This window comes from Oncorhynchus kisutch, linkage group LG19, assembly GCF_002021735.2.
Source record: "Oncorhynchus kisutch isolate 150728-3 linkage group LG19, Okis_V2, whole genome shotgun sequence".
NCBI lineage: Eukaryota > Metazoa > Chordata > Actinopteri > Salmoniformes > Salmonidae > Oncorhynchus > Oncorhynchus kisutch.
The window spans coordinates 33,315,150-33,375,793 of NC_034192.2; the positions used below are offsets into that span (position 1 = coordinate 33,315,150).

Below are 60,644 nucleotides of genomic sequence, written 5' to 3' on the forward strand. Positions count from 1 at the left end.
CGAAAATTGTGAATAACTCACCACAGGTTAATGAGAAGGGTGTGCTTGAAAGGATGCACATAACTCTGCAATGTTGGGTTGTATTGGAGAGAGCCTCAGTCTTAAATAATTTTCCACACACAGTCTGTGCCTGTATTTAGTTTTCATGCTAGTGCCCAGGCTCTGTCGTAACCGTCCGCGACCAGGAGGTCTGTGGGGCGACGCACAGTTGTCCGGGTTAGGGATGGTTTGGCTGGTAGGAATATCCTTGTCTCATCATGCACCAGCGACTCCTGTGCCGGGCACAGTGCGCGCTAACCAAGTTTGCCAGGTGCACAGTGTTTCCTCCGACACATTGGTGCGGCTGGCTTCCGGGTTGGATGCGTGCTGTGTTAAGAAGCAGTGCGGCTTGGTTGGGTTGTGTATTGGAGGACACATGACTTTCAACCTTCGTCTCTCCCGAGCCCGTACGGGAGTTGTGGCGATGAGACAATTGGATACCACGAAAACGGGGTAAAATAAGATTTTTTAAAAAATAAAAAATTCACTGAACCGCTTGTTGCAATGTTGATGATATCGGTAAGTGGACTGGAGACAGGGCATGAAAGGGATAATGATAATGTGTCATCCGTTTCGGGAAAGTAATTGCGCAACCAACTCATTCAGGTGCTTCGCTGTATCACATTTGACATTGTCTGTAAGCTTGAGTTAATTTGCACACAAAAAAATCATACGATGATGATGTTAATGCAGACAGAGAAGAGCTCCAACTTCTTAACCATAGCCTCAATTTTGTCTCGCACATTGTGGCAGCATATTTGCGGAGAGTCCCTGAAATCCTAGATTCAGATCATTCAGGCGAGAAAAAAACATCACCCAGATAGTCGTGTGAGCGGTCAGTCAGGTGAAAATGTTGGGCGTAAAGAAAACTTTAAGCTTGTCTCTCAATTTTAAAAAAACGTGTCAATACTTTGCCTCTTGATAACCAGCGCACTTCTGTATGTTGTAAAAGTGTTAAATGGTCGCTGCCCATATCATTGCATAATCCAGAAAATACACAAGAGTTCAGGGGCCTTGCTTTTCACTGTAGTGTCCAAAACATCTTTCAAGCTCTCAGGCATTCCCTTGGCAGTAAAAGCCTCTCGGTGGATGCTGCAGTGTACCCAAGTGGCATTGGGAACAACTGCTTGCACGTGCGTTACCACTCCACTATGTCTCCCTGTCATGGCTTTTGCGCTATCAGTACAGATACCAACATGAGCAGCAGCTACTTTGGCTACATACGGACCGTTAGTGGAATTCCCGCAAGAGAGTAAAGGTTAATGCGATTGGACGTTAATTATTTGACTAGGCTAGCTGTATTTGACATTGTGTTGTTATTTCGCTGAACACTAGATGGTTGAATTTTATTTTTGGCAATGAAACGAGGCTACTCAGGCAAGAAAAAAACCTCACCCAAATGTATAGCACCATTGGAAAATATAAACGGACTGTTTGAAAATGCGAAGGGGGAAAAAAGTTAAACCCCTTTTAAAAATGTGAATCACATTTTTATTTGGTGTACCCCCCCCCGACGGCGTACGTCTGAAGACTCTTGTTTCATGATGACATTGGTAATCATAGTAATTTAGCTGATAATTCACACCTACGATATCCAGGCAGGTGAAATATTTCTGAATGTAACATGAGTAGGCTATCAGTTTGTTTTAAAATATTACAAGGTCAACACTTGACTTCATAATACCAATTATGCCATACTTCTATTGAAAACAGAATTTAAGCATCTTTGGTAGCGATTACAGCCTCGAGTCTTCTTGGGTATTGACGCTACAAGCTTGGCCCAGCTGTATTTGGGGATTTTATCCCATTCTTCTCTGCAGATACTCTGAAACGTTCAGGTTGGATGGGGAGCGTTGCTGCAGCCATTTTCAGGTCTCTCCAGAGATGTTCGATTGGGTTCAAGTCCGGACTCTGGCTGTGCCACTCAAGGACATTCAGAGATTGTCCCAAAGCCACTCCTGCGTTGTCTTGGCTATGTGCTTAGGGTTGTTGTCCTGTTGGAAAGTGAACCTTCGCCCCAGTCTGGGGTCCTGAGCGCTTTGGAGCAGGTTTTCATCAAAGATCTCTCTGTACTTTGCTCCGTTCAATATTGAGTCTCATTGCAAAGGGTCTGAATACTTTTCAATATTTTTAATACATTTGCAAAAATGTCTAAAAACCTGTTTTCGCTTTTTGATTATGGTGTATTGTGTGTAGATTGATGAGTTTTTTTTGTTATTTAATCCATTTAAGAATAAGGCTGCAATGTAACAAAATGTGGAAAAAGTCAAGGGGTCTGAATACTTTCCAAATGCACTGTATTGAATCGTATCGTGAGGTCCCTGGCAATTACCAGCCCTACAAAATACCCAATGAAAAAGTCTCAGCAACAATAACTATATATCCAAAGCAATTTCTTTACATTGTGGTTGTATTGTCCGTGTTTTTCTAATAGGTAACAAGTACCAGTAATTACAATAATTGAATCCTTGTGGACTAAAATAAATGACCAATGATCAAGCTGTTTGTTTTTTATCTTGTTAGTTAGCACCCCCTACTGTTAAATCTGTTCTTTACAGGGTCCCAAGGCCTTCCAAGATAATTGGTGAGTTAATAAGGATACGGCACTCTCTCAGGCTAGCCTTGTAAAACAGACAGTGGTGACTGGATTTTTGAAAAACCACTTCTAGCTGATTCAGGCTGATATCCTTGCCAACTGTGCTGCCACCATGCCCATGTCCTCTGCATTGTGGCCCAATCCCAAATGGACATATAAACGTTGGTTATACAATTATTGCATCTGAGCTCCTAGAGTGAGGCTCTCCTTTTCTTTTTCAATTGATTCATATAAGCAACATGGTGAAACTTCCACCTAGCATATCAAAGGGCAAAGTGGCGCTATTACCATATTGCTTACACCTGTCAAATCCTCTCAGATCTCCACAAGTGCATAGGGCATAGGCAGGTTATGGAGTCCATTTGGGATTGGGCATATCACTTTCTCAAATACTTTCTCCACTCTCTCATAATGCATTTGATTCCATAATGAGTATTCTAGAAGAATCATGACTAAACACTGATTTCAGATTAAATCGTTTCAATGTGATAAATCCTGCTGGGTATTGTGACTCTGCATAAACATATACAGCAGATAGTTATAACCAATTATCAATTGACTTACAATGGTGGCTTTTCCTAAATAAATACACACTATGGGCAATAAATAGACACCATTAATAGACATCATTTTAAAAAGCCTTCCATTCATAAACTAAACTCAACCTAAATTGACATGTTTGCCCGTTTTGAAAATGAAACACAATGACTTAAACTAGCTAACGTTACCTAACTGCTAAGAAAATATTTGACTGTCTGATAACAGCACTGACATCTATGATAATCTTAGACTTGCATACTAGCTAGTAATCTTGGTGCACATGGAGGAACTGTCTAATAATTCAATCTTGCTAGTTAGGTAAACTAATCTAGCTAGCTTGTTCGCAAAATTCGGATAGATACATGTTGCTAGCTTATTGCTAGCTATCAATTCAAGCGCGTTGTAGTCAAGGAAGTTAACTAGAATGGCAGACGTTAGATAACCAGGGCGAGGCTAATGTTAGCAATATGCCTACACTTATCATTCATTCATCTCAGCTTTCACATTAGCTACTTACCAAATAATTAAATGTATATGTTCTGTGTTCGCACACTTGACTTGACCCATTTGTTTAGCAAGCTATATAAAAGCGTTTATGAAGTTGGCACCCAGAGGTTCCTGAACTAAAACGTTAGTCAAGGCGCATGCATGTTACCTGCTGCAAGAAACGATGCCCCCTATTGGACAAAGAAATGTGTGTGTTTTTCCCGCCAAATGTGAACGTTATGTATGCAAATATATGAATAGTAGTGCTGTTATTTGATTTAAATTGTACATTTTCAGTGGACAGCACCGGAAACATGTAGGTACTTTCATTAATTGAATCAATGACTCCTCACTTCAAGGAGGAAGGGTTCATTCAACGATCGTTTAGTATGAAACCAGAGAGGAAGAGGCGAAGCGAGAGGGATATATATGGGCCCAAATACTGTCTTCTCCAGAGGGTGGCGTTTTTAGTTGTTTTTTTCGCTCAAGCCAGGAGTTTTTGCATGGAGGCCAATGGCAGAGTATCGAATTTTGCTAACAAAACATTGAATGGCTTATTTGCTACGTGTGGCTTACTTGATCAAATATACGTTTCGTAACGAGTAGTAGGTTGTTACGAGTGTACTGATATAAATAGGACACACGTAACATCCAAACACAATACCGGAGTTGTCTGGTCGTTACTAGTTACTACATCCACAAAGTCTTACACCTCACCCATTTTTACACTTTATCTTCTTAAAATGTGATTTTGAACCTAACCGTAGCCTTATGCATAACCATATTCTTACATGAAGACCAAAAAGCAAATTGTTACGATATAGCTCATTTTGACTTGGTGGCTGTGGTAACTAATGGAAACCGTTGTGTCTGTTGTTCATACGCTTTTCTGCCCTCTCATTGGCGCGAATGGTCCCACCTGATCTTGCCTCCTCCCAACTGCCTTTTATTTGATGATTTATTTTCATTGTTAGAACGGCCATTAGAGTATCTGGTCAATATGCAACCTAATGTATCATCTGTGATGAAACGCTGATGCATTGAAACACTGAACGAGCCCCCCTCGTAAACCGGATGGTGTTACACTTTAAAGTTTAGCATTTCCTGTTGTTACACTTGTTATTCCCTAAAATGGCGAATTTAGCAGCTGTTGTTGTTGCTGCCGCTGGTAGAGATCCCGCCGTTGACCGTTCATTGCGCTCTGTCTTTGGTAAATATATTGATGGGCGAATACTGATTCAAAAGTGTATGTCGGACAATACGCTTGTACTCACAGCTAGCGAGCTGGATAGCTTACAAACCGCGCCAGACATAGCACATCAGCAGATAGCTAACTAACTAATGTGTGCAGGATTAGTATCAAACGCATTTGTATAGCTAGCAAGTGTGCCTCACGCTAGTTAGCCAAGGTATTCCTCTGTCTGTATCACAGACGTATGTGGCAAGTTAGCGAAGTGTATACCTGTGTTAACAAGTTTTATAGTTGACTAGCTAGTTTGCTAATGGTGTCTGAATTACCATTACACATTGCTACTAGCAACAGGTGGTTCAGCCATAGACAACAGCAACGTTAACTAAGAACTCTGCTGCTCATGTCTTTTGCATGTTAGTTGTTTAGGGTTCTTGTATTCTGTAAGTTTTTCCACAACTCAGTCGAGTTTCTGTCTTGAACTTTTAACTCAATTTAACAGTGGGAAACATTCCATATGAGGCCACAGAGGAGCAACTGAAAGACATTTTTTCAGAAGTCGGGCTTGTTGTCAGCTTTAGGTACGTAAGCAGTCTTAAGGCAACGTTTACCGTTTCATCTGCCTAAAACAATTGCTGCTGTGCACTAGGCTATTCTTCAAGTAATTACACGCTAATATGGCTTTTTGGTCACCTTTTGAAAATGGTTTTGTAACCATACACAATTTTTCAGGTTAGTGTATGATAGGGAGACAGGCAAGCCAAAAGGATATGGCTTCTGTGAGTATCAAGACCAGGAGACTGCCCTCAGTGCCATGCGGAACCTGAACGGAAGAGAGTTCAGTGGCCGAGCTCTCCGTGTCGACAATGCTGCTAGTGAGAAGAATAAAGAAGAGCTCAAGAGTAAGTATGCACTGCAGTGCACTATTAACCACAATGGAAAGTATGCACTGCAGTATTATCCACAATGGAAAGTATCTACTGTAATGCACTATTAACTACATGGATTAGGTTTACATACACAGTAATAATTCAATATTAACCTGATTATGCAATAGTCATGTAAACACCTTGGTCTGTTTATCTTAAACCCTGTTTTCTGAGCGATCTTTTGAATTATTAGAACATGTAAACACCTTAATTGGTGTTACAGTGGTGTATATGATCTGCGCATGTGCTAGCACCAGCTGAGCGAGCCACCCTCTTTATCTATAGTGAAGTGAGTTCGGAACAACTGAATGTATGCTTCTTAGAAGTAGTTCTAGCATACAAACTTTATATACCTGAACTCAGAATAAAATATGCTTCTGAAAAATAACATGGTTGCTGTCTTAGGAAATGTATTTTGATTGGCGATGTTCTGCATTTATCAGATGGCCATCAGGTGTCCATGTAAACAGGATTCTTAAGGAAATAGTTCTTCTTCCAAAGTATTACACCATTTTAATTTAACTATATTGGAACAAAAATATAAACGCCACATGCAACATTTTCAAAGATTTTACCGGGTTTTACAGATCATAAAAGGAAATCAGTCAATTTAAATAAATAAGGCCATAATCTATGGATTTCACATGGCTGGGAATACAGATATGCATCTGTTGGTCACGGTGGATCAGAACCGTTTGCCTCATGCAGTGCGACACATCTCCTTCGCATAGAGTTGATCAGACTGTTGATTGTGGAATGTTGTCCCGCTCCTTTTCAATGGCTTTCGGAAGTTAATGGATATTGGCAGGAACTGGAACACGATGTCGATCCAGAGCATCCCAAACATGCTCAATGGGTTATGTCTGGTGAATATGCAGGCCATGGAAGAACTGACATTTTCAGATTCCAGGAATTGTGTACAGATCCTTGCGACATGGGGCCGTGCATTTTTATGCTGAAACATGAGGTGATGGCTGCAGATGAATGGCACGACAATGAGCCTCAACTTTTCATGGTATCTCTGTGCATTCAAATTGCCCTTTGGTAAAATGCAATTGTGTTCATTGTCTGTAGCTTCGCCATACGCAATGTTACCTAAAAAAATTGGGACACTGCAAATTTTAGGTCTTGTGAGCAGAAACTTCAACATTGTGAGAATTTTGTGCAACTACACTGAGGATGTACCCTTACAGTTTTAGACAGTTGCCAATAGACTATTTGAGCATAGTGTAGGCCTACCAACAAAACCAATGGCAAAAATCCCATAACATTTTGACATGGAAATAGCTTTTGATTTCTATGATGTAGACTGTGGTGTTCAATGCAAGCCTACATTGCATGAGACTTTTTTTATTTTTATATAAGGCTATTATCGTGAAATGCTTACTAACGAGCCCTTTCCCAAGAGTACCAATTTAAAAAATATATAACTAATTCACAAAATAAAAAAGGAAAGAGTAACACAATATAACAACAATGAGGCTATATACAGGTACCGAGTCAATGTGCAGGGGTAATATGTACATGTAGGTAGGGGTAAAAGGGACTAGGCAATCAGGATATATAATAAACAGAGTAGCAGTGTGTGTGGGTAGAGTCCAGTGAGTGTGCATAGAATCAGGGCAAGAGAGTCAGTGCTAAAATAAAAAGGGGTCAATGCGAATGGTCCAGGTAGCCACTTGAGTGACTGTTCAGCAATCGTATGGCTTTGGGCAGAAGCTGTACAAGAGCCTTTTGGTCCCAGACTTGGTGCTCCGGTACTGCTTACCATTCGGTAGCAGAGAGAACAGTCTGACTTCAGTGGCTGTTAGAACATTTTTAGGGCCATCTTCTGACACCGCCTCGATACCAGGATGGCACGGAGCACGGGACTCAGTGATGTACTGGGTTGTACGTGCTACCCTCTGTAGAGCCTTGCGGTCGGATATCAAGCAGTTGCCATAGCAAGCGGTAATGCATCCAGTAAAGATGCTTTCATTGGTGCGGCTGGAGAACTTTTTGAGAATCCGAGGGCTCATGACACATCTTTTCAGCCTCCTGAGGGGTAAGCCGTACTGTCGTGTCCTCTTCACGACTGTTGGTGTGTTTGGACCATGAATAGGTCAGCAAGAATGATGAGAGCAGACACATGACCTTTCTCTTGAGCTACGTTTTGCATATAGGATATAGCCTACCTTTTTTTAGGAGGACGATCTGGAGGCAGAGACAAATTAGTCATCGATATTTATTTAAAATGAAAAGGCGCAACACTTGCTCACCATGGTAGCCTGTGCGTGTTGCGCCTTTTCACTGGTTCTCAAATTATTTGATTACACTTCAACTCACGTTGGTTGAGTGCCCTCCACTTATTTCCATTCATCAATATTTATTTACAGACACTAACCACGTTTCCATCCAACCATTTTCATGCGGATGAATTACGACCGGGCTGATGAACAATTACAATTTTATAAATGCCGACAGACAATTTGTTGGTTCCACATGGTGGGATCTTTTTGTGTCTGTAAAATGAGTTATTATTATTATTATATATATTTTTATTTAACTAGGCACGTCAGTTAAGAACAAATTCTTATTTACAATGATGGCCTACTCCGGCCAAACCCGGACGATGCTGTGCCAATTATGCGCCGCCCTATGGGACTCCCAATCACGACCGGATGTGATACAGCCTTGATACGAACCGGGGACTGTAGTGTCACCTCTTGCACTGAGATGCAGTGCCTTAGACCGCTGCACAGCTCGGGAGACTCAAATTATGTGAGAAATGGCGGTGGAATAACATATCGAAGTAAACTTGGAGTCACGTGATGATATGTTGTGTGGTCCTCCCACTACGACTGGAAAGCATGCTGTTTATTAGGCTACAGATTAAATAAGTTATGATTAACTTCACAGGCGAGTAAGTGCATGGTGACAAACTTGATGTTGCTTTCCAATAAATATTGAGGGTCTTGTTTTGGTGACATGATCATCAATGCTTGGCTGCCGTTTGATAAATATAAATAAGATCACTCTTATCCATAATATGTAGGTAGCCTACCCACACTGTACCTGCAAGTTGTTGGCTAGAGCGCATGTGCCAAGACTAGTGGGCACATTTGATATACCGTGCATTCAGAAAGAATTCAGACCCCTTGACCTTTTTCTACATTTTGTTACTTTACAGCCATATTCTCAAATGGATTACATGACATATTTTCCTCATCAATCTACACACAATACCCCATAATGACAAAGTGAAAACAGGTTTTTAGACATTTAAAAAAAATATATATTACAAATAAACACCTTATTTTACAGTACCAGTCAACAGTTTGGACACCAACTCATCCAAGGGTTTTTCTTTAAAGTTCCCACAAGGATAGTAAAACAAGGAAATTTCTCCCTCGTGGGACATTTCCCACATCCTCATTAGGACAAAGGCTATTTTAAGCTGAGGGGTTAGGTTTATGAAAATACATTTTAGGTCCCCACGAGGCTAGAACATAACGTGTGTGTGTGTGTGCGCGAGAGAGAGAGAATGAGCGTCTCTTTACCTGGTGGTCCCAACGGTCCCTAGCATGGGCCCAGGTCCTCCACCTATGGGCGGGGGCTGCATCATCTGGGGGGCTCCGTTCATGTGCATGCCCCACTGACGACCACACACACACACAACCAGACATTAGGACAGGGAACAGCACACATGCATCATGTAACGATTATTAAATGTACAGTACCACTAGTCATTCAAGGGATTCTTTTCTTTTTACTATTTTATACATTGTAGAGTATTTGTGAAGACATAAACTGTGCAATAACATGGAATCATGTAGTAATCTAAAAAGTGTTAAACTAATTATATTTAAGTTTCTTATTATATTTGAGAAGTAGCCACCCTTTGGTTATATGATTCCATATGTTATTTCATAGTTTCTACAATGTAGAAAATAGTTTTAAAAAAACCCTTGAATGAGTGTGTCCAAACTTTTGACTGGTACTGTAAGTATTCAGACACTTTGCTATGAGACTTTGAAATTGAGCTCCGGTGCATCCTGTTTCCATTGATCATCCTTGATGTTTCTACGAACTTTATTTGACTCTTTGCAAACTGGAATCCATATATCCTAAGGCTGCATTCATTGTAGCTGGGGATTTTAACAAGGCTAATCTGAAAACAAGACTCCCTAAATTGTATCAGCATATCGATTGCGCAACCAGGGCTGGAAAAACCTTGGATCATTGCTAAAGCTATTGTAAAGCTATTCTAACTTCCGCGACGCATATAAGGCCCTGCCCCGCTCTCCTTTCGGAAAAGCTGACCACGACTCCATTTTGTTGATCCCTGCCTACAGACAGAAACTAAAACAAGAAGCTCCCGCGCTGAGGTCTGTTCAACGCTGGTCCGACCAATCTGATTCCACACTCCAAGACTGCTTCCGTCACGTGGACTGGGATATGTTTCGTATTGCATCAAACAACAACATTGACGAATACGCTGATTCGGTGAGCGAGTTCATTAGAACGTGCGTTGAAGATGTCGTTCCCATAGCAACGATTAAAACATTCCCAAACCAGAAACCGTGGATTGATGGCAGCATTCGCGTGAAACTGAAAGCGCGAACCACTGCTTTTAATCAGGGCAAGGTGACCGGAAACATGACCGAATACAAATAGTGTAGCTATTCGCTCCGCAAGGCAATCAAACAAGCTAAGCGTCAGTATAGAGACAAAGTAGAATCTCAATTCAACGGCTCAGACACAAGAGGTATGTGGCAGGGTCTACAGTCAATCACGGATTACAAAAAGAAAACCAGCCCCGTCACGGACCAGGATGTCTTGCTCCCAGGCAGACTAAATAACTTTTTTTGCCCGCTTTGAGGACAATACAGTGCCACTGACACGGCCCGCAACCAAAACATGCGGACTCTCCTTCACTGCAGCCGACGTGAGGAAAACATTTAAACGTGTTAACCCTCGCAAGGCTGCAGGCCCAGACGGCATCCCCAGCCGCGCCCTCAGAGCATGCGCAGACCAGCTGGCTGGTGTGTTTACGGACATATTCAATCAATCCCTATCCCAGTCTGTTGTTCCCACATGCTTCAAGAGGGCCACCATTGTTCCTGTTCCCAAGAAAGCTAAGGTAACTGAGCTAAACGACTACCGCCCGTAGCACTCACTTCCGTCATCATGAAGTGCTTTGAGAGACTAGTCAAGGACCATATCACCTCCACCCTACCTGACACCCTAGACCCACTCCAATTTGCTTACCGCCCAAATAGGTCCACAGACGATGCAATCTCAACCACACTGCACACTGCCCTAACCCATCTGGACAAGAGGAATACCTATGTGAGAATGCTGTTCATCGACTACAGCTCGGCATTTAACACCATAGTGCCCTCCAAGCTCGTCATCAAGCTGAGGGCCCTCGGAGTGTGGTGTCAGGAAAATAACCTCACACTCAACGTCAACAAAACTAAGGAGGTGATTGTGGACTTCAGGAAACAGCAGAGGGAACACCCCCCTATCCACATTGATGGAACGGTAGTGGAGAGGGTAGTAAGTTTTATGTTCCTCGGCGTACACATCACAGACAAACTGAATTGGTCCACCCACACAGACAGCATCGTGAAGAAGGCGCAGCAGCGCCTCTTCAACCTCAGGAGGCTGAAGAAATTCGGCTTGTCACCAAAAGCACTCACAAACTTCTACAGATGCACAATCGTAGCGAAATGCTTGTGCTTCTAGACTGACACAGTAGATACATATGAGAAGAGTAATGCAAGATACAGTTGAAGTCGGAAGTTTACATTCACCGTAGCCAAATTATATTTCAACTCAGTTTTTCCCTGACATTTAATCCAAGTAAAAATTCCCTGTATTAGGTCAGTTAGAATCACCACTTTATTTTAAGAATGTCAGAATAATAGTAGACAATTATTTATTTCAGCTTTTCTTTCTTTCTTTCATCACATTCCCAGTGGTCAGAAGTTTACATGCACTCAATTAGTAGTTGGTGGAATTGCCTTTAAATTGTGTAACTTTGGTCAAACGTTTCGGGTAGCCTTTCACAAGCTTCCCACAATAAGTTGGGTGAATTTTGGCCCATTCCTCCTGACAGAGCTGATGTAACTGAGTCAGGTTTGTAGGCATCCTTGCCCGCACACGCTTTTGCAGTTCTGCCCATAAATGTTCGATAGGATAGAGGTGGCCACTCCAATACCTAGACTTTGTTGTCCTAGAGCCATTTTGCCACAACTTTGTAAGTATGCTTTGGGTCAAAGTCGATTTGGAAGATGTCTTGAAATGTTGCTTCAATATATCCACATAATTTTCCTACCTCATGATGCCATCTATTTTGTGAAGTGCACCAGTCCCTCATTTTACTGTGGATATAGATACTTTTGTACCTGTTTCCTCCAGCATCTTCACAAGGTCCTTTGCTGCTGTTTTGGGATTGAGTTGCACTTTTTGCACCAAAGTACGTTCATCTCTAGGAGACAGAACGCGTCTCCTTCCTGAGCAGTATTATGGCTGCGTGGTCCCATGGTGTTTATACTTGCGTACTATTGTTTGTACAGATGAATGTTGTACCTTCGGGCGTTTGGAAATTGCTCCCAAGGATGAACCAGACTTGTGGATGTCTACAATTTTTTTCCCGAGGTCTTGGCTGATTTATTTGGATTTTTCCCATGATGTTATGCAAAGAGGCACTGAGTTTGAAGGTAGGCCTTGAAATACATCCACAGGTACACCTCCAATTGACTCCAAATATGTCAATTAGCCTATCAGAAGCTTCTAAAGCCATTATGGAATTTTCTGGAATTTTCCAAGCTGTTTAAAGGCACAGTCAACTTTGTGTATGTAAACTTCTGACCCACTGTGATACAGTGAAATAATCTGTCTGTAAACAATTGTTGGAAAAGTTACTTGTGTCATGCACAAAGTATGTCCTAACCGACTTGCCAAAACTATAGTTTAACAATACATTTGTGGAGTGGTTGAAAAACAAGTTTTAATGACTCCAACCTAAGTGTATGCAACTTCTGACTTCAACTGTATGTGAATATTATTAAAGTGACTAGTGTTAAATTTCTTAGTGGCCAATGATTTCAAGTCTATGTAGGCAGCAGCTGTTCTGCTAGTGCCTCTCGGTCCCAGCTTTGATGCATCTGTACTTGCCTTCTGATGACAGTGGGGTGAACAGGCTGTGGCTCAGGTGGTTGTTGTCCTTGATGAGCTTTTTGGCCTTCCTGTGACATCGGGTGCTGTAGGTGTCCTGGGGGGCAGGTAGTTTGCCCCCGGTGATGTGTTTTGCAGACCGCACCACCCTCTGGAGAGCCCTGCCGTAGTGGGTGGTGCAGTTGCCATACCAGGCGGTGATACAGCCCGACAGGATTCTCAAAATTGTGCATCTGTAGAAGTTTTAGTTGACCAGCCAAATTTCTTCTGCCTCCTGAGGTTGAAGAGGTGCTGTTGCGCTGTCTTTGTGGGTGGATCATTTCAGATCGTCAGTGATGTGTACACCGAGGAACTTGAAGCTTTCCACCTTCTCCTCTGCTGTCCCGTCGATGTGGATAGGGGGTGCTCCCTCTGCTGTTTCCTGAAGGTCACAATCATCTCTTTTGTTGACGTTGAGAGGTTATTTTCCTGACCCCACACTCCCAGAGCCTCTCGCCTCTTCCCTGTAGGCTGTCTCGTCATTGTTGGTAACCAGGCCTACTACTGTTGTCGTCTGCAAACTTGATGATTGACTTGGAGGCGTGCATGGCCACGCAGTCATGGGTGAACAGGGAGTACAGGAGGGGTCTTAGCACGCACCCTTGTTGGGGCCCCAGTGTTGAGTATCAGCGAAGTGTAGGTGTTGTTTCCTACCATCACCAACACATAAATGCAGCCTCAGTATTTATGGTTTGCATAAAGTCCAGTGAAGTTTGAGGGCCCTCATTGTATCAGCTTGAGGGGGGATATACACGGCTGTGACAATAACCGAAGAGAATTCGATCGGCATTTGTTTGCGGTATTCTTGGTCGCGTGAACAAAAGGAATTGATTTCCTGTATGTTATTACAATTACACCATGAGTTGTTAATCAGGAAACATACACCCCACCCTTCTTCCTGGAGGCGCGTTGAACTGAGAATCCAGATGGCTAGACTGACTCCGACAGAATATCCAGAGAGAGCCATGTTTCCGTGAAATTGACTATTTTACAATCCCTGATGTCTCTCTGGAAAGAAACCGTTGCCTGATCTCGTCAACTTTGTTTCCCATGGACTGAACATTGGCGAGTAATATACTCGGATGCGGTGGGTGGTGTGCGCTCCTCCTAAGTCTGACTAGAAGACCGCTCCGAATTCTTCTTCTCCACCAGTGTTGTTTTGTCCTCTAGAATCAGTTCAATTGCCCTGGATGGCGCAAACAAATTCTCCGCTTCGGGAAAGTCGCAATACTGTTGGTGAGTTACCGCCGCTCTGATATTACATACAGCCGGGAATAACTATTGCATAACACAACATTTTCTGGGATAACAATGTAAGAAATAATACACAACAACAAAATACTGCAAAGTTTGCTAAGAACGAGAAGCGAGGCAGACAGACCCCTCTGTCGGCGCCATCGCGTGTCATGAGTTCCGAGATTGTCCTGCGAGACACTCCCCAAATACAGGTGTGCCAAACTTGTAGCGTCATACCCAAGAAGACTCGGATGTAATTGCTGCGAAAGGTGCTTCTACAAAGTAATGAGTAAAGGGTCTGAATACTTATGTAAATGTGACATTTCATTATTTTTTTATTTTTTATAGATTTAATAGTTGATTGAGGGGGGGATACTATTTAATCAAATTTAGAATAAGCGGTAACATAAAATGTGCTAAAAGTCAAGGTTTCTGAATACTTTCCGAATGCGCTGTATAATGCAACCGTTTTTGTGGCAACCAGAGTTCCCGAGTTGCACAAGGCACTGCATCTCCGTGCAAGAGGTGTCACTACAGTCCCTGGTTCGTATCAAGACTGTATCACATCCGGCCGTGATTGGGAGTCCCATAGGGCGGCGTACAATTTGCCCAGTATCGGCTGGGGTAGGCCATCATTGTAAATAAGAATTTGTTCTTAACTGACTTGCGTAGTTAAATGAAGGTTCAATTAAAACATTTGAAAAAGAGTTGAAAATGCGATGGAAACCCATTTAACTTGTTTTTTTTGTGTTTTTTTTTTAACAGCAAAAGTGTTTTTATGTGCACAACGTCATCATGCGCAGTCTTTTTATCCGCAAAAGGTATGTTTGATGGAAACACCTCTGGTGGGAAACCGTGCAAATTGTTTAATGCAGATTTTAAAATATTCTCATGATAATCTGTCGCAAATTGGATGGCAACCCAGCTACTGTAGTTAAATATAGTCAAATCATATTTAATTTCCTTGGAAAGTTAATGCCACGTCAATCTCCGTCCATGCATAGGCAGTCTACTCTATTTCATTGAGACTAAACATTCTAGGCGCACTTGATCTAGCACGCCCAACTAGGAGATATGCTACTTAACTTGAAGCAGCGAATTCTGAGTGTGAATAATGCGACAGATGTGCTTTTAATACAATAGGTAGGCTAGCGCATGCAAAGCAGATAGATGTCAGTTTTGAAATAATCTGCGGGACGACAACAAATATTTGAATCCCAAAGGTGTCTGTCTTTGTGACCACCCACTCACAACCGCAGCATAAAAAATGCAGACTGCACCGTAATGATCTCTGTCAGAACCTGCAGGTCTATTGGCCCGCTACACTGCAGTGCACGATTAACCACAATGGAATGTGTGCAGTGCACTATTCACCATAACAAACATCTGAAAATGGGTTGGGACATGTTTTGCTGCTTCTCAATAATTGGTAGTGTGAAGCTTTCAGCATAACTCTTCGGACATAACTCCTGTTGTCTCCCCTAGGTTTGGGGACAGGGGCCCCTATCATTGAGTCTCCCTACGGGGACAACATAATACCAGATGAGGCTCCAGAGTCTATAAGCAGAGCTGTGGCCAGTCTGCCCCCAGAGCAGATGTTTGAGCTCATGAAACAGATGAAGGTGAGTTTTCTCTCTTTAGACCCCAGTTTCCTTGTTTTGAGATTGTATATCATCACATCCATGCATAGACAGTCACTTGTGGATAATCCAAAGACAAATTCATTGGACTCCCATTGTGGTGTAATTATCCCCTCCAGCTGTGTGTGCAAAACAGTCCCCAGGAGGCCAGGAACATGCTGTTGCAGAACCCCCAGCTGGCCTTTGCCCTGCTCCAGGCCCAGGTGGTCATGAGGATCGTAGACCCTGAGATCGCCTTGGTGAGACCTGGTTACTCGAAACTTGGGTCAGTGCAAATGCACTCCAGTGATATGGGGGTTAGGTGTCTTACTGACTTTAGAGCGTAATGGTTAAGATTGTATTCTTCATAGACCTTGAGCATGAACTCATTCAGAGATATTGTTGCACATGTTGTCGTCAAGAGAATCGTCAACGTTTAACTTGATGTTCCTCTGCTCGTTTGACCTCTGCTGTAGAAAATGCTTCACCGTCAAACCCCAGTGCAGCCATTGGTTCCCAACAGTCAAGCTGGACCAGTGCCAGTGGCCAACCAGCCTATTCCACCGCCCAACGCTCCTGTCTCCCAGTCACAGCCAATGGTGAATCTACTTTGGCAGACCCATAACTAATTGTTTAATAGCTAATCATTAAATTTATTATGATTTAGGTCAACTGAAGACCATCTGTCAGTTTCCTACATCTGAGATCAACCTACACAATCTCTAATGCTAAATCTAGGACCAGTCAAAAGTTTGGACACCTACTCATTCCAGAGTCTTTCTTTCTTTAGACTATTTTCTAAATTGTGGAATAATAGTGAGGACATCAAAACTATGAAATAACACATGGAATCATGTGTTAAACAAGTCAAAATGTATTTTAGATTCTTCAAAGTAGTCACCCTTTGCCTTGATGACAGCTTTGCACACTCTTGGCATTCTCTCAATCAGCTTCACCTGGAATGCTACTTTGAAGAATCTCAAAATCTAAAATATATTTTGATTTGTTAAACACTTTTTTTGGCTGGGTTACTGCATGATTCCATATGTGTTATTTCATAGTTTTGATGTCTTCACTGTAGAATAACGATGTAGAAAATAGTACAAATAAAGTAACTCTGGAATGAGTAGGTGTCAACTTTTGACTGGTACTGTACATTTTAATAATTGTTACATGATTCATGTGTGCTGTTCCCCGTCCTAATGTCTGGTTGTGTGTGTGGTCGTCAGCCGGGCATGCACATGAACGGAGCCCCCCAGATGATGCAGCCCCCTCCCATAGGTGGAGGACCTGGGCCCATGCCAGGGCAGGGACTAGTGGGACCACCAGGTAAAGAGAGACCCTTTATCTCTCACACACACGTTTATGTTCTATCCTCGTGGGGACCTAAAATACATTTTCTTAAACCTAACCCCTAAGCTTAAAATAGCTTTTGTCCTAATCGGGATGTGGGAAATGTCCCCACAATGGAGAATTTTCCTTGTTTTACTATCCTTGTGGGGATTTTAGGTCTCCACAAGGATAGAAGAACCAACACACACACCCACACCCATAGACAGCCTCTCGGTATCCAAAAGTCAAAGGGCCACCCCTGTTGTGCTTCACCTTGCCATCTCACCCCAGGTGGGATACAGCCACCGATAGGAATGCCTCAGGGAGGTCCCGTTCCTATCGATAGGGGACAAGGTAATCTAACATGCCTGTGTCTCCAATGAAACCATCCATTCCTAGCCGGGGCTTCAATTGAAGTATTTACCAGTTAAGTCTTAGCATTACCTGTTCATGTCTTCCTTTCCTCCTGTGCATGTCATTACTCTTTGTTGACACTTGGTGGCAGAGGAAACTAGTGGTTTAAGTGCCTCAGGACATGGGGCCAACTCAGGTGGATGAGATCATAGCATTGCAGTTAAAGTAATAGATCAGCCATTTATTTATTTATTTAACCTTTATTTAACTAGGCAAGTCAGACAAGATCAAATTCTTATTTACAATGATGGCCTACACCGGCCAAACCCGGACGACGCTGGGCCAATTGTGCGCCGCCCTATGGGACTCCGAATCACAGCCGGTTGTGATACAGCCTGGATTCGAGGTGTCTCCCATGACGCCTTTAGGACTGAGATGCAGTGCCTTAGACCGCTGCTCCACTCGGGAGCCTGATGATTGTCCAACTATGTAAAGATTACCAAGACTATTTTCTTGGGGGGATTAAGAACATAAGTACATTTCTATCTGCAATATATATATGTGTACATTTTAACCACTAAACGCACCTCTGCCACCTCATCCACTTCAGCCATCCATGTCAGTAGTGCTGCTTTCTGTGTGTGTTCTGAGCTCCTGCTATGAAGTCTGTGGGCTTCTCTGTCAGTGTGGCATGCGGTGGGTGCACTCCTATGTGTTGCAGCTTTGCTCTCTGAGTTGTCTCCTGTTTTTTTTTTTCACTTAATGCTGGCTCAGGAAACCTCCAGCACTCTCCCGTAGGATCGTCTGGGCAAGCTGCTATCGAGCGGCCTCAAGGTATCACTCACACCCTAACCCCATGCTCTGGCCTGTCCCAGACTCCAGCCAAGCCAACAAGGCTGTTATAGGCTGTCTTATGAGCGCATGCATTATTTTTTAATATATTTTAATTTCAGGTGGTGGATCGGCTTTAATATTGCGGATAGATTGTTGCTCCCATTTAATGTAATTGTCTGCACCATTTCCAATCCCCCATATGTTTTTTGGGTAAAGTATGTATGTATGCTGGGCAGTATACTGTATTTTACGATAAACCTGTATTGATTCATGGACCGATTTGGGTTTTTACTTCACCTTCTATAACGGTATTTGAATGTTTGGTTTGTTAAATATGATGCGCTGTGTTTAACATCCATTTTTATAGTTTGCTTCTTGAGTCCTCTCGCTCTCTCAATGCCGGTTTCCATACAGACCTAGCCCTGCCCCCTGTCAATCAAGGAGCGCATTTGTTGTTCCTCGACCACAAGACACTTGTATTCAGTCTGCATGGTCAATGCGACAATGCTGTTTTCACTTTGCTTCTTCATATATTCTTCCAGTAGCGTTCTATAATTACACTATTAGTTTGTGTTGCTTACATCTGATACTTTTTCTTTGCAAGTTGGGCCTAATGCCGCTAATCGCTAGGTAGCTAGATAATGTACTGAGTTAGAGCAAACATAATTAGTTATACAGCCTGATAATACCAGTGACGGTGTACACCTAAATCAACATGCTGTTTGTGCAACAGTACCTTCTAAATCAAAGAGGAATACAATAAGCATTAATAGGTTAGCTACATGAAGTAGCTAAGAGAGAACAGGCAATGTAGCCAAAGATTTTAGGGTCCCCTAGGAAACAATTATCAACACTTTGGTTCCTATCACTAACTCCTCCCTGGCATTTTCATTTGTTTTCATGTCAAACAACACTATTCAAAGTGCCCACCATATTCTAACTATAGAATTAGAATAGTCATTCTATTTCCATGATTCCAACATTTTACCCAAGTGTTTAGCTCTAAATCATAAGTCAAATCGCTATTGCGACATTTGGTTCAAAATAAAGTTTAGATTGTTTTCCCGTATCGTGAAGCCCTACATGGCAGTGTCGAAATGATCTCAAATGTGTGCATGAAATCAAGAAATGTATGAAAATGCAACAACAACAAAATTGGGGTTGAATTTTACATTTTCTGAAACAATAAGAATGGAGAAAGACCATTGAAATCACTTAGAATGTATGTGTTGACACTCTGAGGTCATGCACTACTTATAAAGCTAATTTAGACATTTTATAATTTAAAAACAATATACTGTCAAATACCATTTGTATATGGTGACATTATATTTAGTCCATATCGCCCAGCACATACATGCATACATACAGTTAGTCGGAAGTTTACATACATTTAGGTTGGAGTCATTAAAACTAGTTTTTCAACCACTCCACAAATTTCTTGTTAACAAACTATTGTTTTGGAAAGTTGGTTAGGACATCTACTTTGTGCATGACACAAGTAATTTTTCCAACTATTGTTTACAAACAGATTATTTCACTGTATCACAATTCCAGTGGGTCAGAAGTTTACCTACACAAAGTTGACTGTGCCTTTTAAACAGCTTGGAAAATTCCAGAAAATGATATCATGGCTTTAGAAGCTTCTGATAGGCTAATTTACATAATATGAGTCAATTTGCTTGACATCATGGGAAAATCAAAAGAAATCAGCCAAGACCTCAGGAAAAAAAATTGTAGACCTCCTTAAGTCTGGTTAATCCTTGGGAGCAATTTCCAAACGCCTGAAGGTACAAACAATAGTACGCAAGTATAAACACCATGGGACCACGCAACCGTTATACCGCTCAGGAAGGAAACCTGGTCTGATGAAACAACAAAAATAGAACTGTTTGGCCATAACGACCATCGTTATGTTTGGAGGAAAAAGAGGGATCCTTGCAAGCTGAAGAACATCATCCCAACTGTGAAGCATGGGAGTGGCAGCATCATGTTGTGGGGCTGCAGGAGGGACTGGGTCACATCAAAAAAATAGATGGCAACATGAGGATGGAAAATGATGTGGATTATATTGAAGCAACATCTCAAGACATCAGTCAGGAAGTTAAAGCTTGGTCGCAAATGGACAATGACACCAAGGATACTTCCAAAGTTGTGGAAAAATGGCTTTAGGACAATAAAGTCAAGGTATTGGAGTGGCCATCACAAAGCCCTGACCTCAATCCCATAGAAAATTTGTGGACAGAACTGAAAAAGCGTGTGCAAGCAAGGAGGCCTACAAACCTGACTCGGTTACATCGGCTCTGTCAGGAGGAATGGGCCAAAATTCACCCAACTTATTGTGGAAAGCTTGTGGAAAGCTACCAGAAATGTTTGATCCAAGTTAAACAATTTAAAGGCAATGCTTCCGAATACTAATTGAGTGTATGTAAACTTCTGACCCATTGTAAGACAAGAACATTTTATTAGGATTAAATGTCGGGAATTGTGATATTGAGTTTAAATGTATTGGGTTAAGATATTTGTAAACTTCCGACTTCAACTGTGTGTCTGTCGCAAGAATTTTGTATAATTTAAATTGAAAAATTAGACGTTTTGAATCCGGCATCATTTTGCTTGTCAATTCATAAACCATGTGCCATATATTGCAAATCTCTTCCCAACTATTTAGAAATGTATATGGCACAGCTGTCATTTTTGGGGGGTCCTTCAATGAAATTGGTATAATTTTTTTTATTTATCACAATTTTATTTAACCATTTTTGGTATTTAATGCAGGGCCAACAGACAAGTTCCTTACTTTTGCCTCTTCCATTTTTATGGTAATGCTGCAATTAGTTGGTTGTAATTTTGGGTAGAGCAGACATTTCCATATGTGTTTGTTAGCTGCATGTATGACTCCATATATCCTATTTATGATATAATTTACAAAGATTGTAGTTTTATTTTTCACTAAATGTAGCAAAGGGGTATTTTTTTATTTTATTTGATCAATTAGTATATTTGAGTTTAACCACTTTGTTGTATTATATGTTGTCTTTTCAGGTGGATTGAACTGAAATTTCATCCAACTTTCTAAGGCTTAAAAAAAAATGAGATTTTTGAGATTTTGTTTTCAAATAACCGAAAGCGAGCAGTTGTAATCTGAATAAAGGGAAAAAGGCCATTCTTGAACATGGGGTGAGACAGTCTTAACCATTTCGGATTTCTCTATTAAATGACTAAGTATAACTTTTGTACGACTGATGCCTCTAGTGAGAGGGCAATGCTTTAATATTTCATTTCTGCCCTCCGAATTCATGTTCGTTAAATAGATAGGCCCTTTTAATTTTGTCTTGCTTGCCATTCCAGATAAAAGTGAATATTTTTTTTTGTTCATATAATTTAAAAAGCAGGTCACTAGGTTTAGGCAAAACCATAAGCAAATAGGTAAACTGTGATTTGACTAGAGTTAATCTGGGATTTTTCCACAAATAGACAGCTATTTTCCTTTCAATGGTAGCAAGATCTTATCTATCTTTGCCAACTTTCTATTAAAAGTTATTGGAGTGAGATCATTTATTTCTTTCAGGATATGTATAACCAGTATGTCCACATCACCATCAGACCATTTTATTGGTTAAACTACACAGTAATGTAAAAGTTGCATTTTTTTATTGATCCAATATGTAATATAGTACATTTATCATAATGTGGTTTTAATCCAGAGAGGTTAGAAAAACTATCTAGATCCTCTGAGGCTGTGGAGGGATTCTAATTGTGGTTTTAAAAGAAAACAACATGAATCATCAGTGTACGGATTTCTAATCCCTTAATATTATTGTTGGGTCTACTTTTAACAGCTAACATTTCAATGGAAATAATAAATAGATATGTGGAAAATGGACAACCTTGTTTTACTCCTCGACAGTTTAAAACTTTCTGAGATGTAGACATTATTTACTATTTTACACCTAGGGTTACTATACATAACTTTAACCCATTTTATAAGAGATTCTCCAAAATTGAAATATTCCAGGCATTTACAGTGCCTTGCGAAAGTATTCGGCCCCCTTGAACTTTGCGACCTTTTGCCACATTTCAGGCTTCAAACATAGATATAAAACTGTATTATTTGTGAAGAATCAACAAGTGGGACACAATCATGAAGTGTAACGACATTTATTTAATATTTCAAACCTTTTTAACAAATCAAAAACTGAAAAATTGGGCGTGCAAAATTATTCAGCCCCCTTAGGTTAATACTTTGTAGCGCCACCTTTTGCTGGGATTACAGCTGTAAGTCGCTTGGGGTATGTCTCTATCAGTTTTGCACATCGAGAGACACATTTTTTTTCCCCATTCCTCCTTGCAAAACAGCTCGAGCTCAGTGAGGTTGGATGGAGAGCATTTGTGAACAGCAGTTTTCAGTTCTTTCCACAGATTCTCGATTGGATTCAGGTCTGGACTTTGACTTGGCCATTCTAACACCTGGATATGTTTATTTTTGAACCATTCCATTGTAGATTTTGCTTTATGTTTTGGATCATTGTCTTGTTGGAAGACAAATCTCCGTCCCAGTCTCAGGTCTTTTGCAGACTCCATCAGGTTTTCTTCCAGAATGGTCCTGTATTTGGCTCCATCCATCTTCCCATCAATTTTAACCATCTTCCCTGTCCCTGCTGAAGAAAAGTAGGCCCAAACCATGATGCTGCCACCACCATGTTTGACAGTGGGGATGGTGTGTTCAGGGTGATGTGCTGTGTTGCTTTTACGCCAAACATAACATTTAGCATTGTTGCCAAAAAGTTCAATTTTGGTTTCATCTGACCAGAGCACCTTCTTCCACATGTTTGGTGTGTCTCCCAGGTGGCTTGTGGCAAACTTTAAACGACACTTTTTATGGATATCTTTAAGAAATGGCTTTCTTCTTGCCACTCTTCCATAAAGGCCAGATTTGTGCAATATGCGACTGATTGTTGTCCTATGGACAGAGTCTCCCACCTCAGCTGTAGATCTCTGCAGCTCATCCAGAGTGATCATGGGCCTCTTGGCTGCATCTCTGATCAGTCTTCTCCTTGTATGAGCTGAAAGTTTAGAGGGACGGCCAGGTCTTGGTAGATTTGCAGTGGTCTGATACTCCTTCCATTTCAATATTATCGCTTGCACAGTGCTCCTTGGGATGTTTAAAGCTTGGGAAATATTTTTGTATCCAAATCCGGCTTTAAACTTCTTCACAACAGTATCTCGGACCTGCCTGGTGTCTTCCTTGTTCTTCATGATGCTCTCTGCGCTTTTAACGGACCTCTGAGACTATCACAGTGCAGGTGCATTGATACGGAGACTTGATTACACACAGGTGGATTGTATTTATCATCATTAGTCATTTAGGTCAACATTGGATCATTCAGAGATCCTCACTGAACTTCTGGAGAGAGTTTGCTGCACTGAAAGTAAAGGGGCTGAATCATTTTGCACGCCCAATTTTTCAGTTTTTGATTTGTTAAAAAAGTTTGAAATATCCAATAACTGTCGTTCCACTTCATGATTGTGTCCCACTTGTTGTTGATTCTTCACAAAAAAATAGTTTTATATCTTTATGTTTGAAGCCTGAAATGTGGCAAAAGTTCGTAAAGTTCAAGGGGGCCGAATACTTTCGCAAGGCACTGTATATATAAACTCCAGTCGTACTTTATCAAAAGCCTTTTTAAAGTCTGCTATGAATACCAGGCCTGGTTTTCTATTGTTTCCATTACTTCTCTTATCTCCAATGTGTGATCCATGTTAAAAACCTGTCTGATTAGGATTAATAATATCTGACAAAACCTTTTTTTAAATTCTATGCGCCAAGCATTTAGCTAGAATTTTTGCATCACAACACTGAAGTGTAAGAGGCCTCCAATTTTTTTCATGGACTAGTTCTTTATATATATATATGTGTAACACTTAAACAACACAATGTAACTCCAAGTCAATCACACTTCTGTGAAATCAAACTGTCCACTTAGGAAGCAACACTGATTGACAATACATTTCACATGCTGTTGTGCAAATGGAATAGACAACAGGTGGAAATTATAGGCAATTAGCAAGACACCCCCAATAAAGGAGTGGTTCTGCAGGTGGTGACCACTTCTCAGTTCCTATGCTTCCTGGCTGATGTTTTGGTCACTTTTGAATGTTGGCGGTGCTTTCACTCTAGTGGTAGCATGAGACTGAGTTTACAACCCACACAAGTGGCTCAGGTAGTGCAGCTCATCCAGGATGACACATCAATGCGAACTGTGGCAAGAAGGTTTGCTGTGTCTGTCAGCGTAGTGTCCAGAGCATGGAGGCGCTACCAGGAGACCGGCCAGTACATCAGGAGATGTGGAGGAGGCCGTAGGAGGGCAACAACCCAGCAGCAGGACCGCTACCTCCGCCTTTGTGCAAGGAGGAGCACTGCCAGAGCCCTGCAAAAGGACCTCCAGCAGGCCACAAATGTGCATGTGTCTGCTCAAACAGTCAGAAACCGACTCCGTGAGGGTGGTATGAGGGCCCGACGTCCACAGGTGGGGGTTGTGCTTAAAGCCCAACATCGTGCAGGATGTGTGGCATTTTCCAGAGAACACCAAGATTGGCAAATTCGCCACTGGCACCCTGTGCTCTTCACAGATGAGAGCAGGTTCACACTGAGCACATGTGACAGAGTCTGGAGACGCTGTGGAGAACGTTCTGCTGCCTGCAACATCCTCCAGCATGATCGGTTTGGCGGTGGGTCAGTCATGGTGTGGGGTGGCATTTCTTTGGGGGGGCGCACTGCCCTCCATGTGCTCGCCATAGGTAGCCTGACTGCCATTAGGTACCGAGATGAGATCCTCAGACCCCTTGTGAGACCATATGCTGGTGCGGTTGGCCCTTGGTTCCTCCTAATGCAAGACAATGCTAGACCTCATGTGGCTGGAGTGTGTCAGCAGTTCCTGCAAGAGGAAGGCATTGATACTATGGGCTGGCCCGCCCGTTCCCCAGACCTGAAACCAATTGAGCACATCTGGGACTTCATGTCTCGCTCCATCCACCAACGCCACGTTGCACCACAGACTGTCCAGGAGTTGGCGGATGCTTTAGTCCAGGTCTGGGAGGAGATCCCTCAGGAGACCATCCGCCACCTCATCAGGAGCATGCCCAGGCGTTGTAGGGAGGTCATACAGGCACGTGGAGGCCACACACACTACTGAGCCTCATTTTTACTTGTTTTAAGGGCATTACATCAAAGTTGGATCAGCCTGTAGTGTGGTTTTCCACTTTAATTTTGAGTGTGACTCCAAATCCAGACCTCCATGGGTTGATACATTTGATTTCCATTGATCATTTTTGTGTGATTTCGTTGTCAGCACATTCAACTATGTAAAGAAAAAAGTATTTAATAATAATATTTCATTCATTCAGATCTAGGATGTGTTATTTGAGTGTTCCCTTTATTTTTTTAGCAGTGTGTTACATGTATATATGAGGTCGACCGATTTTATGATTTTTCAACGCCGATACCAATTATTGGATGACCAAAAAAGCCGATACCGATAAATCGGCCGATTTTAAAATGAAATATATATATATATTTATATATTAACTTTTATTTGTAATAATGACAATTACAACAATACTGAATGAACACTTATTTTAACTTAATATAATACATCTATAAAATCAATTTTGCCTCAAGTAAATAATGAAACATGTTCAAATTTGGTTTAAATAATGCAAAAACAAAGGGTTGGAGAAGAAAGTAAAAGTGCAATATGTGCTATGTAAGAAAGTTAACGTTTCAGTACCTTGCTCAGAACATGAGAACATATGAAAGCTGGTGGTTCCTTTTAACATGAGTCTTCAATATTCCCAGGTAAGAAGTTTTAGGTTGTAGTTATTATATTACAATTTCCCTCTATACCATTTGTATTTCATTAACCTTTGACTATTGGATGTTTTTATAGGCACTTTAGTATTGCCAGTGTAACGGTATAGCTTCCGTCCCTCTCCTCGCTCCTCCATGGGCTCGAACCAGCAACACAACGACAACAGCCACCATCGAAGCAGTGTTACCCATGCAGAGCAAGGGGAACAACTACTAGAAGGCTCAGAGCGAGTGATGTTTGAAACACTATTAGCGTGCGCTAACTAGCTAGCCATTTCACTTCGGTTACACCAGCCTCATCTTGGGAGTTGATAGGCTTGTAGTCATAAACAGCGCAATGCTTGACGCACAATGAAGGGCTGCTGGCAAAACGCACGAAAGTGCTGTTTGAATTCATGTTTACGCGCCTGCTTCTGCCTACCACCGCTCAGTCAGATAGATGTATGCTCAGTCAGATTATATGCAACGCAGGACACGCTAGATGATATCTAGTAATATCATCAACCATGTGTAGTTAACTAGTGATTATGATTGATTGTTTTTTATGAGATAAGTTTAATGCTAGCTAGCAACTTACCTTGGCTTACTGCATTCTCGTAACAGGCAGTCTCCTTGTGGAGTGCAACGAGAGAGAGGCAGGTCGTTATTGCGTTGGACTAGTTAACTGTAAGGTTGCAAGATTGGATCCCCCGAGCTGACAAGGTGAAAATCTATCGTTCTGCCCCTGAACAAGGCAGTTAACCTACCGTTCCTAGGCTGTCATTGAAAATAAGAATATGTTCTTAGATGACTTGCCTAGGTAAATAAAGGTATACCATTTTTTATTTTTTAAATCGGCGCCCAAAAATACCGATTTCCGATAGTTATGAACTTGAAATCGGCCCTAATTAATCGGCCATTCCGATTTAATCGGTCGACCTCGGAGATTGATTGATATATATATCAATCTATCACTTGGATCCTGGTTCAATAATAATGAAATCCAACCTTCTTGTTGCGTATCCTATAATCTGTTTATATAGGAGTGCTTAAAACATGCTAATATTGCTCCACTAAGTATATCTAAAAATACATGTTTGGTATACTTCCACTGGTATGACATCCAGCCCTGGAGTTTTCCCAGCCATAAAGGCTTTAATTGCATCAAGAAGTTCCTCCTCTGCAATTTGGCTTTCACATGAGTCTTTCTGTACAGATGTTAATTCTACGTTATTAATAGGGAAAAAATCCATACAATTAGCTTCGGTTAGTGGAGATGGAGGAAACTGAAATGAAAACATATTCTTAACGTACTTTACTTACACTGAACAATATTTTGAAAAGAGTATCATGTGTGACTCCATTTAACATGTTTCAATAACATTTTTTGGTAGCATTTCTATGCTGAAGATTGTAAAATAATTTGGTGCATCCCCCCCCCCCCATATTCCATCCATTTTGCTTTTATTTATATAATATATTACACTTGCTCTTTCTTGAGTAAGTTCCCCCATTTCTTTTTGTTTTTCCTCTAACTTATTTTGTACATATGGTACAGTTTTTAATTGATATCTAACTGTACTGTTAGTCCTTCAGTTTCCTTCTGTTAATATGGACTCTTTTTAGACCATGAGAGCATAAATTATGTCCTGTTAGAGTAAATACATTTTTGTCATTTAGAAATGTATTATTAATCTGACTGGTCATGCAGTGGGTGTTTACTTCAGGCTAAAAATACACATTCACACCCTATCATGTCAGTGTGATGCAACTGCAAATATGAACAATAGTCCCAAAATACAAGTGTGATTTTCCAAAGGCAGCCGCATGAACAAATAACCTCTATTGTAATCACCTGTTAGAAAATTCCATGACGAGGAATGGGATTAATACATTTATTGTAGTCAACAAAATAGATTTGTGCTAATGCTGTTTTAGCAATTTCATGGTAACACCAATGGCCTTTTTTCATGTCGCTAACACATGCCTCTTCTATTGACGTGTCCGGTCCAACAATACCAGATGTGCAAGACGCAAGTAGGCAAACGACTTGAAAACGGAACATTTTCAAAGATATGCCGTGCTCCTTTTGTATAAAACTCCTTGTTGTTTTGACCTCTGTCCTCTGTCTGTGGTGTGATGGGTCATTTCTGTGCTGTGGTTAGTGTGTCTTTCTGTGTGACCTATGGGAGTCATTGTGAAATTAAATCACCATGGTCTGATGAGTGACATGACCATAGAATTAGAACTGTAGTTCTTTGGATGCATTACGGTGTAGTGATGTTGTTCTGTGATAGGTGGTGTCCCTCCGACATGTCTATAGCTGGCTGACTGTATACCCCCCTCAGGACCAGGTGGTATCCCCCCCAGAGGCCTGCTTGGCGACGGCCCCAACGACCCCCGAGGAGGAACCCTGCTCTCAGTCACAGGAGAGGTCATCGAACCCAGGTGAAAGAGGAGCCATTGTTGTTAGTGTAGTTTTACCGTCATTGAGTTAATCAATTGCATTCTTATAGCACCTTTTCCATTTCTGTGAACGACTGGCTTATTCTGTTCTCTTTGTGTCCAGTCGGGGAGGAGCCTTCATTGGCGCCCCCCCACCACACCAGGGGCCCCCCATGCACATGAACCAGATCGTTGGCGGGCCTCCTTCGGACATGAGGCCACCTCACGACATGAGAGGACCCCCCATGGGTGAACCCAGAGGCATGATGGGAGAGCCCCGGGGGCCCCCCATGGGTGAACCCAGGGGCATGATGGGAGAGCCCCGGGGACCCCCCATGGGTGAACCCAGGGGCATGATGGGGGAGCCCCGGGGACCCCCCATGGGTGAACCCAGGGGCATGATGGGAGAGCCCCGGGGACCACCCATGATGGAGCCCAGGGGACCCCCCATGGAGACAAGAGGTAACCACATCACAGTATTAACGTCAAGTCCAATTAAGTTTATTTTATTAGCAGACATTTTATAAGAAGCATTATTGCCATAATTTAGAATTGTGTGGAAAACAGGTGGAAAAGCTCCTGTGCTTAGACTAGTTAGATCAGATCTGTAATGAGTAATCACGTGAGGAATGGCTGTTGTTTCTAAAGGTCGTGACCCCAGAGCGGTGGACACCCGTGGACCAGTGTCAGGCCAGAGGGTTCCCATCTCCCAAGGAATGCAGGGCCCCCCCCCTCACTCCATGAATCCTAATGCCCCTCCAACTGCCAGACCGGTACTGCCTACCTACAGCAAATGTCTTCAACATTAGGTCTTCTTGTCAATGAAAACAGTTCTAATAACTGTTTTTTTTAGGGTCCTGGTGTACCACAGTCTGGAGGTAGCTTCAGCCCAGGGCAAAGCCAGGTGACCTCACAGGACCATGAGAAGGTGGGTTTGTCATGTCACCATTGTGTCACAATTAACTTTCAGTTTCACCTTAAAATGCCTGGCTAGTACAAGAAGATATTGGCTCAAATTAGTGTTGGCTGTCTAGAGAAACTAGAGCATTAAGTGCCTTCAGAAAGTATTCACATCTATTGACTTTTTCCACATTTTGTTGTGTTAAAGTGTGATTGAAATATATTTAATTGTGATTTATTTTGGTCAATGATCTGCACAAATACCCTAATGTCAAAGTGGAAGAAAAATTCAAACATTTGTATAAAAAAAAACACTGTCTTGATTACATAAGCAATTCAACCCCCTGAGTCAATGCATGTTAGAATAACCTTTGGCAACGATTGCAACTTTAAGTCTCGAAGAGCTTTGCACACCTGGATTGTGCAACATTTGCCCATTTTCTTATTTTCAAAATCCTTCAAGCTCTGTGAAAGTGGTTGTTGATCATTGCTAAACAATCGTTTTCAGGTCTTGCCATAGATTTTTATGTCGCTTTAAAACGGCCACTCAGGAACCTTCAAGGTCTAATTGGTAAGCAACTCGTGTAGATTTGGCCCTGTACTTTAGGTTTTTGTCCTTCTGAAAGGTACGTTTCTCATCTAGTGTCTGTTGGAAAGCAGACTGAACCAGGAGTTCCTCTAGAATTTTGCCTGTGCTTATCTCCATTCTGTCTTTGTTTTATCCTATAAAGCTCCCGAGTCCTTAACGATTACAATCATGCCCATAACATGATGCATCCACCACTATGCTTGAAAGTATGGAACGTTGTATTGGATTTGCCACAAACATAACACTTTGTATTCAGGACAAAAGGTTAATTGCTTTGCAACATTTTTTGCAGTATTACTTTAGTGCCTTGTTCAAACAGAATGCATGTTTAGGAAAATATTATTCAGTACAGGCCTGCTTCCTTTTCACTCTGTTCAGCAGGTTAGTATTGTGGCATACATAACCTTTGGAAAGTATTCAGACCCCTTTACTTTTTCAACATTTTGTTACGTTACAGCCTTATTCTAAAAGGGATAGAAGTCCTCAGAAATCTACACACACAACCCCATAATGACAAAGCAAAAACAGGTTTTTAGAAATGCCTGCAAATGTATACAAATTAAACCGATGCCTTATTTACATAACCATTTGCTATGAGACTTGAAATTGAGCTCAGGTGCATCTTGGTTTCCATTGCTCATTCTTGAGATGTTTCTTCAACTTGATTGGACATGATTTGGAAAGGCACACACCTGTCTATATGAGGTCTCACAGTTGACGGTGCAAGTCAGAGCAAAAACCAAAACGTGAGGTTGAAGGAATTGTCCCTGGAGCTCCGAGACAGGATTGTGTCAAGGCACAGATCTGGGGAAGGGTACCAAAAAATGTCTGTTGCATTGAAGGTTCCCAAAAACACAGTGGCCTCCATTCTTAAATGGAAGAAGTTTGGAACCACCAAGACTCTTCCTAGAGCTGGCTGCCCGGCCAAGCTGAGCAATCGGGAGAAAGGCATTGGTCAGGGAGGTGACCAAGAACCCGATGTTCACTCTGACCGAGTTCCTCTGTGGAGATGGGAGAACCTTCCAGAAGGAGAACCATCCCTGCAGCACTTCCCTACGGTGAGGCATGGTTGTGGGGATGTTTTTCATCAGCAGGGACTGGGAGACTAGTCAGGATCGAGGCAAAGGTGAAGTACAGAGATCCTTGATGACAACCTGCTCCAGAGCGCTCAGGACCTCTGACTGGGGTGAAGGTTCACCTTCCAACAGGACAACCACCCGAAGCACACAGCCAAGACAACTCAGGACTGGCTTCGGGACAAGTCTCTGAATGTCCTTGAGTGTCCCAGCCAGAGCTCGGAGTAGAACCTGATCGATCATATCTGGAAAGACCTGAAAATAGCTGTGCAGCAACACTCCCCATCCAACCTGACAGTGCTTGAGAGGATCTGCAGAGAAGAATGGGATAAGCTCCCTAAATACAGGTGTGCCAAGCTTGTAGCGTCATACCCAAGAAGACTCAATGCTGCCAAAGGTGCTTCAACAAAGTACTTATTTTTAAGGGTCTAAATACTTATGTAAATGTGACATTTCAGTTTATTTTTAATGCATTCACAAACATTTCTAAACCTGTTTTTGCTTTGTCATTATGGGGGAAAACAATTTAATCCATTTTAGAATAAGGCTGTAACATAACGGAATGTGGAAAGAGTCAAGAGGTGTGAATACTTTCCGAAGGCACTAACTACAATGTTGATCCATCCTCAGTTTTCTCCTATCACAGCCATTCAACTCTGTAACTGTTTTAAAGTCACCATTGGCCTCATGGTGAAGACCCTGAGCGGTTTTCTTCCTCTCCGGCAAATGAGTTAGTAAGGACGCGTATCTTTGTAGTGACAGGGTGTATTGATACACCATCCAAAGTGTAATAACATCACCATGCTCAAAGGGATATTCAATGTCTTTTTTTCTTTACCCATCTACAAATAGGTGCCCTTTGCGAGGCATTGGAAAACCTCCATTCTTTGCGGTTCAATCTGTTTGAAATTTACTGCTCGAACTGAGGGACCTTAATTATGTGTGGGGTACAGACATGAGGTAGCCATTCAAAAATAATGTTTAAACACTTTTGTATTCAAAGTCCATGCAACTTATTATGTGACTTGTAAAGCATATTTATACTCTTGAACTTATTTAGGCTTGCCATAACAAAAGGTTTGAATACTTATTGCCTCAAGACATTTCAGCTTTTCCACTTTTATTGATTTGTAAAAAACACAATTCCACTTTGACATAATGGGTTGTTGTGTGTAGGCCAGTGACAAATCACAATTTTAAATTCCGGCTGTAACGCAACAAAATGTGAAAGTCAAGGGGTGTGAATACTTTCTGAAGGCACTGTACTGTACAGCTGTCTTCATCGACCTGGCCAAGCCTTTCGACTCTGTCAATCATCACTTTCTTAATGGCAGACTCAAGAGCCTTGGCTTCTCAAATGACTGCCTCGCCTGGTTCACCAACTACTTCTCAGATAGTTCAGTGTGTCAAATCGGAGGGCCTGTTGTCCGGACCTCTGGCAGTCTCTATGGGGGTTCCACAGGGTTCAATTCTCGGGCTGACTCGTTTTTTCTCTGTATATATCAATGATGTCACTCTTGCTGCTGGTGATTCTCTGACCCATTTCTACGCAGATGACACCATTCTGTATACTTCTGGCCCATCTTTGGACACTGTGTTAACAAACCTCCAGACGAGCTTCAATGCCATACAACACTCCTTCCGTGGCCTCCAACTGCTCTTAAATGCTAGTAAAACTAAGTGCATGCTCTTCAACCGATTGCTGCCCGCACCCTCCCGCCCGACTAGCATCACTACTCTGGACGATTCTGACCTAGAATATGTGGATAACTACAAATACCTAGGTGTCTGGCTAGACTGTAAACTCTCCTTCCAGACTCACATTAAGCATCTCCAATCCAAAATTAAATCTAGAATCGGCTTCCTATTTCGCAACAAAGCCTACTTCACTCATGCTGCCAAATATATCCTTGTAAAACTGACTATCCTACCAATCCTTGACTTCGGCGACGTCATTTACACTCTACTCAGCAAATTGGATGTAGTCTATCACAATGCCATCCGTTTTGTCACCAAAGCCCCATATACTACCCACCACTGCGACCTGTATGCTCTCGTTGGCTGCCCCTCACTACATATTCGTCACCAAACTCAGTGGCTCCAGGTCATCTAAGTCTTTGCTAGGTAAAGCCCCGCATTATCTCAGCTCACTGGTTACCATAGCAACACCCACCCGTAGCATGTGCTCCAGCAGGTATATTTCACTGGTCATCCCCAAAGCCAACACTTCCTTTGGCTGCCTTTCCTTCCAGTTTTCTGCTGCTAATGACTGGAATGAATTGCAAAAATCACTGAAGCTGGAGTCTTATCTCTCCCTCTCTAACTTTAAGCATCAGCTGTCAGAGCAACTTACCGATCACTGTACCTGTACACAGCCAATCTGTAAATGGCACACCCAACTACCTCATCCCCATATTATTACTTACCGTCTTGCTCTTTTGCACCCCAGTATCTCTACTTGCACATCATCTGCACATCTATCTTTCCAGTGTTAATGCTAAATTGTAATTATTTTGCCTCTATGGCCTATTTATTACCTCTCTACTCTTCTACATTTGCACACACTGTACATAGATTTTTCTATTGTGTTATTGACTGAACGTTTGTAACTCTGTTTTTGTTGAACTGCTTTGCTATATCTTGGCCAGGTCGCAGATGTAATTGAGAACTTGTTCTCAACTGGCCTACCTGGTTAAATAAAATTCAAATAAAAAAGTGCTCAATGACAAGAAGCTTAAACCCAACTTTTAAATGAAAGGTCTCTGTCTGTCCTAACCTGTCAGCAGTCTGGGAGGAAGTTATTGAGGAATGGGGTGAGAAGAGGATGACATCTCAAGCACTTGAGTTTGTGGAGACAACTTGGGGCTCGGTGCTTTCTTTGGCTACCTGAAGAGTAACGAGTCAGGGCAACAAAATAACCAATGCATTAGCACTCAATGAAAAGCCATTTATTTCAATGCAATAACAACCAATGGAATACACTACATGACGTAGTTATTCAATTGAACGTGTTCTGTGTAAACTATTTTGAAAGATCTGACTTTCCTTCTGTATCCAAGCTGTGCTTTTGGAGGTATTTTGGTTTTAACATTATTGCCTGCCTGTCAATATCTGATCTGAGAGCAGTGTGGTTCACCAGTTTGTCTATTGTTTTCCAGGCCGCCTTGATCATGCAGGTGCTGCAGCTGACCCCAGAACAGATTGCCATGCTGCCCCCAGAGCAGAGGCAGAGCATCCTCATCCTCAAAGAGCAGATCCAGAAGACCGCCGGGGCACCCTAAAGAACAACCAACTCCCTGTCCTCTAATGTCGACGTCACCACATCCTAATTTGAAACATTTTGTAGATTGTTTTGTATTATATTGTCTTTTTTTAATGGAAGATTAAAAGAAGTGGTTGTGATTTGAAGAATGTCAGTTCATCTTCAAATGGCAACACTTCAACAGAAGTATTGCCGGATGTTCTGGGTTTTTATATTGTCTATCAATAAAAGACGAGAACAATTTCAGTACTGTATTTTATTCAGATGGGATGTTGGTATGTACAGGAGAGGATTTAAAGTGTCATTGTAGATTAAAATAAACTATTTGCTCATAAAAAGGACATACAAATGAAGTGAAACAATTGTGTAGATTGAGGGGGTACACTGAGTGGAAGAGTCCTTGGAATTATTTTGTAAATGTGAGGAAAGTACATGTGTATACATGCTTCATAGGATTGTTGACTCATTTGTTCTAGAACAGATTATGTAGCTTTGACTGGCAATGCCTCGCCCTCATTTAACACTTCAGTGCACCTGTATCGTTTACAAGGAAATGGATATACAATAGGGCTTTTGTAAAAACATTGCTATCATTTCCTTCTCTGTAGCTACACCTTGAAAGCGTGACACTCAAAGGCCTCAGTGTCATGTTCAGATTGAAGAGCCATTGTTGATTCTTTATTCTACACTGAATAAAACATATTTAAAGTGTTGGTTGCATGTTTGAGTTGAAATGAAATGTTTCATATGCACAAAAAGATTTATTTCTCTCATTTTGTACACATTTGTCTAAATGTGCAAGGCTTGTCAGTTTTCTGTGGAGGAAGCAGAAATCAAAAAGGTATTAAGGGCTGATATTCTACAGCATCTGTCATGTTCAGATTATTGTAAAAAAATATATTCCCCCCCCCCCTCAATTTCTTGATATCCATTTGGTTATAGTCTTGTCCCATTGCTGCAACTCCCCTACGGACTCAGAGGCGAAGTCGAAAGCCATGCATCCCCTGAAACATGACCCTGCCAAGTCGCACTGCTTCCTGACACACTGCTTGCTTAACCCGGAAGTCAGCCGCAACAATGTGTAGGAGGAAACACTGTCGGGCTGGCGACCGAAGTCAGCTTGCAGGCGCCCGGCCCACCACAAGGAGTCGCTAGAGCGCGATGGAACAAGGAAATCCCGGCCGGAAGTACCGCTGCACTACTCAAGAAGCTCCCAGATGAATAGTTTTAAAAACAACTCTTTGCAAACATTTTAATGACCAAAGAGCCAGCTTTGGTTGGGGGGCAGATTAGACATTGTTTTGCTCAGAAGTTCTCCTTGTTGAAGTAGAATTTGGTCTTTCGGGGATCGACGTCCGTGTATTTGACACATTTCTTTGACAAGACGGTAGCTAAGACCACAGGGCCACACAAGAACGTGCCCACCACTGACCTGTAGACATTGATAAGAGAGACATATATAGTAGTTTAGTCAATGAAGGGTACAGTCCAAGCTATATGTAATACCCCTGTTTTTAAAGATACAGAAATCGCTCTGCCATTTCTTGGTCGCTAAAATTCTAAAAAGTTTATTTCTCTCATTTTGTGCACATAAGAATGGGAAGCATAGAAATAGCGCCCATAGAACAGATGTACAGCTTCTTAGACTTGTGAATTTGGTAGAGTCACCCCAAAAAGTTACACATGGCAGCTTTTACTACAGTCCAGGACTGATTTATAAGGGAATATTGTCATGTCAAGACGTGTGTAAACTAACGTACGTCGGATTCTCTTGGCACACTTGTTCAAACTCCTTATCCCAGTTGGGCCTGCCGTAGTTGGTTTTCTGCTTCAGACCAGTGACCACATCTGTGTCCGCATCGGCATGAACCATCACATGAGTTGCCTATGGGGAAGAAAGATAGTGAACAGACGCTACCACAACTATTGCATGTCTCACAGTGGAATATGGTAATTCAGATTGTCGGTGGGTGTATGTATGCTGCCTCACATACATGGCTCGGATCCCATCCAGTGAGGTAGAGTTTGTAGGTGAGGAAGTCTCCCATGCCTCTCTCCTCCATCTCCCTCTCCAGCACCTGCAACAGATCTGCAAACCACTCGAATGCATGCGTCTCCCTGCACAGCCAATAGAAGTAGATCTGCAACCAGGAAGTAAATATGAGGATGTGATTTTAAACAATTCAATACTGAAGCTATAACATGCTATGCTGGCAAAAGTCCATGAAAAATACTAATGTTCACAGAGACATTCAGGTGCATCATGGAATTAGACTGGTATGCAGGACTAAAGGTGTTTGGTTAGTAGCTTCAATGGAAAGCCAGAGAGTATCAATATGTTCCCTACCTTTCTGGTGCGTAGCTCGGGGTTGGAGTCCTTGAATTTGTACCAGATGGACTTGAGGATGGAGGCGAAGGGGGTGACTCCGATTCCAGCGCCAACCAGCATGGCGACTTCGTAGTCAAACACATCCTCACTGGCCGTACCAAACGGTCCATCCACACCCATTCTGAGGGACAGGTCAAAGGTCAAGCCATCACAAACAGGATAGGAGGGCAGAAAGATTTGACCAGCTAAACCTAATTCCTATGCATTCAGGAATGGTTTCCAACTTAATCTGTGCATGTAACTTGGAACTTTCACAGAAATCATGCATTGATGCCCCTTATCCTCCCCATCAACAAAGATGAGGAGCTTGCTGCTACATTATAAGCCATTGTCTGCTTTTCTATAAAGAAAACTTACTTCGGTCCCTGAGCCCCCTCAGGGAGCTGCTCCACGATGCTGATGAGTTTCTGGGTCCAGTCACCTACAGAGCGAATGTGCACGCTGAAGAAGTCCTCCTCGGGGGCAGAGGTCATGGTGAAGGGGTGCCACTCCAGCTGGGAGATGGCTGGGCAGTTGAGGAAGACGTACTGGCCCACGTCCATTTTGAAACCATTCTTCACCAGCTGCAGTTCCAGTACTTTGGACGGCCGAATCACTATCTAAGAGGGGAGCGTTAGAGAAACAGATATTGATTATCTGGTCATGGAAAGGAAAATACAATTATTGTCAATTACACAGAATAGTTAGTAGTTGCTGCAGTGCACACTTACCTTTCTGTATTTGACAGCCTGAATGTAGCGGATGAAGCGCAGCAAGCGCTCACACACATAGAGGACCATGGGACCGATCACCCACATCCAGGTCTATAAGGACATGGGAACACAGGACATACTGTATCTAAGACGATTCTCTTTAAGTTATTTTTGATTGTAGGTGATATTATTACGTGTCATTGAGGAACCTCTTACCTGTGGGAACCCCCCTGCAAACTGAGGGACGGGACACATCTTTTTCCTCCCCCAGTCTTCTATATGATCTTTACAGAAGGTGATATTATATGGTGGATTGGCGTTTGTTTGACTTCGAACTATGCGTCTGTAGGGACAATGGACATAACCATTGACTTCTAATCCAAAACAAACCTTTACTCTTAAAGGTGCACTATGCAGAAATCACTCCACCATTTCCTGGTTGCAAAAATTCTAATACAGTAGTTCGCATAATTTCTGTTTATGTGACAAAACTAGCAAGTATAGTGTAGAGAATCATTGCACCATCTAAACCTCTGTGAAATACCTTTTCCATAACAAAAAACATTGTATTGTCAGCTGTTTGAAGCTGGTGTACTAAACCAAAAACAGGAAACATAGAAATAGTGCATATTAGAACAGATCTACTGCTTCTTAGCTTTGCTTTCAATGAGAATGAGATTTCTAACTGCCATTTCTATGTGAATTTGGTCAGATATTGTAGCTTTAAAAGAGAGTGCCTTACCCGGCTCCATGGATGACCAGCCCAGCAAAGAAGACAATGAAGAGGTGGTGTGTGAACCAGAATACCTCGAAGTAGCTGCGCCTGATGACCTCCATGGATGAGGTGATCATAAGGATGAGTGCCAGCGTGATGATTACGCCCGTGATCCCAGCGATGGTGGTGAACACCAGGAGGTTCGGAGTCTGAGGCAGAAGGAGCCAATCAGAATGCACATGACCTCTAGGCCTCTAGTCATTCACATGACCTCTAGGCCTATATAAAACTTCTACAAGGACTTGTGCCAGGAGTTTGTTTGGTATACCAGACCTGACTAGGAAAAACTTGGTGCCCTAATTACAATAACATACAAAGAATTATAATACAGTACTGAACAAGTGATTAAAACTCCAATGGCTTGCAAGCCGTACAGTGGTTGTAGAGCGGATTGGGTTCAGGTAGGTGGTGTTGCCCGAGTCGTTAAGTCTGGACAGGGCCATGCTGAGGGCATCATACTCTCCATGCCAGCTGTTGTAGTACCGCTCCACGTTCAGCAAATGGGCAATGATGTGAACCGCTGCCACAAAACAAGAGGAAATAGACAGTTTAACGTTTAAATTAGCATTAGGAATAGACAGGATCATTCCACCCCAGGAAGAATAGCTGCTGCTTTGGCAAAATCTAATGGGGATCTGAATAAACCACCCCCAAATTTGACATCCAGTCAGGGCAGCGCAGGTAAATGAGTTGAACTTTGGATCGGAGACACCGCCTTGATTGGATACCACTACTCCATTCTATAGAAACACTATTATTTAAGAATAGAAAAGTGTAGAAATTGGCACAAAGATAATGGCACGATCTATGTTGAAATTGTTTAATCTACTTTGAACCATGTACTGGTATGGCACAGGGATAATGGCACAGGGATAACGGCACAGGGATAACAACATGAAAGAAGCCGTGTCTGAATGTCGTTCTCCATTCCTCGAGCATTTCAATCTATGTTGAACCATGTGCTGGTATTTAAACCGAAGCTGAGGTTTTCAATGACATCTTCAACATAGCCTGAATACTCCATCAGGCGATATCAAAAGATACTGGATGAATGTTCAAATGTTCTATCGAATGTGACAGATCTGTTTACTCGGTTCTTGTTGAGAAATACTTTGTAAGGCCTTTAGTCTCTCCGAGGTCAGGACCTCCCCATCCAACAACCCTAGTAAGTCCATTTCCAGCTTCAGTCTCCTGGTCTTTTTCACCCCTTGACCTTAATTGTGCCATTGCCACAATAAGAAAGTGTCATATTTTGTGTTGACCAAATAACACGGGTAACAATTTCAAATAAATCTTAAACGTTTCATCACCATTGTCACCTAAAATCGAACTTTGTTTACGAGTAGATTACTTATCAGTGCATGAGAAAGTAAAGGCTTCAGGTTCGGGTTATCCGCTGGTTATCTGACCAGGAAGCAAGCGTCGCATACCTGTCATCAGGCCAATCATGTAGGCCACCAGCTTGTGGAAACTGATATTTTTGTCCAGCTGTTTCCTCATAGTTCGCCCACAGCACTGAAACAGCAACACAAGGAAGTTCAAGACAAATTAGGAGGATGACAATGAAAGTCAATTAAAAGCCATGAACCTTTAATATATTGGCAAAGCACTTCATCCATACAAGTCCGTTCCGTTATAGTTATCAGACAATATAAGTATACAGTAATGTACTGAGGAATGTTTGCTACAAGATGCTGTGATGACAAATTAGACAATAATTGCATGACCCCTTGGCTAAACCCTGAGGATTAGTTTTACCACGAAGGAGCCGCGGACAAGAGACAGCAGGTTCCGACACACAGGCAGCAGAATCAGCAGGCAGTTGAAGTTGAGGACGGCTGCAGGGGCTCTGGCCCAGGCCAATGCAGACTGAAAGCCCAAGGACACCCATGTCAACCTCTGCAGTGTGTTATCCTATACATACCCTCTGTGACATCTGTCCTATCATAAGGAATGGTGTAAACTACTAAATAGAAACAAATTCAACAGACAAAGTCGGATACTTCATACTTGTCCTATTTAAATCATAGGAATGCATTATTAATTGAGCATTTACGGTATACTATGTTTATACTACCCAAGGCCTAAATATTATGGTAAGACTCACCCCTAAAAGGTGTCGCGTGTAGAAAAACCGATCCCCCAAGTCGTACAAGAAGTAGAACCAGACGAAAATGAATATGTTGATGGCCATCCAGACCACCTGTAAATCCAGCCAGGAAAAGATGACCAAAACAGCAGGATTGGGAATATTGTAGTCTTCTATTTATTACTCTTAAAAATAACATGCATTCCTCTCAAAATAACATTATCTTGCCGTTGTCTAGACTTGACAGTTCATGCAGCTTTAGTATTCTGTTCATAGTTCTGCCTTTACAAAAAATGATTGCAGTCAGAGTGCAGTATAACTGCAGTACAACTGGAGAAAAAGTGCAGTCTAACTGCAGTATGTTCCAAATACTGCGTCCAAAATAACACTTTTTTTTACTACAGTAATTTTGCAGAGTAACTGCAGTTACATTTCAGTTATTCTGCAATGTATTTATTTTACCTTTATTTATCTAGGGAAGTCAGTTAAGAACAAATTCTTATTTACAATGACGGCCTACCCCGGATGGCTAATTGTGCGCCGCACTATGGGACTCCCAATCACGGGAGGATGTGATGCAGCCTGGATTCGAACCAGGGACTACAGTGACGCCTCTTGCACTGAGATGCAGTGCCTTTAGACCGCTGCAATTACTGCGTCCGAAATACCACAGTCGACTACAGTTTAAAAACGGTAATCTTTTTTTGTAAGGGTGATCATGGAATTCCCGAACGAGCCATGCACGGACACTACATTTTAAATTATGTCTACCCTGTCCACAGTGTGTCCGGATTCCCGCGCTATTTTCAAATGACAGTATGCGTTCTACGAACAGTGGAATAGGCTAAATACGACAACACAACAACAACTGGTGGCAGTAACTACCTCTGTAGCTAGCCAGCAAGCAACGCTAAAGCGATTTCAAACGGGTTAGCGTAACTCTAGCCAAACCAAACATATTAGCTAGCGTGTATGAGGCCAGTAGACACGTGCATTCACACGCTAGGAACGTTTTGCCTCCAACTTAATAATAAAAGCTGCCTCTCGGTCCAAAAACGCAAGTTTTCTGGAGCCTTGCGGGAGGATAGGTGATGAGCTCGCCTAATGTATGCCCTTTCGGTAGCTTGATTGCGTTCAGGAGAAATGCGCACACATCCTTGACCACCTCGTGAAGTGGTCAGCCAGATCTGTACAATATCAGACCACGAAGCGAATAGACCCGTCTTTTCAATGCAATCTTCATATTCTGGTAGCAGAAGTCGCATGCAAGTGTCAAGTATAAACACGACCTTTTGGGGTTTCAGTAAAGCTAACCAAGTTATCTTATTTTGCGCATTTGGAGAGATATTACGCATCTGGGGCATCACTCAAATGCGCTTTGTCTGTCACTATCCATTGGCTGTCATTATCCAATATGGTTAAGGTAATACATCATATTCTTACCAGTATGAAGTATGTCAGTCCATGGTTAATGATCCAGTTGCCCATTTTGAATGACTTTTGCCATCCACCACTACTGGTCTTTAAGCCGTTACCAGTCGTTTTTATACAGTGCACCTGTTCGAACCCCACCCATTTCAGGTCAGTAGTCAAAGTTATGCCAAGGAAATACAGTCCATCAAATTGCATTTCCCCAGGGAGGATGTAATCATTTATTTTTGTTGAGAGCGTGTTAGAATCCCCTTTCCCACGCCTTTGGAATGAGGAAGACTTTTTTTTGGGACCGACTATGGTTGGCTCTTGGGCTCCAAGCAGAGGAATTGAGGAGAGGCCTTTTTCTTTAGACAATTTTGAGCCATATTCGGGTAAACCACCACCCGATCATGTCTATCCATGCCTGCACCTATAGAACATCTCAAGTTACTTTCCTATGGATCTAAAGTGCATTCGGAAAGTATTCAGACTCCTTGACTTTTTCCACATTGTTACTTTACAGCGTTATTCGAAAATTGTATTTTATTCCCCTCATCAATTTACACACAATACCCCAAAATGACAAAGTGAAAACAGGTTTTTATATATTTTTTGCAAATGTATTAAAAAAAACATCAGAAATACCTTATTTACATAAGTATTCATACCCTTTGCTATGATATTCGAAATTGAGCTTCAGTGCATCCTGTTTCCATTGATCGTCCTTGAGAAGTTTTTACAATTTGATTGGATTCTACCTGTGGTAAATTCAATTGATTGGACATGATTTGGAAAGGTACACACCCTGTCTATATGAGGTCTCACAGTTGACAGTGCAAGTCAGAGCAAAAACATGAGGTCGAAGGAATTGTCCATAGAGCTCCGAGACAGGATTGTGTCGAGGCACACATCTGGGGAAGGGTACCAAAACATTTATGCAGCGTCGAAGGTCCCCAAGAACACAGTGGCCTCCATCATTCTTAAATGGAAGATGTTTGGAACCACCAAGACTCTTCCTAGAGCTGGCCACCCAGCCAAACTGAGCAATCAAGGGAGAAGGGTCTTGGTCAGGGAGGTGACAAAGAACCCGATGATCACACTGACAGAGCTCCAGAGTCCCTCTCTGGAGATGGGAGAACCTAACAGAAGGACAACTGTCTTTGCAGCAATCTACCAATCAGGCCTTTATGATATAGTGGCCAGACGGAAGCCACTCCTCAATAAAATGCACGATAGCCCGCTTGGAGTTCTCCAAAAGGCCCCTAAAGGACTCTCATGAGAAACAAGATTCTCTGGTCTAATGAAACCAAGATTGAACTCTTTGGCCTGAATGCCAAGCGTCACATCTGGAGGAAACCTGGCACCAACCCTATGGTGAAACATGGTGGTGGCAGCATCATGTTGTGGGTATGTTTTTCCGTGGCAGGGACTGGGAGACTAGTCAGGATCGAGGCAAAGATGAACGGAGCAAAGTACAGCACTCAGGGCCTCATACTGGGGTCAATATTAACCTTTCAACAGGACAATGACCCCAAGTACACAGCCAAGACGACGCAGGAGTGGCTTTGGGACAAGTCTCCCAGTGGCCCAGCCAAAGCCCAGACTTGAACCCGATCAAACATCTCTGGAGAGACCTGAAAATTGCTGTGCAGCAACACTCCCTATGCAACCTGACAGATCTTGAGAGGATCTGCAAAGAAGAATGGGAGAAACTCCCCAAACCCAGGTGTGCCAAGCTTGTAGCATCATACTCAAGAAGACTCAAGGCTGTAATCGCTGCCAAAGGTGCTTCAACAAAAGGGTCTGAATACTTACGGATATGTTATTTCAGTGATTTATTTAATGGATTTGCTAACATTTCTAAAAACCTGTTTTTGCTTTGTCATTGTGGGTTATTGTGTGCAGATGGATGGGGGGGGGGGGGGGGGGGACAATTGAATCAATTATAGATTAAGGCACGTAACAATGTGGAAAAAGTCATGTTGTCTGAATATTTTCAGAATGAACTGTATATGGTTTTTGGAAAGTCCATACAGGCTACTACTGCTAAAATTAAAATTAAAATGTGTTTTCTTTATATTACAGAATTTAGTATTCAATAACTTTTTTATTCAAGTAATAATGTAGTAGTTAAGGCACTTAACATGCCATTGAACAGACCATACACTTAAAAAGCAGACTAATAATGGACTTGAATATTTCAGACATACAGTACCATTAAGGTAGCCTGGGTACCAGTCTCTTTAGCTAATCCCAATTGGCAATGAAAAGGAGTGGAACGTTAGGTAAAGAGACTGGTACTCAGACTACCGGTAAAGGCATCATTGAACGTAAACAGTTGTGAATTGCATCTCAATTACAATGTGTGTGATTACATCAAATCTCCATTGTCTCTTTAACCCATTTGTTCTTTAAAATGATCCATGTCTAATTGCCACGTTCACGTGCTAGTTGGAACTACAAAACTCTGAAATGTCCAACTTGTAATTCGTGCCGCGTTCAACCGGTTAGCAAGTTGGACATTTGAGTTTCCTAGTTCCCGACTAGCAAGTGAACACGGCATGACTCACTGAGCTTGACTTTTAATTAAACACTGTGCGCAAAAGGCAAAAAAAAAAAGGCCAGGTACTAATAATACAAAACATTCATTAAATACACAGTGGGTGGAGTGGGGTTTGAGGAAGGTAGCTCGGATTTCATCTGACCTTTCATTTCCTTCATGTTACATATGGGCTTTGACGTGTGGATGAAAGAGACCTAATGCAACATGTTGGGGTTTATTCATTTAGTAAACCGCTGGTAATCAGGGGAAGTCCCAGTTAACAGGGCAAGTCGGCCCGAGGCAACATGTTTCCACACACCTGGCCCCCCTGTATCTGACCCTGGTGCTGCTATTCTCAAGTCTGCCTTTATGCATCACGGCGGCATATCTTATCAGAGTATATTCTTTGGTCTCCCGCGGCCCAGTGCCTCTCTACCTGTACAGTATGCCCATTCAACAACAGTGATGCAACATTGTCTATATCACAGCTGATCTTTTCGAGCCCAAAGCTCTGCATGCACATGTTATTCTAAAATGAGGAAAATCGATAAAATCATGGTACCAATTTCAAATGCGCTTAGCTAACCACTTGGGACCAACTTGTCCTCTGTGCACCGCAGTGCAGAACTAGCAGCTCTGTCCGTCTCATCTGCACCACTCACAGTATAACAGTCCTGAGTGTACATAGCCATTAGTTCAGTAGCTGTACCACGCAATGACCCCATATCATCAAATCACCACATGGGGCCTTCTCAAGCCGCCTCCATTATGTCTTCAATGATGGCTGTCTCCCGCTCCACCAGCTGGCTGGTTAGGTCGGGGGGCTGCAGTTCTGGCGGCTCCAATGGCACCAGCACCATGGTGGCAGTGGTGGAATAGGAATTGGGTTGCCCCTGCCCCTCTCTCCCCCCACCCCTGCGGCAGCAGATACAGCAGCAGACGCAGGCCAGGCAGTCGTGCACGTTGTGCCTGAAGAGGCGCCGACACGGGTGGCAGAACTGGTAGAAGAGTAGCATGAAGAGCACGGCCAGGCTGTAGCAGATGAGCAGCTGAGCCACCAACAACGGGGCACACACGTACTCGTAGAAATCCGACTTGTGGAAGTACCAGAGGGTGATGAGCGCGCCGTTCTCCAGGAAGCGTCCGCCGTAGTAGGCGGCCAGGCGGCCCCAGCGCTGCTTCTTCTCGATAAGGTCGCGGTGGCCCAGGTCCAGCTGCACGGCCGACCAGCAGAAGATGTTGATGCAGGCGTACAGGAAGGTAACCAGCGACAGTACCACTGTGGTGCCCACCTTGCTGAAGTTCTTCTCTACGTTTTCGGGCAGCGAGGCACGTCGTGCCCAGAATTCGACCCAGGGCAGCAGGAAGAAGAAAAGAAGGTTGCCTAGGCCAACGGGGATCACCCAGTAGGTGAGCGCCGTGCTGAACAGTACCAGGGAGGTGACGCGCGTGGCGATCTCCAGGACCCGCCACAGGATCATGCAGAGGTAGGCGGCCGGGCGCAGCCGCACCTTGTAGTCATCGTAGCGGATGTTGATGGCCAGCACGCTGCACACCAGGGCCCCGTAGGTGACGGAGATGAGGCAGATAATCATCAGAGTCACTGGGATGAACACAGAGACAAAGCACTCGTTAGACCCTCCAAAACAAGACATACAGCATTCACCATTAATGCCATCAAGAGAACTCTTACTTCTGACGGGGAGTAAGTACTTCTCCTGGATGGTGGCGTACAGCTGCAGGGTGAGCTGAGGGGTGGAGCCAAGGAAGGCCTGGATGACGGCGGTGCGTTTGAAGGCGTTCCGGTGGGTGGCCAGCTTGCGCTCTGAGTGGCCAATCTCCCACTCCATGGGCGTGCCCTGGTCTTTCTTCAGCTTGATCTTCCTGGAGATGGTCACGTACGGCTCCTCCTTTTTGCCTGCCTTAAAATAAACCATCAGAGCCTCGAAACACCTGAGGACAGAAGAGGGCCATTGAAAATTGAGCAATTTCACATAACCACCAAAGGGCAACACGGGCTAACAAAAAAACATTGTCTTGTTTATTTTCAGTCAAGGGTTTGTATTATCATTCAATAAATATCATATTTTGCTTCACATTTAAATTTGAGACTGAAATGTGACATTTATATATGACTCCACCAGAGGGCAGTCTATGTGACAGCATGACTGAAACCTAAGCCTATAGCACCGAAACCTAAGAAGGGTGTGTTCCCTTCCCAGAGGTAAATGCTTTCACTGTTCACTGATAAACATGTGGTGTAGCTCTCCTTTACGTCTGTTTATGTTGAATAGTACTAGTGCAGGGGTTAGCTGTACACAAGACACTTAATAACATCCAATGTATCCACACTCAACTACTAAATCACACACCACGTTGCTGGAATGTTGTCTTTCAGACCAAAACAGCTCCTACTTTGGACATGGGCTTTAGGGGAGAGAACACACAGACAGGCTGGCTACTACTAGGATTCACTTCCTGGCAGCTCAGCTTTGTGCTGCTACGAGAGCCCTCTGGCATACAGTCCGTCAGCCATTTTCAGCCACTGTGTTTTTTCAGCTGTTGTGGTGCTGGTGGAATCACGTTGGCTGTGACCTTGCGGTGCATAACCAAAACATGCCGCCTCTAGTCTTTGACTTCAACTCTCGCTGAACTGAGAGACCTTTAAAGGAGGGGTAGGGAAGGCACTCTGTGCCATCCACAAGCTGCCTCATCGCTCGAATGATACTACAATACTGGTAGCCCATGCATAAGAGTCAAGGCCATCTTGTCTGATTGCACAATCGTGAAACTAAGGTCTACAGATGGAGAGAAGTAGCAGGCACAAGACTGATTTACTTCCAGGGAAATTTGGAATCATAATGCAGCTGAGAATGAGTGCTGAGTCAGTCTAGCCAGCCAGCACTGAAAAAAAATGACTAAGAGACTAAATGCATTACACTTACAGGAAAAAGCACAGCTGAGAAAAAGGTTGGCTGGCAGAATCAATATGCCCGATATCCTCAGCAGCATCTAATGGTACCATTGGCTGAAGCAAAGTGCCTACTGCCAGGTAATCACTCCCAGGCCATAAAAATCACTTTGCTCTCAGCTTACAGTACAAGTTCTTGTAAAAAGAGCAAAGTAAAACACATGCAATAAGGAACTTAAAAAGGGGGGGGGGGCTGAACTTCCTGGTTTGGTCTTGTTTTTCAGCTTGGTTATTAAGAAATGCAGTGGCCATGACTGAATTAAATTAGTTGTCTTGGGGGGGGGGTAATGTGGGTGTCTCGTGTGTGTTCGCAAGTGGCAAGTGTTTGTACATTCACACTGTCAAAACAGTTCACAGCTAGTCACTCACCCTTCTAGATGACCCGGTTACACTGTTTTCAAGTTGTGTGTCTTGAAGTCGCCTAGGCTAGATAGTGCTAGCCAACTAGCTTCAGCTGGCTGGTGTGGTTTGACATTGGATAGCCCATTTCAATATGTTACACAATGTAAATGGGACAATATTTTCATGAAGCACATACAGTACACGTCCAAAAGTATGTGGACATGTGCTCAAACATCTCATGCCAAAATCATGGCCATCAATATGGAGTTGGTCCCCCCTTTGCTGCTATAACAGCCTCCACTCTTCTGAGAAGGCTTTCCACTAGAGGTTGGAACATTGCTGCGGGGACTTGCTTCCATTCAGCCACAAGAGCATTAGTGAGGTCGGGCACTGATGTTGGGCGATTAGGTCTGGCTCGCAGAATTGATAAACCATTTCTGTATGGACGGGGGCATTGTCATGCTGAAACAGCAAAGGGCCTTCCCCAAACTGTTGCCACAAAGTTGGAAGCACAGAATCATCTAGAATGTAATTGTATGCTGTAGCGTTAAGATTTCCATTCACTGGAACTAAGGGGTCTAGCCCAAACCATGAAAAACAGCCCCAGACCATTATTTCTCCTCCACCAAACTTTACAGTTGGCACTATGCATTCAGGCAGGTAGCGTTCTCCTGGCATCCGCCAAACCCAGATTCGTCCATCGGACTGCCAGATGGTGAAGTGTGATTCATCACTCCAACGCATTTCCACTGCTCCAGAGTACAATGGTGGCGAGCTTCACACCACTCCAGCCGACACTCTGCATTGCGCATTGTTCCAGAGGCAGTTTGGAACTCGGTAATGAGTGTTGCAACCGAGGAGAGACTATTTTTTACACGCAACGCGCTTCAGCACTCGGCGGTTCCGTTCTGTGAGCTTGTGTCCTACCACTTTGCGGCTGAGCCGTTGTTGCTCCTAGACGTTTCCACTTAACTATAACAGCACTTACAGTTACAAGGGCAGCTCTAGCAGTGCAGAAACAAACTGACTTGACAGTACCACGTTGAAAGTCAGAGCTCTTCAGTAAGGCCATTCTACTGTCAAGGTTTGTCTATGGAGATTGCATGGCTGTGTGCTCAATTTTATACACCTGTCAGCAACATGTGTCACTGAAATAGCCAAATTCACTAATTTGAAGGGGTTGTCTGTCCACATACTTTTGTAAATAGTGTATTTTAACACTTTCAATATTTGTATATTCATTTCTACAATTTATAGTTGGTTTGAGGTTTGTCACTCAAATTTGGAGCTATTGCCATTTTCATATATTGTCCCATGTTATTTAATGATGGTCCTCAACTAGCCCCATAGGGATATCAAATGTCAAACCAAATTGACCACGAGCATTACGAACGGGTCAGCTGCACCTGTGCTCCGAATTTATGATCACTTGGGTGCTGCCAGTTGTGGGCAGGATTTGAGAAACCCTGCTTTAGGGAATGGGCTGCAGTTCAAGCAACTACAGCTTTTGTTGTCATAGAAAATGTCACAAGGGCGGTTTCATCATCAAGAAATACTTTCAACATGCTCCTTAAGGTCCAGTAGTGATTTCTCACCCTGTTATCCTTAACAGTGCTTTGACATAACACCCACAAGAGACATTGGTGCCCAAAAAAAAAGATCAATTTTGACCTTCGGACAAATTCAATTTCTTTGAGTGTTTGCACTAAGTTAGCATTTCAGAATACAGGACATCAAGACACCAACCTTTCCTCGCTGTGTGTAAACACTTTCAGAGTTGCATGATGGGACAGGGACAGTAATGACTAAGTATGTAGCCTCCTCTGCCTCGGAGGATAATTATATTCTCTTAGACAAGCTGTGACAAGGGTCACTCAAGCAGGGAACCAACCTGACACTATACAGAGATTCCCAGTTGGCCATGTGACATCTTGTCAACATACAGTATTATCTTAGAAAGATTCTAAGCTACGTTGCTTGTGAAACTTTACTGTGTGTTCATTCATTGACATGTGAGAATGTGAGTTACAAGACGGATACAACCCTGTGAGCTAGAGTCCTTGCCTGTTACTTGGTAAAGCAAGCCGTGCAGTCAACAACATTCAAACCCTTGGGTGGAGTTGCTAGGCAACATGCAATATTGAATTGCGCCTACACAGCAGATGATCTGATGATGATGATGATGACATCATCCACCATGCTCCACAGGAAGTGCACAGCAGATCAGCCCAGAGCGGAGATGTGGCCTGTGGGAGTAACTGGAACTAACGCACAGCTGTTTATCTAGTGCATCTGTTTTTGACACAGTTAACCGTTCACTTAGAAACAAAATATGGTTTAAGGCAGGAAAATGTCAGGACGGGAATGATATGTAGCTTCCTCTACGGAGGGAACCACATCCCCAAACAAGCCACCCTCCAGAGTATGATTATAGAACTGTGTAGCTGTAGCAGAATAACCCTGAAACCGAACCTTGATCTAGTTCTTCTGAAAACAAACAAATAAAAAAAGGTCTGATTCTCACTGATCAGCACTGCTACAGTGAGGGAGTGGGAGAGCATGGCTGTAAACAGTGTGCCAATGTGATGCCTTGTGCGGGCTTGGAAAATGCCTGCAAGTCAGTCACTTGATTTGTCATAAAAGGTGGAGCTAGTACAGTCAGAGATCACGCCAAACCTGCCCTTTGAATTGAACATATACCGTGCATATACAGGAAAGTATTCAGACCCCTTGATGTTTTCCACATTTTGTTACTTTACAGCCTTATGATATTGATTGAATAGTTTTTCCCCCTCATAAATCAACACACAATACCCCATAATGAAAAAGCAAAAACAAGTAAAACATTATTTTGCAAATTCATTTAAAAAAAAATTAAATACCACATTTACATAAATATTCAGACCCTTTACTCAGTACTTTGTTGAAGCACCTTTGGCAGCGATTACAGCCTTAAGTCCTTATGGGTATTTTATTGTATTTTTTTATTTAACTGTGCAAGTCGGTTAAGAACAAATTCTTATTTACAATAACCTATACCGACCAAACCCAGACGACGCTGGGACAATTGTTCGCCGCCCTATGGGACTCCCAATCACTGCCGGTTGTGATACAGCGTGGATTTGAACCAGGGTGTCTGTAGTGAAATGGATTAAATAGTCCCCCCCCATTCAATTTACACACAATACCCTATGACAAAGCAAAAACAGGTTTTAAAAACCTGTTTTCACTTTGTCATTATGGGGTATTGTGTGTAGATTGCTAAGGACATTTTAAATTTTTATTTAATCCATTTTAGAATAAGGCTTTAACTACAGCTCAGCATTTAACACCATAGTACCATCCAAGCTCCTCATCAAGCTGCAGGCCCTGGGTCTCAAACCCACCCTGTGCAATTGGGTCCTGGACTTTGATTGGCCGCCCCCAGGTGGTGAAGGGAGGAAACAACATATCCACTTCGCTGACCCTCAACACTGGGGCCCCAAAAGGGTGCGTGCTTAGCCCCCTCCTGTACTCCCTGTTCACCCACGAAAGTGTGGCAATGCATGCCTCCAACTCAATCATCAAGTTTGCAGACGAAACAACAGTAGTGGCTTTGATTACCAACAACGACGAGACAGCCTACAGGGAGGTGTGGTGTCAGGAAAACAACCTCTCACTCAACGTCAACAAAACAAAGGAGATGATTGTGGACTTCAGGAAACAACAGAGGGTGCACCCCCCTATCCACATCGAAGGGACAGCAGTGGAGAAGGTGGAAAGTTAAGTTCCTTGATGTACACATCACAGACAAACTGAAATGGTACACCCACACAGACAGTGTGGTGAAGAAGGCACAACAGCGCCTCTTCAACCTCAGGAGGCTGAAGAAATTTGGCTTGTCACTCAAAACCCTGACAAACTTTTACAGATGCACAATCGAGAGAATCCTGTAGGGCTGTATCGCAGCAACTGCACTTCCCTCAACCGCAAGGCTCTCCAGAGGGTGGTGCGGTCTGCACAACGCATCACCAGGGGTAAACTACCTGCTCTCCATGACACCTACAGCACCCGATGTCACAGGAAGGCCAAAAAGATCATCAAGGACAATAACTACCCGAGCCACTGCCTGTTCACACCGCTATCATCCTGAAGGCGAGGTCAGTACAGGTGCACCAAAGCTGACCGAGAGACTGAAAAACAGCTTCTATCTCAAGGCCATCAGACTGCTAAACAGCAATCACTAACTCAGAGGCTGCTGCCTACATTGAGACCCAATCACTGGCCACTTTAATAAAATGGATCACCAGTCACTTTATACAATGCCACTCTAAGTAAGGTTTACATATCTTACATTACTCAAGTCACAAGTATATACTGTATTTTATACCATCTACTGCACCTTGTCTATGGCGCTCAGCCATCGCTCATCCATATACTTACATATTCTCATTCACTCCTTTAGATGTGTGTATTAGGAGTTGTTGGGGAATTGTTAGATTACTTGTTAGATTACTTGTTAGATATTACTGCACCGTTGGAACTAGAAGCCCAAGCATTTCGCTACACTTGCATTAACATCTGCTACCCATGTGTATGTGACAAATAAAATTAGATAACAAAATGTGGAAAAAATAATGGGGTCTGAATTCTTTCCAAAAAGGCACTGTATGTAGATATAAGGTGTTTATTAGAATAGAACCATCTATTATCTTACAATATATAACATTTAGAGAAATCTCAAGTGATATGACGACACAGGGCACTGCTTCCACATTCCAGTCCTAGGCTCTTCTAGATATTTGAATACTTGACACACATAGCTGATAATCACGCTTTGCTTCTAACGGAGCACATTCACCTCGCAGATTCAAGGCAGTCCTTGTTGCGGAATTGAAAAGATTGAATGCAGAACACCTCAAATGAAATATGAAACACTGTTATTCTGCTTTTCTGGGTCTTTGAATGGTAAGCAATGCAAAGGTAAAGTCAACATGCTGAAGGCCTACTTTGTACAGTGTTATGGGCCACACCCGCAGCTATCTACTAGGCCGACAGTGATCAAATTGTAAAATCCAAGGTTCTGTTGACACACCAAAGTTAACCAACAGTATCACTCAGATATGCTCAGTTTTGAAACAGCAACCAGACTCCACCTTAACCTTAATTCACCAGTGACAAATGACGGTTTGTTCAAACAGGTCTAGACACAAAGAGAAACCTTAACTGTCATGGGGTAGAGTGCTTTACAGAAATGTCAGTATTAGAGCCTTCAAAGTGTGTGCATTCCACACCAAAACAAAATGAGAGCTATGATTGGTGTCATTTCAGCCAATTAGATACAGTTGAAGTCGGAAGTTTACATACACTTAGGTTGGAGTCATTAAAACTGGTTTTCAACCACTCCACAAATGTATTGTTAACACACAATAGTTTTGGCAAGTCGGTTAGGAAATCTACTTTGTGCATGACAAGTCATTTTTGTTTACAGAGATTATTATAACAATTGTTTACAGAGATTATTTCACTCATAATTCACTGTATAAATTCATGTGGGTCAGAAGTTTACATACACTAAGTTGACTGTGCCTTTAAACAGCTTGGAAAATTCCAGAAAATTATGTCATGGCTTTAGAAGCGTCTAATAGGCTAATTGACACCATTTGAGTCAACTGGAGGTGTACCAGTGGATGTATTTCAAGGCCTACCTTCAAACTCAGTGCCTCTTTGCTTGACATCATGGGAAAATCAAAAGAAATCAGCCAAGACCTCAGAGAAAAAAATTGTAGACCTCCACAAGTCTGGTTCATCCTTGGGAGTAATTTCCAAACGCCTGAAGGTACCACGTTCATCAGTACAAACAATAGTACGCAAGTATAAACACAATGGGACTACGCAACCGTCATATCAGGAAGGAGACGCGTTCTGTCTCCTAGAGTTGAACGTACTTTGGTGCGAAAAGTGCAAATCAATCGCAGAACAACAGCAAAGGACCTTGTAAACATACTCGAGGAAACTGGTACAAAAGTATCTATATCCACAGTAAAACTAGTCCTATATTGACATAACCTGAAAGGCCGCTCAGCAAGGAAGAAGCCACTGCTCCAAAACTACCATAAAAAAGCCAGACTAAGGTTTGCAACTGCACATGGGGACAAAGATCGTACTTTTTGGAGAAATGTCCTCTGGTCTGATGAAACAAAAATAGAACTGTTATGTTTGGAGGAAAAAGGGGGAGGCTTGCAAGCCGAAGAACACCATCCCAACCGTGAAGCACGGGGTGGCAGCATCATGTTGTGGGGGTGCTTTGCTGCAGGAGGGACTGGTGCACTTCACAAAATAGATGGCACCATGAGGAAAGAAAATTATGTGGACATATTGAAGCAACATCTCAAGACATCAGTCAGGAAGTTAAAGCTCGGTAGCAAATGGGTCTTCCAAATGGACAATGACCCAAAGCATACTTACAAAGTTGTGGCAAAATGGCTTAAGGAAAACAAAGTCAAGGTATTGGAGTAGCCATCACAAAGCCCTGACGTCAAAAAGCGTGTCAGCAAAGGAGGCCTACAAACCTGACTCAGTTACACCAGCTCTGTCAGGAGGAATGGGCCAAAATTCAGGCAACTTATTATGGGAAGCTTGTGGAAGGCTACCAGAAACATTTGACCAAAGTTAAACAATTTAAAGGCAATGCTACCAAATACTGATTGAGTGTATGTAAACTTCTGACCCACTGGAAATGTGATGAAAGAAATAAAAGCTGAAGTAAATCACTACTATTATTCTGACATTTCACATTCTTAAAATAACGTGGTGATCCTAACTGACCTAAGACAGGGAATCTTTACTAGGATTAAATGTCAGGAATTGTGAAAAACTGAGTTTAAGAGTTTAAATGTATTTGGCTACGGTGTATGTAAACTTCCGACTTCAGCTGTATGTGAAACGAATGAAAAAATGTGTCTGATCTAAACTAAGATTAATTTCGGAATACCAATAACCTCAAAAATGAGGTTGATCTCATTGTGAATTGTCACATGTGCCTGGGGTATACTCATTACGGAAACTGTTTATGGACCAAACAGAGCAAAACTTGAGTTTCTATTGGACAAATTCAGGTAGGGCCTTTCCTGCTTTGTGCCGTTTGGCAACAGAATCTGCGTAATAAATACACCTCTGGCAGTGGCAGTTCAAACCCATTTAGAAGTGGGTTGACAAATTAGCAGTTGTATCTACAGTAGGCTGCGTGAGTCACATGTCTGACAGAGGTGTAAATGAGAGGGTCTATCTTAACCGTGACCCACTTCACATCTGGTCAAACAGGTTTGAATAGACGGGAAAATACTGCCCTGAATTGACCTTGTAGAGCATTTTACTCTCCACAGAGGCATTTCTTAGTAGGCCTGCAGCGCTGTTGCGGGAAAGAGAGTTCACTGGGGACTAAAGTATATGAACCTGTGGTGCAGTCAAGTGCTCTAGTCCCTGTGAGGCAGTAGAACAGTCCTATATACGCCATTTTACCCTCTCCTTCGAAAAGCCTCCTCGCTCACAGTTCCACCTGTCAACTGGTACGCTTCCCCAGCATCCTACGCGAGAGAGCACCAGAATGATCCCACCAATGTAGGGAGAGAGAACAGCTGATTGGGGGCCAGAGGTGAGATCACTATTCCCTGTACCAGGAAAGCCTGGGCCTTGGGTAAAGGCAGTGCAACACTCAATACATTATTCTACTACTCAGCACTGTGATGACTCGGCACCATACCTACCTAATGAGTGGGCCCAGGAGAAGTAGATGCAAGAAGAGGACCAGGGGGCGGTCTCTTCCCAAGTCTCTATGAATGAATGTCAGCGCCAATTGAGTCAATACAGCGGGCACCAACATGAAGGTGATGGTCAACCCCATCCAGGTGTCGTCATCGCTCTTGTGGTACATGTTGCAAAGCACAGCCGCGCAGACAAACTCAGCGCAATACAACAAAGTGGCCAACACCACGCTGAAAGGGGGTTGAATGTTACTGTGGTTTACAACCAACATGACTCCGTTTTCAGAGGGGGATTCCTGGTGGAATTGCTCGACGTCCGAGATGTTTACGACTGGCTCGCCCTCTTCTTCCATGGCTCAATGACTAAAAACAACGTCACACAATGGAGACCTATAGGGCTGACGAACGGTTCAAAGAAAAGTGTAGTTTCCAAGTGTCAGATTGTATGTATCCTTATCCAGCAACAATGTATCGACTTCTTCAAACAAAGCACTTCAGTTTGTTATCATTCATGAATGTATCAAGTTTGTTAAACAACGTCTTTAACGTTTTAATGTTTGCTGCGGTAGGTCCTGTCCTTTCGCCCACTTTCCACGCACATCAAGAATAACTCCTTTGTGTATCAATAGCCTATATTACGTGGCATTGCCACCCGTGGCAACAATACAAAAAATACAAAATAAACCACCACCCATATAGTATCTCTAGGGTAGTCTTCCAAATCGAATCCAGTGGTTGTTTCATACGTGCAAATACGAGTCATACTCCCACAATCTTAAAGATCGGCAAATACATTTTCCAGCGCAATGCAAAAGTCATGCCGCTGATGTCTGCCTGCAAATGATGGGCTCAATACCCACATTTACTTGTTGCAAAGCAAAGTCGACTGTTGAACCATAATCAAAACTGAAGCAATTTATTCGCTGAGTCCCATTGAAAACTTGAGGAAATGCAAAAGTGAATGTTTTGTTAGCTCCTCCACTGAACAAGAAAGCAGGTGTGTCTGAACATGCTATTGCTGCTAACTTCACACATATGCGAAGCTAGCAACAATAACGATTAGCAACGCTAGTCGAATCTGCCTTCAAAATAAGAGTTCACAATTGAAAGTGGTGCAAACGGATAAAAATAGTGGAATTATGACAGATTTGGACTAGATAATGGTCCAACGTTGTTATATAAATTCAACAAAATACAATAATTAGTTAATTTAACCAACAACAAAAAAAGGTCCGTTGAAATTGCACTGTGGATGTGTTAGAATTCAGAATTGCTTTGGGGTCAAAGTGATATTTCACTGTACAATCTTACCTATGGATTGTGGATCCATGAAATGGTGTGTCAGCAGTGATGGAAAAAGTACCCAATTGTCATACTTGAGTAAAAGTAAAGATATCTTAATAGAAAATTACTCAAGTAAAAGTGAAAGTTACCTAGTAAAATACTTGAGTAAAAGTCTAAAAGTATTTGGTTTGAAATATATTTAAGTATTAAAAGTAAATGTTATTGCTAAAATATAAGTAAGTATCAAAAGTAAATGTAATTGCTAAAATATACTTAAGTATCAAAAGTAAAAGTATAAATCATTTATTCCATATATTAAGCAAACCAGATAGCACCATATTTTTATTTTACATTTTTTAAAGATAGCCAGAGGCACACTCCAACACTAAGACATCATTTACAAACAAAGCATTTGTGTTTAGTGAGTCTGTCAGATCAGAGGCAGTAGGGATGACCAGGGATGTTCTCTTGAGAAGTGCGTAAATTGGACCATTTTCCTGTGCTGCTAAGCATTCTAAATGTAATGAGTACCTTTTGGGTGTCAGGGAAAATGTATGGAGTAAAAAGTACATTATTTTCTTCAGGAATGAAGTGAAGTAAAAGTAAAAGTAGTCAAAAATAAAGTACAGTACAGATACCCCAAAAACCTACTTAAGTAGAACTTTAAAGCATTTTTACTTAAGTGCTTTACACCACTGTGTATCAGCTTACTCAGTGAAACCCATAGAACACATCTGTGAATAGTTAACACAAATGTTAGCCTTGATACTATCATTAGGGGACTTTGTGGTAAATCGCCTCCCAGTCAGCCTATTGTGCGTATTTACATTCATGTTTCACTGTACAGCCTTACGTATGGATTGTGGATCCATGAAATGGGGTATGAAATATTAACGTCAATATGCGTAAATATGTTGACTAGTGAAGGGAATTGCCATAGTTAAAGTTCCCTAATAAGAGCTACAATGCTAATATTTGTGTAATCTCTTCACAGTTGTGTTCTGTGGGTGTCACTGAGTAGACTGATATCCCAATTCCATGGATCCACAATCTATAGGTAAAGCTGAACATTGCAATATGAATGCCAAAACGCACAATAGGCTGACTGGGGAGGTGATTTACCACAAAGTCCCCTAATAGATTTGATTAGGATCCCCATTAGCCGACGCCAATTGCGACAGCTAGTCTTACCTAATAAGAGCTACGACACTAATATTTGGGTAAACTCTTCACAGTTATGTTCTGTGTGTGTCACTGAGTAGGCTGATACACCATTTCACAGAGACACAATCCATAGATAAGACTGTACAGTGAAATCTAAGTATGCGTCCAAATACATTCTTAAGTTAAATAAATCCACAGTGCAATTTCAGCCCTTTTATTTATTTTTGGGGGTCAAATGAGCTAATTATTGTATTTTCTTGAATTTATATAACAACATCCCAACCTTGATCTAGTACAAATGCCATGACTTTCAATGGGTCACGTTCAATTGGGAACTTTTAATTTGAAGGCGAACCGCAAACGCCACTATTGGGGTTAACCGTTATTGTGGCTAGCTTCACATAGGTCTTGAAGGGTGAGCGCTCCCTCCCACTGCTCCTGGGTCCTGAGCCTTTATCTACGCTTACTGCGTGCAGCTGTGTGCATGTCATCGAGAGTGCATGCTTGTAACCTATTTATACTTGACTATTTTCAATAAGAGTGCCATCACTGTTTTGGATCCTAAAAAACTATAAAGAAAGCCCCAATGGTAATGTGGGGATATCACAAAGCACAGAATAGAAAAAAGTTGAAATCTTGGGCAATTACTTTCAGAAGGTTATTGAAGGAGGTGGGGCTACTACAAATCATGACAGCTTAAAAACACTACTACAGCCAGCTATATACAGTAAATCTCAACCTTCTCTCTCTCAGTGCCTGTGTGTTGTGCAGGGCAGGAGCCCAGATAGATCAGTTGTCCTGTTTCCCTTTTTAGGCTATCACACCACCACTAGGACAGACTTGGCCCTGTTACAGCACCAGAGCTATGTGGAACGCTGCTATGTCAACATGTGCTGTGGGAAGGCCAGGCTAGCTCATACCCCAAAATTGAGGATTTGTATTTTCGTGACTTGACACAATGTTGCATTTGGATTCCATTTACACTTGGTACTACATTTTAGTAAACAAATGACCAACTACATCACATCCTTTAGAATGAATGGAACCTAGTGAAACGGTTTTCTGTTTGCTCGGGCTACTGTGCAAACAGGGATTATTAGAATTGGTGCTCGGCCTATGAGAGGGATCCCATCTGCTTCCTTTGACCACCTTTTGCTTTTGCTCATCAGTGCAAATGTGGTTCCTTTAATTTAATGCTGACTTCAATCTGGCCAGTCATTTCAAACTGTCGCTAAACTTGAAATAAGATGTTGTGCCCATCAACAGAGTACTTCAAATACAGACTGTTATGTAGATTGTTTCAATAACACTAGTTTGGATGATAAATCGATCTCATTTTTGAATTCGTATTATGATCCCAGGGCACTGTTTTCCATATGAAAGCCTTAATCCAGATTAAACATTCATGTTTTTCCAGAGCAGTACAATAATAGCTCAAAGGCACAATGTTACCCATAGCTCAGCCCAAAATGAAAATCACTCCCCCAGTGTAACCAGATGGGTCCCAGACAGGCAATGATGTGGGCGCTGCATTGTGAATGTCTGCTGGAGGCCCTCCTCCTATTATTAATTAATGTGAGTGGCGAGACAGCGCTGTGGGTCAGTGGCTGCAAACCGTAGTGGTTGTTTACTTTCTGGAAGGAAGGCGGCAGTGTAGAACTAAGGCCCTGTCATTAGTGGCCTAGCAGGTCTTTAGGACCCCACCCTGTATGTACACACACACTCCCTATTCTGTCATTGAACAAAACGCTGAAGACAATCCGAGCCAAGATTCAAACTAATTAAATAATTTTGAAACAGTACGTCCAACAGTCATCAGAGGCATATAGATGTTCAGTGGTGTACTATTCCGTAGTAACATTCTGTAGCCCTAGTTAATAGATCATTCTAAACGAAAGCAGAGCGACTTCAGAGGGAACATAACCCTCCGACATAAATTCAGCTGTCAGGTCTCTCAGAGATGTTAGGTACGTGGGGCCATGGGTATATAGGGCAGGGCATAAGGGCGTTGTGCTAAGCCTTTGCTGCTGCTTCTGCTGCTGTGTGTGTGTGTGTTGTGTGTATGTGCATGTGTGTGTGTGTGTGTGTGTGTATGTGTGTCTATGTGTGTGTCATTGCCAGCTGACGCAGTGGTCAGAGCCTCGGATGAGTCTAGTCAGCAGATGAAGCCCATGCCTGATTGGACACTGGGGTAATGACTTAACGAGATGAAGGATGTACACAAAGGGTAGTTCCAGGATATGTTATCCTTATTATGGAAAACATTTAAAGTAAGCAAATCTCTTAGATTTTACTTTGTATTTTCCATACTGACTGTACTGGGACTAACTGTTTATAAAATTACCATTTTCTTAAGTATTGTTGTGGGTTGTTAAGAAGGTTCGCTTGGAGATTTTTTTTTTGTCATGAGTAGACAGACTCAGGGCAAATTCTTTCCTCCCTATGTCAGCTCTTGTTTAGCAAAACCACACACCGTGACGTAATCACAGCTCCATTATGGAATGGTTCCATAGAAATTGAGGCCATCTAGTGGCCATTGTAATAATGTATTAACTTGTAAAGATGTTACAATGTTACAAGGCGTCAATAATAGCCTTAAGATAAAATGAAACATAGTTACATTTGCCTCATACTGAATCTTTATCCTGTTTTATTTCCATCGGTGTAAAGATACCACCTCTCTATCCACAAATTATGAACATCACAGGAGATCATAGGTCAAATTGAACTCAATTAAATGTGAGGGGATTCTGGTAGTACCAA

At 42.4% G+C, this 60,644-nt stretch overlaps 3 protein-coding genes across 6 annotated transcripts; 1 reads left to right on the forward strand and 2 right to left on the reverse strand.

The window, feature by feature from the left end:
• Positions 1 to 4,586: 4,586 nt before the first annotated feature.
• On the forward strand, positions 4,587 to 35,191 carry cstf2 (cleavage stimulation factor, 3' pre-RNA, subunit 2). Of its 4 annotated transcripts, XM_031798060.1 has the most exons (15): positions 4,820 to 4,871; positions 5,353 to 5,431; positions 5,583 to 5,752; positions 14,984 to 15,039; positions 15,704 to 15,840; positions 15,978 to 16,097; positions 16,314 to 16,436; positions 17,067 to 17,166; positions 17,461 to 17,523; positions 18,298 to 18,357; positions 28,555 to 28,654; positions 28,776 to 29,113; positions 29,300 to 29,424; positions 29,505 to 29,579; positions 34,375 to 34,724. In XM_031798060.1, the coding sequence occupies exons 4-15, from the start codon at positions 14,997 to 14,999 to the stop codon at positions 34,495 to 34,497; spliced, it is 1,407 nt and encodes a 468-aa protein (XP_031653920.1). In that variant the 5' UTR covers positions 4,820 to 4,871; positions 5,353 to 5,431; positions 5,583 to 5,752; positions 14,984 to 14,996; the 3' UTR covers positions 34,498 to 34,724. The 4 variants fall into 4 exon arrangements, with proteins under 4 accessions (XP_020308198.1, XP_031653918.1, XP_031653919.1 ...); XM_031798058.1 differs by lacking the exon at positions 14,984 to 15,039 and having other exon boundaries at positions 4,637 to 4,871; XM_031798059.1 differs by lacking the exons at positions 14,984 to 15,039; positions 17,461 to 17,523 and having other exon boundaries at positions 4,639 to 4,871.
• nox1 (NADPH oxidase 1) lies at positions 34,717 to 42,075 on the reverse strand. Its single transcript, XM_020452607.2, has 13 exons — positions 41,867 to 42,075; positions 40,442 to 40,537; positions 40,093 to 40,203; positions 39,765 to 39,849; positions 38,709 to 38,854; positions 38,302 to 38,483; positions 37,776 to 37,902; positions 37,578 to 37,670; positions 37,225 to 37,466; positions 36,826 to 36,988; positions 36,473 to 36,619; positions 36,239 to 36,363; positions 34,717 to 35,910 (listed from the first exon to the last, which is right to left on the reverse strand). Exons 1-13 carry the CDS (start codon positions 42,050 to 42,052, stop codon positions 35,784 to 35,786), a joined length of 1,830 nt encoding a protein of 609 aa, XP_020308196.1. The 5' UTR covers positions 42,053 to 42,075; the 3' UTR covers positions 34,717 to 35,783.
• Positions 41,933 to 56,446, reverse strand: xkrx (XK related X-linked). Its single transcript, XM_020452611.2, has 3 exons — positions 55,437 to 56,446; positions 46,072 to 46,331; positions 41,933 to 45,981 (listed from the first exon to the last, which is right to left on the reverse strand). The coding sequence occupies exons 1-3, from the start codon at positions 55,784 to 55,786 to the stop codon at positions 45,131 to 45,133; spliced, it is 1,461 nt and encodes a 486-aa protein (XP_020308200.1). The 5' UTR covers positions 55,787 to 56,446; the 3' UTR covers positions 41,933 to 45,130.
• Between the last annotated feature and the right edge of the window lie 4,198 nt (positions 56,447 to 60,644).

Bases quoted from the DNA above. Each gene is read 5' to 3' on its own strand.
- cstf2 (XM_031798058.1), top strand. From the start codon at position 4,793: ATGGCGAATTTAGCAGCTGTTGTTGTTGCTGCCGCTGGTAGAGATCCC. The intron at 5,753-15,703 runs GTAAGTATGCAC...TGTCTCCCCTAG, and splicing joins GAATAAAGAAGAGCTCAAGA to GTTTGGGGACAGGGGCCCCT. The intron at 29,580-34,374 runs GTGGGTTTGTCA...ATTGTTTTCCAG, and splicing joins CCTCACAGGACCATGAGAAG to GCCGCCTTGATCATGCAGGT.
- nox1 (XM_020452607.2), bottom strand. From the start codon at position 42,052: ATGCAATTTGATGGACTGTATTTCCTTGGCATAACTTTGACTACTGAC. The intron at 40,538-41,866 runs GTAAGAATATGA...CTGGATTTACAG, and splicing joins GACTGACATACTTCATACTG to GTGGTCTGGATGGCCATCAA. The intron at 36,364-36,472 runs GTATGTGAGGCA...TCTTCCCCATAG, and splicing joins CTGGATGGGATCCGAGCCAT to GCAACTCATGTGATGGTTCA.
- xkrx (XM_020452611.2), bottom strand. From the start codon at position 55,786: ATGGAAGAAGAGGGCGAGCCAGTCGTAAACATCTCGGACGTCGAGCAA. The intron at 46,332-55,436 runs GTAGGTATGGTG...TTCTGTCCTCAG, and splicing joins CTCCTGGGCCCACTCATTAG to GTGTTTCGAGGCTCTGATGG. The intron at 45,982-46,071 runs GTAAGAGTTCTC...TGTTCATCCCAG, and splicing joins GTACTTACTCCCCGTCAGAA to TGACTCTGATGATTATCTGC.